General features: G+C 44.1%; 2 protein-coding genes across 3 annotated transcripts; both read right to left on the bottom strand.

Moving 5' to 3' along the window:
* Positions 1-19379: 19379 nt before the first annotated feature.
* LOC306913859 (uncharacterized protein) lies at positions 19380-33427 on the bottom strand. Of its 2 annotated transcripts, none has more exons than XM_079490674.1 (4): positions 33366-33427; positions 21845-21912; positions 21494-21629; positions 19380-19618 (listed from the first exon to the last, which is right to left on the bottom strand). In XM_079490674.1, the coding sequence occupies exons 1-4, from the start codon at positions 33385-33387 to the stop codon at positions 19461-19463; spliced, it is 384 nt and encodes a 127-aa protein (XP_079346800.1). In that variant the 5' UTR covers positions 33388-33427; the 3' UTR covers positions 19380-19460. The 2 variants fall into 2 exon arrangements, with proteins under 2 accessions (XP_079346800.1, XP_079346799.1); XM_079490673.1 differs by having other exon boundaries at positions 21494-21632.
* Positions 33428-33520: 93 nt separating this feature from the next.
* LOC306913839 (GTPase IMAP family member 8-like) lies at positions 33521-39782 on the bottom strand (the record flags this gene model as incomplete). Its single annotated transcript, XM_079490649.1, has 6 exons — positions 39708-39782; positions 38410-39114; positions 37069-37773; positions 36490-36611; positions 34526-35171; positions 33521-33609 (listed from the first exon to the last, which is right to left on the bottom strand). The coding sequence occupies exons 1-6, from the start codon at positions 39736-39738 to the stop codon at positions 33521-33523; spliced, it is 2298 nt and encodes a 765-aa protein (XP_079346775.1). The 5' UTR covers positions 39739-39782.
* Positions 39783-72089: the final 32307 nt, after the last annotated feature.

Consider the following 72089-nt stretch of genomic DNA (forward strand, 5'->3'; position numbering starts at 1 on the left):
CTGACTGAAACCCTGTCTGTTAGCCATGGGTCAAATATGCCTTTATCCAGGCCCGTTCCCAGGCCTTATCAGGAAGGAATCATGCTGCTGAAATATGTTTCCCACTGAGTTTTTTAGCGGTCTAGGCCTTACATTAGACGTCGAAACAACGTCATTTCAACGTCTATGTTTAGGCCTCCCAGCAGGTCAGTCATGCCCAAATATGGAGTCCCTGATACGTCATACTTATACTGTACCTGTGAGTGTCCAAATAAGTCAGAACTATAATTCATGATTAATTTATTAAATTATTTTTAATTCATATTCAGCATTTTCTTTCTCTCCCTGAATTTGTGCACGTGTCTCATATGCATGGCTATGTGCGTGCATGTGCGTGCGCACACACATGCACACGCGTGCCTGCAATACGTGCATGCCCATACACACGCCCTGCATGGCTATGTGCGTGCATGTGCGTGCGCACACACATGCACACGCGTGCCTGCAATACGTGCATGCCGGGAAGCAGTTTTCTGTCTGGTGGTTGTGCTTGTTAGTCCCAGAACTAGCTGGCTGAGGGGAACCCAACCTAGTAATTTGAGAAATTCTAGTAAGATTAAAAGTATTTTAGCAACTTAGTTGTAGTGTTACTTTTAGTAGCAAATTCTGATTTAAGCTCAGTCTTTGAACAATCCATTGAACTTTAGGCCTGCCTAGGCTACTTAAACTATCTAGTCTTAGCCAACTAAAAATTAACACTGGCATAAAATAAACTAAAACATAGTTACTATTGCAAACCAGCACTGTAGGCGAGAGAGAGAGAGAGGGGCACTTAAAATGTTTGCCTGAGAGATGTAGTAAAGAGATGTAGTAAAAGTTAAAATGAAATCAAATTTTAACTCAGTAAATGCATAGTTACTTCAGTTCTGACCACTGATAGAAAAAGAAAAGAAAAAACATTTCCCCACCCCCACCATGCAGGCACATCTGGCTGGAGGACCATGTGTCCCAGACTGTTGCGTTCCCCAGGTTCTATGTTCCCCACCATGCAAAAAAGGTTCTTTGTTCCCCACTTAGAATACACCTAAACCTAAACCAGAAATCTAACCTAGTAATTTTAGTAATTCTAGTAAGACTAAAAGTATTTTAGCGACTTTTCAAGATGGCGGCAAGCTAGACGGACGTGTGTCTCTCAACTCCGCAGCTTGTTACAAATTATTTAACAAAAAAAAACAGACTAATGGAAAAGTGAGCAGTTTTATTTAAGCAACCTGATGAATAACAAAAGAATGCCCAAACGAGGTGGCAAAAACCAAGCCAAGTTGAGCTTTGGTTCCGCTGGGTCCAAGGAAAGCGGGGAAGCTTGATGATTTGAACATGGTGGACCCTATTGGAAACAAGTGTAATGCTTAATTGGGTCGTCCACTCACAGTTAACAGCCTTTGTATTGAGTTTGTGCTTGAAATGTACTGTAATTCTGCAAACTGTTAATAAATTCTTCAATCAATCAATCAATCAAAGCTAATGCTAGCAACATGGCTGGGGCTGAGAGCTCGGGAGCTGAGGTGGAAGACACGGGCCGTCACTCAGAGAGTGCAAGTTGCTCTATTCTCGAGGCTATCAAGGAGATGAAATCCGAATTCTCACAAAAGTTAGATTCAGTCATGTCGGCGATTGAAGGTATGAAGAAAGAGGTCGGAGATTGCAAAGAACGAGTCAAAGGTGCGGAGACTCGCATCTCTGGCACTGAGGACATTGTTGCTAGCTTACAGACTAAGGTCCAGGACCTGGAAAAGAAATACAAGCAAATGGAGCTAAAGGTTCTGAGCGGAGAAACAAGGTCCAGAAGATCCAATGTGAGATTGGTAAATTTGCCAGAGAAGACAGAGGGTTCTGATGCTTGTGACTTTCTCGAGCAGTGGCTGGTAAAAACATTGGACTTAACGTCGAAGCTAACCATTGAAGTGGCCCACAGGATTGGGCCGAGAAGAGAAGACAACGCTCCTCCGAGGACTCTCATCATGAAATTCCTGGACAATAGAGACAAGGTGAAGGTGATGAGGGCTGCTCGAAGGGCCAAATCAAGTACGGGGATACATCTATAAAACTCTACCCGGACATGGGACTCGGGCAATCAATTAATACAGTTGCAACCACTATATTAATGGCAATTATTTCATACAACTTAAGTTAAAAAAATCTGAACTATCCCTTTAAAGGGAAACTTAGCTGATGTTGAACCTAAATCCGATTGCTTTAATCGTCATATGAGGTGATTGTGACGTGAGAAAATGTGTCATTTTCCAAAGCGGCGTGTATAAAACCCCAGTCTGTAGATCTATCTTCATGTTTACCTACCACTCTCTTTCTGGAAGTCTTGCTTGTACTTAACCTTAACCTCAATCTACATCGTTTCATCAACTCGTCTCCGCTTCGGCCTGCCCATCTCATCTCTCCATCTTTGTGTTGTTTTCAATTCAGAGGACGACCCCTTCCTCCTGTACGCAGCATTGCATTCTGGGAACCACTGTCACACCTAACAGAAGAGTCCACTTCCAGGTGAGAGGAGAGGAGACTGAAGAGGGGGAAATGGAGCTAGTTGACTGTCATTCAAATCAATGTTAATTTTGTCAACTAAAAACTATGATAAAAATATCCGTCGATTACCTTTTTTCATTGACGAAAATGTAATAAAAACTAAGCTATATATATAATGACTAAGCCTATTCACATATAAGGTTATATATTATATATTGTTTCGTCAACAAATAAAAACTAGACTAAAGTGTTAGGGATGGAGATCTGACAATTTGAAGTCAACTTTACACTTAGTCGACTAAAGTCTTATGATATTTAGTCGACTAAAGTCTTGTGATATTTAGTCGAAAAAACTACAACCTTTCAGATGACTAAAATATGACTAACACCATACATTTCAGGGGTAGAGTGGCCGGATCGTAACCGCAAGGTTGCCAGTTCGAACCCAGGCTCCCCCAGTGTCCTTGAGCAAGACACTGAACCCCTAATTGCTCCTGATGTGCTGGTTGATGCCTTGCATGGTTTCCACGGCCATCGGTGTATGAATGTGTGTGTGAATAGGCAAATGTAATGCACAATCTATCATGTAAAGTGCCTTGGATAAAGGTGCTATATAAATGCACCATTTACCAATGCCAGTTATTGCCAGTTATATGCGACCATACCATTGACAACCTATATAAGGCAAACAAACCTACATTTAATTATGCTTTAAGTAGCATGTGACGTGTCAAACTAGGGGATTTTCATGATTCTGAATCCATTCCTTGGGCTAAAAACAGCCTTAGCCGTCATCACCAATGTGATGAGGTAATCACATTTGGGCACATTTGGGCAAGTGGCTATGGCAGAATTTAGCCCAAGGAGTGTTATTTGTGCAAAACTATTCAGAATTCAAATTCAGAATCATGAAAACCCCCTAGTTTGGCACGTCACATGCTACTTAATAATAGTCAAACACGGACAAACACAGCAAGTCGACACGGACGGGTCATGCTTGATTATGAATTAAAAGTACCAGAAGGACTTCGGAGTGCTGGCTATTCATTTTTACTGTGAGTCCACGGTATCAGACAACCAACATCGATGTTCAAATATAGTACTGCACAACAACTTAACACAAAGCATTGCGGTATAAATACTTACAGTTGAGATTGGGACACCAACACTTGATATTCTCCTGGTTGCAAAAAAGGTTTGGTTGCAAACCCACTCTGAAATTGACCAAGGTTGGAAAAATGCTCTGGGGTGAAATGATGTGCGCACACCAAGATACGCTTCTTTGATATCTCAGGTGGATTATAGGAGTAAAGAGATATAAACTATATTATAACACTTTTGTCCATAATTTCTGCTTATTCCCTCTGTATAATTCTTGAAATGGTTGTTTTGTGGTTTAGAAAGGCTTATAATTTGGAAAAGTTTAGGATAATTAGATTTCAGCTTTTCGACATTATGCCTGATATACTGAGTTGCATAGCAGTGTCTTGTACTGCAAATAGTTGATCTTCTACAGTACATCTACAAGCTCACAACGTGTGTGTGTGTGTGTGTGTGTGTGTGTGTGTGTGTGTGTGTGTGTGTGTGTGTGTGTGTGTGTGTGTGTGTGTGTGTGTGTGTGTGTGTGTGTGTGTGTGTGTGTGTGTGTGTGTGTGTGTGTGTGTGTGTGTGTGTGTGTGTGTGTGTGTGTGTGTGTGTGTGTGTGTGTGTGTGTGTGTGAGAGATCCATCCAGATTTGGGACAACACTTGGCATATTCCCTATGACGACTTAGTTGAGGAGAGGACCAGCCATGAGGTGCCACAGAGATGGCTGTGTCTCACCAAGATGCAATTCTGGGAAATTGCAAAGTGTGGTTGCCTACATCGCACCGACTCCATCGGGGACCTTCAAACCTCCATAAATCGGACTCCAGGATCGCTGTCCTTGGTGGATCTTCTGCCAGTACAAGTATACAGTATAAGCCCATGACATATATGTTCATAATATAGACATGAATGAACAAAGTCAGTCAGGATCGGGATGTATTATTGAGAATTCCACTCTTCAAAGTCGGCGCTCGTAGTCTCGTAAAGGCAGTGACGTCCCTTAAAAGCGACAGGTTCTCTGTCTGCCGTCTCCCTCTGCTCTGTTAACATTATGGGTAACTCATTCAAGTGGTAAATTAAATGTGAAATAGATCCTCTATTGAGAAAACAACAATATATGTTGACAAAGACATACATTTGGAAACATATTTTTATTCAATATAGTCTTCAGTTCATGTCGTATTCTTTTAAAAGTAGGCTAACTACAGTTGAATTTCAATGGACTTCTATGGGCCAGAAGTGGGGCCGCTGTCTCATTTGGGTGCGTGAAATTTAGTCCCTGTGTGTCTATGCATAGGGTTCCCATTCCAAGGAAGCTCTGAGAAGGAAGAGAAGTGGTCACGTGACTGGGCTGTGCCATGATACTTTCATGGACACTTTCATGGGAGCCAAACTCACACCGGAAGTGCAATGAATACATGGCAGTGAATGGAGCCAGCTGGACCAGCTCATAACAAACATTATTTATGAACAATTGAGACCTTTTGTAAAGTAATAACGTCTGGAAAATAACAGAAGACATATTATTGTCTGCTGTGTTGTTATTCGATGTGTACACTGTGTAATTTTTATAGAGGTATGGTATCTAAAGAGCACAAAGTACCTTTCTGAACGTACCAAGTATCGCAAGACTTCCCACCGTTTCCTGTCTGGCAGCCAAATCTCGTGATACTTCGGAGCCAGAAACGATACCTGCTGCTGTTTAGATCCTCAGATAAAATTATATACTGTGCACTCTGTGCACATCGAAAAGTAAGTGATTAGAAAACAACCTGTGATATGTCTTCTGTTATTTTCCAGAAGTGATTACTTTACAAAAGGTCTCAATTGTTCATAAATAATGTTTGTTTAATGTTTGCTGGTCCAGCCGGCTCCATTCACTGCCATGTATTCATTGCACTTCCGGTGTGAGTTTGGCTCCCATGAAAGTGTCATGGCGCAGCCCAGTCACGTGACCACTTCCCTTCCTTCTCAGAGCTCCCTTGTCCCATTCCAAGGATAGTCTAAGAAGGATGAGTCGCGAAGACCGTACAGGCGACGCCATGTTGCTTATGGTGCTCCATGGAAGGAAAGAACATGCGCAGTTGAGACCAAGGAAGCTGAACGCGGAAGTGTTGGCTGCATATAGCCCATTGCGCATGTTTCTTTCCTTCCAAAGCAACATGGCGTCGCCCGTACGGTCTTCGCGTCTCATCCTTCTTATACTATCCTTGTCCCATTCCAGGAAGTGAACTGCCAGGAAGCTATAAAGGAACAGGAAGTGAGGTGTGGGAAGAAGTAAAGTTTGTTCAGACATTTCTGATGCTTTGAACTCTAAGCAAACAATCCTGTGTTTGTGCACAAAGGAACCAACCAAGGACTCCTGGCTTAAAGGTTGGGTGAGGAGGATATACTTTTTATTTTTTTCAGTGAGCAATGCATTGCCTTTTTGTTTTATAACTTTAAGGACTACTTTATTTAGGCTACTTTATTAGAGGATCTACAACGCTTGGTTTACTTTGGGATACTTTGACTCTGGAAAGAAAGCACTGCAAAGCAGGGGCTCGCAACTCACTTTACGATGCTCCAAACTTTATTTAGTGACAGGCAGGCAAGAAATACGACGTTTTGACCTTAAGGTCTTTGTCAAGTATAGATTTATTATAGAAGCATATATCGGGCATAGGAGACAACGGAAACCTTCCTTATTGACATCCCATTGTACCGCCTCCAGCGCCGGAACTGGCTAGCTGACAGAGCAGATCAGAGGCAGGAACGTAGGGACGCGTAGCTAGCCAACCTGGCGCTGGAGGCGGTACAATGGGATGTCAATAAGGAAGTCAAGGAAGGAAGGAAGAGATAATTTCAGAGCTGCCAAAACGGTCAAGCAAAGATTAAAAATACTCAACGGTTTCTGCGCCAAAGGAAACTTCGCCGAGGTTTCCGTTGTCTCCTATGCCCGATATATGCTTCTTTTGGAAAAAATCACTATCACACACACAGCGCAGCAAAGGGGTTTGCGTCGGTTTGTATTCTATAATTACCATATAGATTAAGACACATGGGAAGGGACCCTATGTACAGTGTAGTGTAAACAAACAGAGGGTCCCGAGAGGGGCTAATACATTGTGTGAACAAAAGGCTATTAGCCCCATCTGGTGACCTGGGGTGACACCAATACATGTGAACATGATTGACTAGAATACATAGAACATGATTGACATCTCAACTCTGATTGTATACCCATGATTCTGATTAAATACATGATTCGCATGATTAGAGGCAATGCCAGAGATTATTTACAGCATGATTTGACGATTATATAAAAATAGAGAAAAGTAGAAAAAGTTTAAAAACATTTTGACAATATTGAAAGCAGCTATAAGTAGAACCCCAAATAGCCCTATAAGGGCTGTAAATGGTCACCTTAAAGGACGGTAATAGTGTCTACACCAATTTCCAAAATCTGTCTTATTTATAAAAGACAGAACCAGAAAAAAGAGAGAAAACAAAAATACACATGAACTCTATACAATCCTCTATTGGCAATATTTAAATAAATGGCCTAATGTCAAACTCTTCATTGCACGGGTGCCATAGTTTTAAGGTAGTGGATTCACCATAATTCTCTTTAAGAGGAGATTGTCCATATCGCCACCTCATCTTGGAAGGCGTACTTTTTCTATACCCAGGTATCTTAAAGATGAAACATTTTCATCCCCATTTCTGATGGTACTGATGTGTTGTGCAATGCGCATTTTCAATGCACGTTTTGTTTTCCCGACATATGTCCCACAGGGACATCTGAGCAAATAAATTACATGAGTAGTTGTACATGTTATTTTGCCCCTTAGTTTTCCTGTTGATGGGTGATAGAAAAAATGACATTTCTCTGTGAAGTGACATTGAGCACACGGCCCACAGGCACTCTTTGAAGAATGCCGGCTCACTGCATGAACGGCCTGTTCGCGCGGGCTCACGCTGCTGCTTGCAAAACTCCTGAACTGAGCTTGTGCCACATCATGAGTCCTGGCAATGTCTATTGCTCTATCCAAAGTTAGATCGGACCCGACATTGAGCAGCTTCTCTCACACTTGATGAATTAATCCCAAAGACCACACGTCTCGTACCATCTCTTCACTGTCGTGATAGTTACAGTCCTTAACAAGCAGTCTCAATTCTGTCACAAACTGTTCAAAAGGCTTGTTAGCTCCCTGTACTTTCTCTTGGAACTGGTATCTAGCGAAAGTCACATTCACTTTGGTCTCTACATATGCTTTGAAGCGGTCATAGTATGTTTTCAATACTTTACGTTCCTCCTCTGTAAGTGTCCATGTATTGTAGACATCCCGGCCTTTATCTCCAATCCAGAGAAGCAAGTAGCTGCACTTTTCCTCTTCACTCTTCTTTTTGAAAGGAGCAAAGGACCAGAACATAGGGAGACATATAGCCCCTTTCAGGACCCTCGGTTACCTTTTCTGAATTTTGGACGTACGGTACCCTAGGGTCCCTGACAGCTTATTCCACCCTCCATAGGATGGAGATGTACATACACTCTGTTCACGGAGTTGAGTGTTGGTGAGATGTTTCAAAGATGCATAACGCAGCTATAGGAGACAACGGAAACGTGGGCGAAACTGCATTAACCGCCGAAGCCGTTAAGTATTTTTAATTTTTTTGAAGTTTTGGCTTCTCTGAAATTCTCTCCTCTTCCTTGACTTCCTTATTGACTTCTTGTACCGCCTCCCGCACCAGGGCAGGGTGGTCGGTGCAGAGATGTCGCCGCTCAGGAGGCGGTACAATGGGAAGTCAATAAGGAAGTCAAGGAAGAGAGAGGAGAGAGAAGTTCAGCGAAGCAAAACTTTAAAAAAAGATTAAAAATACTTAACGGCATCGGCGGTTATGCAGTTTCGCCCACGTTTCCGTTGTCTCCTATAGCTGCTGTTGTGAATTATATCCATGCTGTCAGAATGGCAACCTCTGGTGGACATTCCCCATTCCCTGCATCCACAATCACACATGTGTTTGCCATCACACCACTCAACTCATTAGCCAACCACAGTTTAGGTGTGCCCTATATAACCAGCAACTCACCCCACACTCCTCACTCAGTCTCCAGCCTTCACACAGGCAACATGCAGCACCTGTAGAACTCCCAGAGTCTACCCACTGCACTACTCCAGCCATGCGTACTTGACTATGTAAGCCTTTGTTCTGCTTTGACTTTAATATATTATTTGTATACAACATGTTGATCGGTTATTGCTCACTTTTCCATAACGTTTAGATAATGTGCTGTATTCTGAGTACTTTGCCATTGCACTATAGTTGCTAATGTATTCCTTTGTTTGTTTGTAGAAACCATGGTGAACGGAGAATAAACTGCCACATTGTTAAGCTATACTTTGGTGTCACAATCTCTCTGACCGGGGATACTTGGGTGGTCAGCTCATAGCCCACAAACACAACCAGAGAATATTTAATATGGTCCTTCGAGCGGAATTAGCTGACTACCCAAGGGTGACATTGAGGTCCATCCAGGATCTATCTGACATGGTAGAAGCAATGAGGAAAGCTGAAATGGAGGACAACGATCAACTGGAATTGATTAAGAGCAAAATGGATGAACTCGATAGGATAGACGGGGAAAGACAAATCTTGTTAAAACACATGAGCACATGGCTGGTGTGTGATCATTTCCAACATGGAGAGCTAGTTGGAGCACCTCCCCATGATCACCACATAACGGCACAGAAGCAGATGATGATCATATGCCCACCAGTTCAGGTGGTGCATTCACACCCTACTCTTCCCCAGTTGAGCCCGGCCTATTCTCAGCCATTCCTGCCATTCAGCCAGCTTAGTCCTCCACCTGTTCCAGCCTCTCCTGTCCTGGTGCCTCCTGCTGCACCTCCAGTCCTGGTGCCTCCTGCTGCACCTCCAGTCCTGGTGCCTCCTGCTGCACCTCCAGTCCTGGTGCCTCGTGCTGCACCTCCCGTCCTGGTACCTCGTGCTGCACCTCCCGTCCTGGTGCCTCCTGCTGCACCTCCAGTCCTGGTGCCTCGTGCTGCACCTCCCGTCCTGGTGCCTCCTGCTGCACCTCCCGTCCTGGTGCCTCCTGCTGCACCTCCAGTCCTGGTGCCTCGTGCTGCACCTCCAGTCCTGGTGCCTCCTCCTGCTGCACCTCCTGCTCTGGTGCCTCATGCTGCACCTCCTGCTCTGGTGCCTCGTGCTGCACCTCCTGCTCTGGTGCCTCGTGCTGCACCTCCTGCTCTGGTGCCTCGTGCTGCACCTCCAGTCCTGGCGCCTCCAGTCCTGGCGCCTCCAGTCCTGGCGCAAGTGGCGCCATCCAGTCTGGCGTGTGTATCGCCATCCAGTCCGCCGTGTGTATCGCCATCCAGTCCGCCGTGTGTATCGCCATCCAGTCCGGCGTGTGTATCGCCATCCAATCCGGCGTGTGTATCGCCATCCAGTCCGGCGCGTGTGTCGCCTCCAGACCCGGCGTGTCCAACGCCTCCCAATCCAGCGTGTCCAACACCTCCTGTCCCGGCGTGGTCATCGCCTTGCCTAGCACCTCTTCTAGAGCCTCCAGTCCGGGGGCCCACAGCCACCACAGGTCCACGTCCACAGTATGCAGCAGACCTGCCTTCTGAGCCAAGCCAACCTGCCGCACTACTTCCTGACTGGTCCTACCTGCATCGGCGCCCTCCCGTGCAGCCCCGCCGAAAGCACCGGTCGTCCTCATGGCCCCCCTCCTCCGGGCCCTCATCCAGTATGGCCCCGCCAGTGTCGGCGGTTTCCAGTCTGGCTCCCCTACCATGGTCGTCCGCCAGAGTGGTCGTGCCGATGGCCGCAGTCCCCTGGGTGGTCCCAACCACCTGGTCACCATCTGCACCTGCGTCGTCCTTCGTTCCTGACTGGGGCGGCCAGTTCCGCTCCTATCCAGCCTCCAGGCCGTCTGCCTGAGGTAACCTCCTGTCACCAGCCCAAATATCTGGTCAACACGGGACGGCTGATTGCCCCCCTTCACCAGCCCCAAGTTTTTGTTCCATGGGGCGGCCGACTGTCCGTCTTCCCAGACAACACTTGACCCTAACTGACAACCGAACATTCTGTGTCCACCCAATACACCAGACCGGTTGCTCTTACCTTGCACTACACTCACTGCCACCTCAATAGCAAAGACAATTCTCTCTATTCACAGTAGCTGAGCTACCGTGGGGGCGGCTGTTGTGAATTATATCCATGCTGTCAGAATGGCAGCCTCTGCTGGACATTCCCCATTCCCTGCATCCACAATCACACATGTGTTTGCCATCACACCACTCAACTCATTAGCCAACCAGTTTAGGTGTGCCCTATATAACCAGCAACTCACCCCACACTCCTCACTCAGTCTCCAGCCTTCACACAGGCAACATGCAGCACCTGCAGATCTCCCTGAGTCTACCCACTACTCCAGCCATGCGTACTTGAGCCTTTGTTCTGCTTTGACTTTAATATATTATTTGTATACAACATGTTGATCGGTTATTGCTCACTTTGCCATAACGTTTAGATAATGCTGTATTCTGAGTACTTTGCCATTGCACTAGTATAGTTGCTAATGTATTCCTTTGTTTGTAGAAACCATGGTGAACGGAGAATAAACTGCCACATTGTTAAGCTATACTTTGGTGTCACAATCTCTCTGACCGGGGATACTTGGGTGGTCAGCTCATAGCCCACAAACACAACCAGAGAATATTTAATAGCTGCGTTATGTATCTTTGAAACATCTCACCAACACTCAAGCGGCGCCGCCGCTCTCCGTGAACAGAGTGTATGTACATCTGCATCCTATGGAGGGTGGAAGAAGCTGTCGGGGACCCTAGGGTACCGTATGTCCAAAATTCAGAAAAGGTAACCGACTCCTGAAAGGGGCTAGGAGACATATCACTTCGTCATATGGTTATTATTGTATTTGTCAAACCGCAAATACAATTTGTCTAATAAAAAAGCAATGGAAGTATTAATTTCTTTCAAAAGTATTTTAGGGGAAAAAAGTTGTATTGTTAGTGTTTTTTGTATATATTGTTGTGTGGTCATTAGTGGTGTTTTATTTTTGTTTGTGATTAGTGCTGTCCAGCGATTATATTATATGCTACTCTATGCATATATGGGACAAGAGTGAGAGTTAAAAAAAAACACTGGTCCATAGTACCAGAGCTAGCCGCAGCCCTCATTAAATCGAATGCCATATTGACCATGCTTGCACCTTCTCCATCCCTATTCTCTATTTCACTAAAGACTACGCTTCAGACCTCCCAAAACAATCTGATTCGAGTCATTCGACTACTTCTCGCCTCGGCCTGGGGGATGACTCACCATTCCATTTGGCTAGTTTGGGACGGCTCAGGGTAGAAGGTAGGCCTACTGGTGGCCTAGACTCTCGTATCGTTTTTCATTTTCCCATATTTAAACAAGTCTCAGTGCTTTTCAGTTTATTTTCCTCGTAGAAGTTTTTGTATTGACTTGTGCTTTCGTTTGAAGTGTACCCATTCTACATAGGAAATACAATTTCCAATCTCTCTCTCTCTCTCACACAAAATATTTGAGTTCAATGAGTTGAGCTTGGAAGTTGGAACTATTTTTCTTAATACTAGAACGCAATATCACTCCGCCTTCTACAACGCTTTGCATGCACGGTGTGGATGTAGATGTAGACTAGAGCCTCAGCCTCGTATCACTCCGCCTCACCTTCCCATCCCCGGGAAATTGCCAATTTCAAGAAGCTGGAAGCACAGACGCACATTTGGTCGTACAACAAGTAAGTTATAATTGTGAATAATGTTTTACAGCAAATGTTTTTATAGTTTAAGTGTGAGTGTTGTGTTGGGGTTGTATTTGAGTACATTTAGCGAATTCAGAGATATAATTTCCATATTTTCCGTCACACAAGAGATTGTAGGCTACAAGCTACATCTTTTAGCTGCTTGCTAACGGCTAACTTTATTTGATGTCATCTTCTAGCCTATAGGCTAATAAACAAGACTTAAAATAGTGGCTGATTTCAACGGTGCACGTTAGTCAACAGTGTTGTTCATGCGGCGCGAAGCGAAGCGTTGTGAGCTTGCAGATCAGCCATTTTCACTAGTTAGTATGGTAGTTTGGGTCCCAGATACACGGTGACAGGTAGGTCGCCCTTTCCATCTCCCCCGCTTTTTTCCGCCGACCTCACGCTGACCGCTCGGTGCGGCCGTACTTCAAGTTCTTGTATTCTTTATTTTGCTTTACTGAGAAAAAGGCGAAAAATCCTGCTTGGGGCGCCAGATTGCTCAGGACCGGCCCTGCTCTCGTCTCTCTGGTCTCTCTCTCTCTCTCTCTCTCTCTCTCTCTCTCTCTGGTCGCTGCAGCTCAGAGGCGAGACTCGTACCTGAGCAAGGAGCAGGAGAGCCGTCTCCCCGGACACTGGCTGAAGAGTAAAGGAGCTCACAGCACCATGGCCGACGCGCTTTGGCGCCTCCGAGACCTGATGCTCCGAGACTCTCTGAACATCCGACAGTCCTACCACCAACTGTAGACTAGTGGTGGGGGGGACCCCCAGGGGTCCTTGAGGGAGTTCCCTGGGAGTCCCCACTCCCCAGCTATCAAGTGTGGAACCAAATGGACCCTTATGGGTGCATCTCAGATGCTCTGAGATGCACTGAGACTGAGATGCTCAGTTGATTCTAGATCTGTAGACCTGATGCTCAGAGACTCCCTGAGCATCTGGACAGTCTTACGACTTGTAGATCAGTTGATTCTAGATCTGTAGACCTGATGCTCAGAGACTCCCTGAGCATCTGGACAGTCTTACCACTTGTAGATCAGTTGATTCTAGATCTGTAGACCTGATGCTCAGAGACTCCCTGAGCATCTGGACAGTCTTACCACTTGTAGATCAGTTGATTCTAGATCTGTAGACCTGATGCTCAGAGACTCCCTGAGCATCTGGACAGTCTTACCACTTGTAGATCAGTTGATTCTAGATCTGTAGACCTGATGCTCAGAGACTCCCTGAGCATCTGGACAGTCTTACCACTTGTAGATCAGTTGATTCTAGATCTGATGCTCAGAGACTCCCTGAGCATCTGGACAGTCTTACCACTTGTAGATCAGTTGATTCTAGATCTGATGCTCAGAGACTCCCTGAGCATCTGGACAGTCTTACCACTTGTAGATCAGTTGATTCTAGATCTGATGCTCAGAGACTCCCTGAGCATCTGGACAGTCTTACCACTTGTAGATCAGTTGATTCTCAGCCACGGGTTGAGATGCATTAAAGCTACGGATTCACGGATCCCCGTTTTTTGTATACCGTTTTTTATTGACTTTCTTGGGACTTCAGTCTACACTGTAATAGATTACAGTAGACTTCAGTCTACACTGTAATAGATTACAGTAGACTTCAGTCTACACTGTAATAGATTACAGTGTAGACTTCAGTCTACACTGTAATAGATTACAGTGTAGACTTCAGTCTACACTGTAATAGATTACAGTAGACTTCAGTCTACACTGTAATAGATTACAGTAGACTGCAGTCTACACTGTAATAGATTACAGTAGACTTCAGTCTACACTGTAATAGATTACAGTGTAGACTTCAGTCTACACTGTAATAGATTACAGTAGACTTCAGTCTACACTGTAATAGATTACAGTAGACTGCAGTCTACACTGTAATAGATTACAGTAGACTTCAGTCTACACTGTAAAATCCTCAGTGTTCATTTAAACCGCAGGCTCGTTAAGGGTCCCATTTAGGCCTGACCTCAACATTTACAACAATTCTTCTAAATCCTCCAGTTTTCTGAAATCAATATTTTCACGATTTTTCAAAAATAGCAGATCTACAAGCTCGTAGCGCGCCACCGAGTGGCGCGCTACGAGCTTGTAGATCTGCTATTTTTCAATAGCTAAATTACAACATGTTTAAAACACCAAAAGGGGTTCCCGCCCAGAATGGGTTAATTGGGTCCGTTTGAACCCTCGAGAGTTCACAGGGATGTTTCACGTTCAAATGGAATAAAGTATAAAAGAAAACCCACAAAATAAATGTAAAAAGTCATAGAAAACCACGTATTAGAACAATATCAGTCACCTGAACTACGGATGGATGTCTTCAATGAAGCTATCATGGTTCAAAATGGAATTTGAAGTTACAAACATGTTGTGAAATGTATTTTTTTTTAAGGACCATTCACACTGACCACTAGAAATATAGACATTTAGTTTTACAAATCCTTCTCAAGTGTCAAGTGGACGGCAGAATTCACACACCGACTATAAAATAAAAATACAATATAGTTACAGGCTTTTCTCATCAAGGTCCATTATTCATTAATTCGGCATTTGAGCCACCGACCGCCATTTGTTGAGATTTAGCCTCTCGGACCCAAAACGAAAGAATTAATATTTTGTCCTACAGTTCCATGCTGTATTGATGTCGGTACCATTAGGAGAGATAACGGGCTGTATTGATGTTGGTACCATTAGGAGAGATGACAGGCTGTATTGATGTTGGTAGTACCATTAGGAGAGATAACAGGCTGTATTGATGTCGGTACCATTAGGAGAGATAACAGGCTGTATTGATGTCGGTACCATTAGGAGAGATAACAGGCTGTATTGATGTCGGTACCATTAGGAGAGATAACAGGCTGTATTGATGTCGGTACCATTAGGATAGATAACAGGCTGTATTGATGTCGGTACCATTAGGAGAGATAACAGGCTGTATTGATGTTGGTACCATTAGGAGAGATAACAGGCTGTATTGATGTCGGTACCATTAGGAGAGATAACAGGCTGTATTGATGTCGGTACCATTAGGATAGATAACAGGCTGTATTGATGTCGGTACCAATAGGAGAGATAACAGGCTGTATTGATGTCGGTACCATTAGGAGAGATAACAGGCTGTATTGATGTCGGTACCAATAGGAGAGATAACAGGCTGTATTGATGTCTGTACCATTAGGAGAGATAACAGGCTGTAGATGTTGGTACCATTAGGAGAGATAACAGGTTGTATTGATGTCGGTACCATTAGGAGAGATAACAGGCTGTATTGATGTCGGTACCATTAGGAGAGATAACAGGCTGTATTGATGTCGGTACCATTAGGAGAGATAACAGGCTGTAGTGATGTCGGTACCATTTGGAGAGATAACAGGCTGTATTGATGTCGGTACCATTAGGAGAGAACAGGCAAACGTTGATCAAAAAAAACTATTCTTCTACATTCTCTTAATTGAGAATTAAATGTCTTGAGAGTTAAATGTCTAATAAGGGTCCATTTGGTTACCCCCCCTCATGGACCCCTGGTGGTCCCCGGACCACTGAGGTATAGTTCTAGTGCTCGGTGTGACCCGTTAAGTGTCCCATTTGGACCCCCGGGTGGTCCCCGGAGCCGACCGGTGAGAACCTTTTGCTGTAGAACCCTGAACACTGTTCCCTTCCTGTGCACACGTACCTGTTCACTGTTAACGCTGACCGCAATATGCTCTTTAGAAAGGATGAGATGCCATAGCACCATAGAGTCCAGCCTCATTCATAGTCTGGATTTAGAAAGGATGAGATGCCATAGCACCATAGAGTCCAGCCTCATTCATAGTCTGGATTTAGAAAGGATGAGATGCCATAGCACCATAGAGTCCAGCCTCATTCATAGTCTGGATTTAGAAAGGATGAGATGCCATATCACCATAGAGTCCAGCCTCATTCATAGTCTGGATTTAGAAAGGATGAGATGCCATAGCACCATAGAGTCCAGCCTCATTCATAGTCTGGATTTAGAAAGGATGAGATGCCATAGCACCATAGAGTCAATATGATTACGATTTGTATCACACGTTACCGTCAATATGATTACGATTTGTATCACAAGTTACCGTTAATATGATTACGATTTGTATCACACGTTACCGTTAATATGATTACGATTTGTATCACACGTTACCGTTAATATGATTACGATTTGTATCACAAGTTACCGTTAATATGATTACGATTTGTATCACAAGTTACCGTTAATATGATTACGATTTGTATCACAAGACGACGCCAGGCCCAGTCCCGCCCCCTGTCATGACGACGCCAGGCCCAGTCCCGCCCCCTTTCATGACGAAGCCAGGCCCAGTCCCGCCCCCTTTCATGACGACGCCAGGCCCAGTCCCGCCCCCTTTCATGACGACGCCAGGCCCAGTCCCGCCCCCTTTCATGACGACGCCAGGCCCAGTCCCGCCCCCTGTCATGACGACGCCAGGCCCAGTCCCGCCCCCTGTCATGACGACGCCAGGCCCAGTCCCGCCCCCTTTCATGACGAAGCCAGGCCCAGTCCCGCCCCCTTTCATGACGAAGCCAGGCCCAGTCCCGCCCCCTTTCATGACGACGCCAGGCCCAGTCCCGCCCCCTTTCATGACGACGCCAGGCCCAGTCCCGCCCCCTTTCATGACGACGCCAGGCACAGCCCCGCCCCCTTTCATGACGACGCCGGGCCCAGCCCCGCCCCTTTTCATGACGACGCCAGGCCCAGGAAATAATTCCCAATGCATTTTTCCCATAGACATTTCAAAAAGTATTTATTTAAAGACCTTTTAAGCGTCGTACGAAGCCAACTCGAGTTGTGACAAGTCATGACAACAAACACAATATTTTGGACCAAACAAATAATTACAAAGAAGAAAAACAACAAAAGAAAGTGTTCTAACCTGCCGTTTTTTTCCTTCTTTCTAATTATTAGTTCGGCCCAAAACATTGTGTTTGTTGTCAGGATTTGTCACGACTCCAGTTGTCTTTGTCCGCGGCGTAAACGTCTTTAAATAAATACTTTTTGAAAAGTCTATGAGGAAAATGAGGGGTCTCTCGATGGAGCGGGACTGCGACGCTCTATATAACTCTGTTTATGTATAACTTCTTGTAAATTACCAAGCAGGGACGCATTGGGTCCCATTCTTAGTCTTTGGTATGACCCCAGCCGGGGATCGAACCCCCGACCTCCCAGTTTCAGAGTGGACACTCTTAACCACAAGGCCACTGACTGGTCAGTTCTATTAGGTGACTCATTGTTGTTCTCCCTAACCTGACTCAATACTGCTGCAATCCGGTTATCTTCTCCCTTTTCTTCTGCCAACCATAGCAGTAGAGGGTGTGCGCATGCATAAAGTGAATGGCAGATCCAGTGGCAAAGTGAATTTAAGGTTGTTTAAAGCAATTTAAACCTCCCTAGTAATTTAGACCTCCCTAGGGAGGTCCTCGACGCACGTCCCACTGGGAGGAGACCCCTGGGGCAGACCAAGGCGCAGTTGGAGGAAACCCATCGACTCACTGGCCTTGGAACGTCTCGGAATCCCCCCAGGAGGAAGTCACTAATGTTGCTCTGGAGAGGGAAGTCTGGAGCACTCTGGTGGAGCTGTTGCCCCCGCGACCCGACTACGGATAAGCGGTTGAAGATGGATTGATGGATAAAGTAATTTACTGCAATCAAACATGACTTCTCTGTGTGGATGTACGGACTGTCAAGGCCAGAAAGTAGTTTTTTGCCACTCGGTAGGCGTTCCCGCATAACCTCCGGGTATGATGATGATGTCACACGCATACCCTCTGTTCTGGCTGAACCGTGCAGTCAGTTTTCCCAAAACTTGGAAATATGGTAGAGCGAGGGCCATGCCAAACGGTGAGGACGCGAAGCCAAAGACCATTGGCCAAAGGGTGGCGCTATAGCACTCAATTGAAAATGCTAACTTTGAACAGGCATAGCTCATGAACCGTTTGACCGTCGGCAATAAAATGTCGATACACGTATGCGTCTCCTCATGCCGAACAACTGTCGTGTTCCGACCTTCGATCTCTGACCTTTAGATGTCCCACCATTTTGAACTATATGAACCCATTTCAGTTTTCTGAAAAAGCTGTTTCTATGTCAGTCGTTCTTCGAGTTTTCAAAAATAGCAGACCTACAAGCTCGTAGCGCGCCACTTATGAGCTTGTAGATCTGCTATTTTTCAATAGCTAAAGCATAACATAATGCTAACACCAAAAGGGGTTCCCGCCCAGAATGGGTTAAAAACAGTTCAAATCTCTCTACTCCCAGGATCCTCAATCGAAATGCATGCAAGTTTCTACACACAAACATAAGTTATGACCAATATCTAATATGTTGGGCATTTGCTTTTAAGTTTAGAAATGTAGGTTTTATGGAAATTATTCTGCCCCTAATACATAACATTGTTGAGTGCTGCAACCACTCCAATGAACAGCTATGTTTAAAGTACCAATAGGGGGTGCTTTTGCACCACTCTCTTCAGACTACTGGTAGCCCCACATCAGCAACATAATTGTCTGGGTGATTTTCACCCAGGTTTAGTGTCCTAGGGGTTAAAGTCATTTACAGTAATACTAATTCATTATACTGTGGTGTGGATGAGGTTGAATGTTGTCCATCTGAAGCTAATTTGACCTGTTTGTGTCCAATTGTTTACCAGAAGTGTACTAATAATGTTCCCTGACTGAAAGATCACATGGTTGTAAATGTATGCATTGTAATGTCCACAGTCCGACTGGTGTGGGTTTAAATTTATTGACCAATAGAGATTTACAGAAAGGGACAATTATGTCAATATGACTGAAATATGCAAATATCAGCCTGTACTTACTATTCAACAACTTATAGAAATCTAATGATAAAATACATTTAACAAAGGAATCAAGACCAATAAACATGAACCTAAAGTGATTTAAACACCAACCAATGTAGAAATATGCTAGTTGTGTGAGCTTGTAGATCTGCTATTCATCCGTGTGACACCGGTGTGTGCAACAAAGTATAACTCAAGCCTAATAAAGTTTTCATCTATGAAACATCTTCATCTCTCACACTCCTCACATCACCAGTGTCTGCCTGGCTGGGAGCAGCTATGCTCATGGTGTCATGTCCTGAAGAGGGCGCTATTGGTCCAGGATATCTGTTCAGCCAATCTGAGACCTTGGCAGAAGCTGTGTCACCACTCACTGCAACACAAGACAACAAACACACCACACATTTACAATTAGAATAAAAACACAAACCCTCACATTTTGTTCTAAATGGTGGTATGGCCGACTTACTGGTAGGCCTACTGTAGCCTAGGGGATATTTCTCATGTTAGCCTATTATTACAACAGGCTTAAAAACATCTTGCTGGAAAAGAGACAACGAGAGAGCTTTACAACAGAAAGCCAACTATTAGAGGACTGACTTAATTAGGGCATTTGAACACTGATGCCTGTCAGTCACAATGTGGGACAGGGTCTCAGTTTGAACACTGATGCCTGTCAGTCACAATGTGGGACAGGGTCTCAGTTTGAACACTGATGCCTGTCAGTCACACTGTGGGACTGGGTCTCAGTTTGAACACTGATGCCTGTCAGTCACAATGTGGGACAGGGTCTCAGTTTGAACACTGATGCCTGTCAGTCACAATGTGGGACAGGGTCTCAGTTTGAACACTGATGCCTGTCAGTCACAATGTGGGACAGGGTCTCAATTTGAACACTGATGCCTGTCAGTCACAATGTGGGACAGGGTCTCAGTTTGAACACTGATGCCTGTCAGTCACAATGTGGGACAGGGTCTCAGTTTGAACACTGATGCCTGCCAGTCACACTGTGGGACAGGGTCTCAGTTTGAACACTGATGCCTGTCAGTCACACTGTGGGACAGGGTCTCAGTTTGAACACTGATGCCTGCCAGTCACAATGTGGGACAGGGTCTCAGTTTGAACACTGATGCCTGCCAGTCACACTGTGGGACAGGGTCTCAGTTTGAACACTGATGCCTGTCAGTCACAATGTGGGACAGGGTCTCAGTTTGAACACTGATGCCTGCCAGTCACACTGTGGGACAGGGTCTCAGTTTGAACACTGATGCCTGTCAGTCACAATGTGGGACAGGGTCTCAGTTTGAACACTGATGCCTGCCAGTCACAATGTGGGACAGGGTCTCAGTTTGAACACTGATGCCTGCCAGTCACAATGTGGGACAGGGTCTCAGTTTGAACACTGATGCCTGTCAGTCACAATGTGGGACAGGGTCTCAGTTTGAACACTGATGCCTGCCAGTCACAATGTGGGACAGGGTCTCAGTTTGAACACTGATGCCTGTCAGTCACAATGTGGGACAGGGTCTCAGTTTGAACACTGATGCCTGTCAGTCACAATGTGGGACAGGGTCTCAGTTTGAACACTGATGCCTGCCAGTCACAATGTGGGACAGGGTCTCAGTTTGAACACTGATGCCTGCCAGTCACAATGTGGGACAGGGTCTCAGTTTGAACACTGATGCCTGCCAGTCACAATGTGGGACAGGGTCTCAGTTTGAACACTGATGCCTGTCAGTCACAATGTGGGACAGGGTCTCAATTTGAACACTGATGCCTGTCAGTCACAATGTGGGACAGACAGGGTCTCAGTTTGAACACTGATGCCTGTCAGTCACAATGTGGGACAGGGTCTCAGTTTGAACACTGATGCCTGCTAGTCACAATGTGGGACAGGGTCTCAGTTTGAACACTGATGCCTGCTAGTCACAATGTGGGACAGGGTCTCAGTTTGAACACTGATGCCTGCCATGTCACAATGTGGGACAGGGTCTCAGTTTGAACACTGATGCCTGTCAGTCACAATGTGGGACAGGGTCTCAATTTGAACACTGATGCCTGCCAGTCACTTTGTGGGACGCCTGAAAAGTCTTGGAAATGAGAGACTCCACGCAACGGCCGGGGGACATCTGGTCACCCTAAATGTTCATCTCAGAGCAGCCTACTAATCATTCTTTAATGAAACTGCATGAACACACATTTTAGTAAGTAATGTGTGTCCACATAAGAGGACAACAGTAAGACTCACTACTTGGTTCTTGTGGCTCCGTCATCACAAACGTCAACATCGTCTCGATCAGCTCCTCCTCTCTCTTCTTCCATTCTTCTGCTGTTAGAGTTTTAACTCCTGTCAGTCTCTCAAACAGAGTCTTCTTCTGTCGTGTCTCCTTGTCACAATATCAACAGGAAAGAGGGAAATTTTTAATTAGTGAAAAAGCACAAATATCATCAGCACTTCAATCTGATTTATCTTCCTATATAAAAACAACAATGGACAAATATGATCAGTTACATTTTAATTTGTAACCAAAGCTCTTAGTTATCAACAAAGTGTTATGCTATGTTGATTAATGTAATAGACCACAATGGAAACACTTACATCAGTCTCTGCCTGGCTTGAAACGACACTCATGGTGTCAAATCCTGAAGAGCGAGTTCCTCCACTCACTGGAACACAAGACAACAGACAGCAACACATTTACACTGACAATATAAACACACTCACTGGAACACAAGACAACAGACAGCAACACATTTACACTGACAATATAAACACACTCACTGGAACACAAGACAACAGACAGCAACACATTTACACTGACAATATAAACACACTCACTGGAACACAAGACAACAGACAGCAACACATTTACACTGACAATATAAACACTCACTGGAACACAAGACAACAACACATTTACACTGACAATATAAGCACACTCACTGGAACACAAGACAACAGACAGCAACACATTTACACTGACAATATAAACACACTCACTGGAACACAAGACAACAGACAGCAACACATTTACACTGACAATATAAGCACACTCACTGGAACACAAGACAACAACACATTTACACTGACAATATACAATTAAAAACAACTGGATGTGAAAACCCTACATGACACTGTTCCTCTTGACCTCTTACACACAAAAGGTCATCACACAAACGCGCATGCAAGCACACACGCAGGAACAATGCCAATATGCTGCAGACAGGATATTGATACTCACTACTCGGAGGAAGGTGCCCTTTGCTGTTCCTTCTCCTGACAGCTGGCATGGTTGATTCTTCTAGCCCCGTCACCACAGACTGGAAATACAATGAAACATAAAGTAACGAAATGAGAACTTAAATGCGTGTGATTAAAGTCAGACTAAAGTTTCATCTATGAAACATCTTCCTCTCTCACACTTACATCAGCATCAGTGAAGGTTGGAGCTCCACTGGCGGTGTCATATCCTGAAGAGCGACTTCCTCCACTCACTGGAACACAAGACAACAGACAGCAACACATTTACACTGACAATATAAACACACTCACTGGAACACAAGACAACAGACAGCAACACATTTACACTGACAATATAAACACACACTGGAACACAAGACAACAGACAGCAACACATTTACACTGACAATATAAACACACTCACTGGAACACAAGACAACAGACAGCAACACATTTACACTGACAATATAAACACACTCACTGGAACACAAGACAACAGACAGCAACACATTTACACTGACAATATAAACACACGACAACAGACAGCAAACATTTACACTGACAATATAAACACACTCACTGGAACACAAGACAACAGACATAAACACACTAACTGGAACACAAGACAACAGACAGCAACACATTTACACTGACAATATAAACACACTCACTGGAACACAAGACAACAGACAGCAACACACTTACACTGACAATATAAACACACTCACTGGAACACAAGACAACAGACAGCAACACATTTACACTGACAATATAAACACACTCACTGGAACACAAGACAACAGACAGCAACACATTTACACTGACAATATAAACACACTCACTGGAACACAAGACAACAGACAGCAACACACTTACACTGACAATATAAACACACTCACTGGAACACAAGACAACAGACAGCAACACATTTACACTGACAATATAAACACACTCACTGGAACACAAGACAACAGACAGCAACACATTTACACTGACAATATAAACACACTCACTGGAACACAAGACAACAGACAGCAACACATTTACACTGACAATATAAACACACTCACTGGAACACAAGACAACAGACAGCAACACATTTACAATGACAATATAAACACACTCACTGGAACACAAGACAACAGACAGCAACACATTTACACTGACAATATAAACACACGACAACAGACAGCAACACATTTACACTGACAATATATACACACTCACTGGAACACAAGACAACAGACAGCAACACATTTACACTGACAATATAAACACACTCACTGGAACACAAGACAACAGACAGCAACACATTTACACTGACAATATAAACACACTAACTGGAACACAAGACAACAGACAGCAACACATTTACACTGACAATATAAACACACTCACTGGAACACAAGACAACAGACAGCAACACATTTACACTGACAATATAAACACACTCACTGGAACACAAGACAACAGACAGCAACACATTTACACTGACAATATAAACACACTCACTGGAACACAAGACAACAGACAGCAACACATTTACACTGACAATATAAACACACTCACTGGAACACAAGACAACAGACAGCAACACATTTACACTGACAATATGAACACACTCACTGGAACACAAGACAACAGACAGCAACACATTTACACTGACAATATAAACACACTCACTGGAACACAAGACAACAGACAGCAACACATTTACACTGACAATATAAACACACTCACTGGAACACAAGACAACAGACAGCAACACATTTACACTGACAATATAAACACACTCACTGGAACACAAGACAACAGACAGCAACACATTTACACTGACAATATAAACACACTCACAAGACAACAACACACTTACACTGACAATATAAACACACTCACTGGAACACAAGACAACAGACAGCAACACATTTACACTGACAATATAAACACACTCACTGGAACACAAGACAACAGACAGCAACACATTTACACTGACAATATAAACACACTCACTGGAACACAAGACAACAGACAGCAACACATTTACACTGACAATATAAACACACTCACTGGAACACAAGACAACAGACAGCAACACATTTACACTGACAATATAAACACACTCACTGGAACACAAGACAACAGACAGCAACACATTTACACTGACAATATAAACACACTCACTGGAACACAAGACAACAGACAGCAACACATTTACACTGACAATATAAGCACACTCACTGGAACACAAGACAACAACACATTTACACTGACAATATACAATTAAAAACAACTGGATGTGAAAACCCTACATGACACTGTTCCTCTTGACCTCTTACACACAAAAGGTCATCACACAAACGCGCATGCAAGCACACACGCAGGAACAATGCCAATATGCTGCAGACAGGATATTGATACTCACTACTCGGAGGAAGGTGCCCTTTGCTGTTCCTTCTCCTGACAGCTGGCATGGTTGATTCTTCTAGCCCCGTCACCACAGACTGGAAATACAATGAAACATAAAGTAACGAAATGAGAACTTAAATGCGTGTGATTAAAGTCAGACTAAAGTTTCATCTATGAAACATCTTCCTCTCTCACACTTACATCAGCATCAGTGAAGGTTGGAGCTCCACTGGCGGTGTCATATCCTGAAGAGCGACTTCCTCCACTCACTGGAACACAAGACAACAGACAGCAACACATTTACACTGACAATATAAACACACTCACTGGAACACAAGACAACAGACAGCAACACATTTACACTGACATATAAACACACACTGGAACACAAGACAACAGACAGCAACACATTTACACTGACAATATAAACACACTCACTGGAACACAAGACAACAGACAGCAACACATTTACACTGACAATATAAACACTCGCTGGAACACAAGACAACAACACATTTACACTGACAATATAAGCACACTCACTGGAACACAAGACAACAGACAGCAACACATTTACACTGACAATATAAACACACTCACTGGAACACAAGACAACAGACAGCAACACATTTACACTGACAATATAAGCACACTCACTGGAACACAAGACAACAACACATTTACACTGACAATATACAATTAAAAACAACTGGATGTGAAAACCCTACATGACACTGTTCCTCTTGACCTCTTACACACAAAAGGTCATCACACAAACGCGCATGCAAGCACACACGCAGGAACAATGCCAATATGCTGCAGACAGGATATTGATACTCACTACTCGGAGGAAGGTGCCCTTTGCTGTTCCTTCTCCTGACAGCTGGCATGGTTGATTCTTCTAGCCCCGTCACCACAGACTGGAAATACAATGAAACATAAAGTAACGAAATGAGAACTTAAATGCGTGTGATTAAAGTCAGACTAAAGTTTCATCTATGAAACATCTTCCTCTCTCACACTTACATCAGCATCAGTGAAGGTTGGAGCTCCACTGGCGGTGTCATATCCTGAAGAGCGACTTCCTCCACTCACTGGAACACAAGACAACAGACAGCAACACATTTACACTGACAATATAAACACACTCACTGGAACACAAGACAACAGACAGCAACACATTTACACTGACAATATAAACACACACTGGAACACAAGACAACAGACAGCAACACATTTACACTGACAATATAAACACACTCACTGGAACACAAGACAACAGACAGCAACACATTTACACTGACAATATAAACACACTCACTGGAACACAAGACAACAGACAGCAACACATTTACACTGACAATATAAACACACGACAACAGACAGCAAACATTTACACTGACAATATAAACACACTCACTGGAACACAAGACAACAGACATAAACACACTAACTGGAACACAAGACAACAGACAGCAACACATTTACACTGACAATATAAACACACTCACTGGAACACAAGACAACAGACAGCAACACACTTACACTGACAATATAAACACACTCACTGGAACACAAGACAACAGACAGCAACACATTTACACTGACAATATAAACACACTAACTGGAACACAAGACAACAGACAGCAACACATTTACACTGACAATATAAACACACTCACTGGAACACAAGACAACAGACAGCAACACATTTACACTGACAATATAAACACACTCACTGGAACACAAGACAACAGACAGCAACACATTTACACTGACAATATAAACACACTCACAAGACAACAACACACTTACACTGACAATATAAACACACTCACTGGAACACAAGACAACAGACAGCAACACATTTACACTGACAATATAAACACACGACAACAGACAGCAACACATTTACACTGACAATATATACACACTCACTGGAACACAAGACAACAGACAGCAACACATTTACACTGACAATATAAACACACTCACTGGAACACAAGACAACAGACAGCAACACATTTACACTGACAATATAAACACACTAACTGGAACACAAGACAACAGACAGCAACACATTTACACTGACAATATAAACACACTCACTGGAACACAAGACAACAGACAGCAACACATTTACACTGACAATATAAACACACTCACTGGAACACAAGACAACAGACAGCAACACATTTACACTGACAATATAAACACACTCACTGGAACACAAGACAACAGACAGCAACACACTTACACTGACAATATAAACACACTCACTGGAACACAAGACAACAGACAGCAACACATTTACACTGACAATATAAACACACTCACTGGAACACAAGACAACAGACAGCAACACATTTACACTGACAATATAAACACACTCACTGGAACACAAGACAACAGACAGCAACACACTTACACTGACAATATAAACACACTCACTGGAACACAAGACAACAGACAGCAACACATTTACACTGACAATATAAACACACTCACTGGAACACAAGACAACAGACAGCAACACATTTACACTGACAATATAAACACACTCACTGGAACACAAGACAACAGACAGCAACACATTTACACTGACAATATAAACACACTCACTGGAACACAAGACAACAGACAGCAACACATTTACAATGACAATATAAACACACTCACTGGAACACAAGACAACAGACAGCAACACATTTACACTGACAATATAAACACACGACAACAGACAGCAACACATTTACACTGACAATATATACACACTCACTGGAACACAAGACAACAGACAGCAACACATTTACACTGACAATATAAACACACTCACTGGAACACAAGACAACAGACAGCAACACATTTACACTGACAATATAAACACACTAACTGGAACACAAGACAACAGACAGCAACACATTTACACTGACAATATAAACACACTCACTGGAACACAAGACAACAGACAGCAACACATTTACACTGACAATATAAACACACTCACTGGAACACAAGACAACAGACAGCAACACATTTACACTGACAATATAAACACACTCACTGGAACACAAGACAACAGACAGCAACACATTTACACTGACAATATAAACACACTCACTGGAACACAAGACAACAGACAGCAACACATTTACACTGACAATATGAACACACTCACTGGAACACAAGACAACAGACAGCAACACATTTACACTGACAATATAAACACACTCACTGGAACACAAGACAACAGACAGCAACACATTTACACTGACAATATAAACACACTCACTGGAACACAAGACAACAGACAGCAACACATTTACACTGACAATATAAACACACTCACTGGAACACAAGACAACAGACAGCAACACATTTACACTGACAATATAAACACACTCACAAGACAACAACACACTTACACTGACAATATAAACACACTCACTGGAACACAAGACAACAGACAGCAACACATTTACACTGACAATATAAACACACTCACTGGAACACAAGACAACAGACAGCAACACATTTACACTGACAATATAAACACACTCACTGGAACACAAGACAACAGACAGCAACACATTTACACTGACAATATAAACACACTCACTGGAACACAAGACAACAGACAGCAACACATTTACACTGACAATATAAACACACTCACTGGAACACAAGACAACAGACAGCAACACATTTACACTGACAATATAAACACACTCACTGGAACACAAGACAACAGACAGCAACACATTTACACTGACAATATAAAATTAAAAACAACTGGATGTGAAAACCCTACATGACACTGTTCCTCTTGACCTCTTACACACAAAAGGTCATCACACGCACGCGCACACAAACGCGCATGCAAGCACACACGCAGGAACAATGCCAATATGCTGCAGACAGGATATTGATACTCACTACTTGGAGGTGGCGTCATGCTTCTCCTTCTCCTGACAGCTGGCAGGGTTGATTCTTCTAGCCCCGTCACCACAGACTGAAAATACAATGAAACATAAAGTAACGAAATGAGAACTTAAATGTTTGTGATTAATGTCAGACTAAAGTTTCATCTATGAAACATCTTCCTCTCTCACACTTACATCAGCATCAGTGAAGGTTGGAGCTCCACTGGCGGTGTCATATCCTGAAGAGCGAGTTCCTCCACTCACTGGAACACAAGACAACAGACAGCAACACATTTACACTGACAATATAAACACACTCACTGGAACACAAGACAACAGACAGCAACACATTTACACTGACAATATAAACACACTCACTGGAACACAAGACAACAGACAGCAACACATTTACACTGACAATATAAACACACTCACTGGAACACAAGACAACAGACAGCAACACATTTACACTGACAATATAAACACACTCACTGGAACACAAGACAACAGACAGCAACACACTTACACTGACAATATAAACACTCACTGGAACACAAGACAACAGCCAGCAACACATTTACACTGACAATATAAACACACTCACTGGAACACAAGACAACAGACAGAAACACATTTACACTGACAATATAAACACAATCACTAGAACACAAGACAACAGACAGCAACACATTTACACTGACAATATATATAAACACACTCACTGGAACACAAGACAACAGACAGCAACACATTTACACTGACAATATAAACACAATCACTGGAACACAAGACAACAGACAGCAACACATTTACACTGACAATATAAACACTCTCACTGGAACACAAGACAACAGCCAGCAACACATTTACACTGACAATATAAACACACTCACTGGAACACAAGACAACAGACAGAAACACATTTACACTGACAATATAAACACAATCACTGGAACACAAGACAACAGACAGCAACACATTTACACTGACAATATATATAAACACACTCACTGGAACACAAGACAACAGACAGCAACACATTTACACTGACAATATAAACACAATCACTGGAACACAAGACAACAGACAGCAACACATTTACACTGACAATATAAACACTCTCACTGGAACACAAGACAACAGACAGAAACACATTTACACTGACAATATAAACACGATCACTGGAACACAAGAACAGACAGCAACACATTTACACTGACAATATAAACACACTCACAAGACAACAACACACTTACACTGACAATATAAACACACTCACTGGAACACAAGACAACAGACAGCAACACATTTACACTGACAATATAAACACACTCACTGGAACACAAGACAACAGACAGCAACACATTTACACTGACAATATAAACACACTCACTGGAACACAAGACAACAGACAGCAACACATTTACACTGACAATATAAACACACTCACTGGAACACAAGACAACAGACAGCAACACATTTACACTGACAATATAAACACACTCACTGGAACACAAGACAACAGACAGCAACACATTTACACTGACAATATAAACACACTCACTGGAACACAAGACAACAGACAGCAACACATTTACACTGACAATATAAAATTAAAAACAACTGGATGTGAAAACCCTACATGACACTGTTCCTCTTACACACAAAAGGTCATCACACGCACGCGCACACAAACGCGCATGCAAGCACACACGCAGGAACAATGCCAATATGCTGCAGACAGGATATTGATACTCACTACTTGGAGGTGGCGTCATGCTTCTCCTTCTCCTGACAGCTGGCAGGGTTGATTCTTCTAGCCCCGTCACCACAGACTGAAAATACAATTAAACATAAAGTAACGAAATGAGAACTTAAATGTTTGTGATTAATGTCAGACTAAAGTTTCATCTATGAAACATCTTCCTCTCTCACACTTACATCAGCATCAGTGAAGGTTGGAGCTCCACTGGCGGTGTCATATCCTGAAGAGCGAGTTCCTCCACTCACTGGAACACAAGACAACAGACAGCAACACATTTACACTGACAATATAAACACACTCACTGGAACACAAGACAACAGACAGCAACACATTTACACTGACAATATAAACACACTCACTGGAACACAAGACAACAGACAGCAACACATTTACACTGACAATATAAACACACTCACTGGAACACAAGACAACAGACAGCAACACATTTACACTGACAATATAAACACACTCACTGGAACACAAGACAACAGACAGCAACACACTTACACTGACAATATAAACACTCACTGGAACACAAGACAACAGCCAGCAACACATTTACACTGACAATATAAACACACTCACTGGAACACAAGACAACAGACAGAAACACATTTACACTGACAATATAAACACAATCACTGGAACACAAGACAACAGACAGCAACACATTTACACTGACAATATATATAAACACACTCACTGGAACACAAGACAACAGACAGCAACACATTTACACTGACAATATAAACACAATCACTGGAACACAAGACAACAGACAGCAACACATTTACACTGACAATATAAACACTCTCACTGGAACACAAGACAACAGCCAGCAACACATTTACACTGACAATATAAACACACTCACTGGAACACAAGACAACAGACAGAAACACATTTACACTGACAATATAAACACAATCACTGGAACACAAGACAACAGACAGCAACACATTTACACTGACAATATATATAAACACACTCACTGGAACACAAGACAACAGACAGCAACACATTTACACTGACAATATAAACACAATCACTGGAACACAAGACAACAGACAGCAACACATTTACACTGACAATATAAACACACTCACTGGAACACAAGACAACAGACAGCAACACATTTACACTGACAATATAAACACAATCACTGGAACACAAGACAACAGACAGCAACACATTTACACTGACAATATAAAATTAAAAACAACTGGATGTGAAAACCCTACATGACACTGTTCCTCTTGACCTCTTACACACAAAAGGTCATCACACGCACGCGCACACAAACGCGCATGCAAGCACACACGCAGGAACAATGCCAATATGCTGCAGACAGGATATTGATACTCACTACTTGGAGGTGGCGTCATGCTTCTCCTTCTCCTGACAGCTGGCAGGGTTGATTCTTCTAGCCCCGTCACCACAGACTGAAAATACAATGAAACATAAAGTAACGAAATGAGAACTTAAATGTTTGTGATTAATGTCAGACTAAAGTTTCATCTATGAAACATCTTCCTCTCTCACACTTACATCAGCATCAGTGAAGGTTGGAGCTCCACTGGCGGTGTCATATCCTGAAGAGCGAGTTCCTCCACTCACTGGAACACAAGACAACAGACAGCAACACATTTACACTGACAATATAAACACACTCACTGGAACACAAGACAACAGACAGCAACACATTTACACTGACAATATAAACACACTCACTGGAACACAAGACAACAGACAGCAACACATTTACACTGACAATATAAACACACTCACTGGAACACAAGACAACAGACAGCAACACATTTACACTGACAATATAAACACACTCACTGGAACACAAGACAACAGACAGCAACACATTTACACTGACAATATAAACACTCACTGGAACACAAGACAACTGACAATATAAACACACTCACTGGAACACAAGACAACAGACAGCAACACATTTACACTGACAATATAAACGCACTCACTGGAACACAAGACAACAGACAGCAACACATTTACACTGACAATATAAACGCACTCACTGGAACACAAGACAACAGACAGCAACACATTTACACTGACAATATAAACACACTCACTGGAACACAAGACAACAGACAGCAACACATTTACACTGACAATATAAACACACTCACTGGAACACAAGACAACAGACAGCAACACATTTACACTGACAATATAAACACACTCACTGGAACACAAGACAACAGACAGCAACACATTTACACTGACAATATAAACACACTCACTGGAACACAAGACAACAGACAGCAACACATTTACACTGACAATATAAACACACTCACTGGAACACAAGACAACAGACAGCAACACACTTACACTGACAATATAAACACTCACTGGAACACAAGACAACAGCCAGCAACACATTTACACTGACAATATAAACACACTCACTGGAACACAAGACAACAGACAGAAACACATTTACACTGACAATATAAACACAATCACTGGAACACAAGACAACAGACAGCAACACATTTACACTGACAATATAAACACACTCACTGGAACACAAGACAACAGACAGCAACTCATTTACACTGACAATATAAAATTAAAAACAACTGGATGTGAAAACCCTACATGACACTGTTCCTCTTGACCTCTTACACACAAAAGGTCATCACACGCACGCACGAACGCGCGCACGTGCGTGCACACACACGCGCATGCAAGCACACACGCAGGAACAATGCCAATATGCTGCAGACAGGATATTGATACTCACTACTCGGAGGAAGGTGCTCCATGCTGTTCCTTCTCCTGACAGCTGGCAGGGTTGATTCTTCTAGCCCCGTCACCACAGACTGGAAATACAATGAAACATAAAGTAACGAAATGAGAACTTAAATGTTTGTGATTAAAGTCAGACTAAAGTTTCATCTATGAAACATCTTCCTCTCTCACACTTACATCAGCATCAGTGAAGGTTGGAGCTCCACTGGCGGTGTCAGAGCGAGTTCCTCCACTCACTGGAACACAAGACAACAGACAGCAACACATTTACACTGACAATATAAACACACTCACTGGAACACAAGACAACAGACAGCAACACATTTACACTGACAATATAAACACACTCACTGGAACACAAGACAACACATTTACACTGACAATATAAACACACGACAACAGACAGCAACACATTTACACTGACAATATATACACACTCACTGGAACACAAGACAACAGACAGCAACACATTTACACTGACAATATAAACACACTCACTGGAACACAAGACAACAGACAGCAACACATTTACACTGACAATATAAACACACTAACTGGAACACAAGACAACAGACAGCAACACATTTACACTGACAATATAAACACACTCACTGGAACACAAGACAACAGACAGAAACACATTTACACTGACAATATATACACACACTGGAACACAAGACAACAGACAGCAACACATTTACACTGACAATATAAACACACTCACTGGAACACAAGACAAGAGACAGCAACACATTTACACTGACAATATAAACACACTCACTGGAACACAAGACAACAGACAGCAACACATTTACACTGACAATATAAACACACTCACTGGAACACAAGACAACAGACAGCAACACATTTACACTGACAATATAAACACACTCACTGGAACACAAGACAACAGACAGCAACACATTTACACTGACAATATAAACACTCACATTTACACTGACAATATAAACACACTTAAAAACAACTGGATGTGAAACCCTACATGACACTGTTCCTCTTGACCTCTTACACACACAAGGTCATCACACGCACGCACGAACGCGTGCACGTGCGTGCACACACACACACGCGCATGCAAGCACACACGCAGGAACAATGCCAATATGCTGCAGACAGGATATTGATACTCACTACTCGGAGGAAGGTGCTCCATGCTGTTCCTTCTCCTGACAGCTGGCAGGGTTGGTTCTTCTGGCTCCGTCGTCACAGACCTCCTCATCCTCTCTATCATCTCCTGCTCTCTCTTCTTCCATTGTTCTTCTGTTCTTCCTCTCAGTCTTTTAATGAGTGTCATCTGTCCAAAGTGTCCTCTGTCCCTCATCACCATGTCTTCTATTTTCTCCATCAGCTCTGTGACTTCTGAAATGTCCCACTTGACGGAGTTTAGAATATGGTACCTGTAGCCACATTTCTCCAGGATCCTCCTCAGAGGTTCTCCTTCAGCCTCGATGTACTCCTCAACACGTCTCCCTCCCAGCCACCATCCCCGTGTGAACAGAACCAGAGCGCGTCTCCAGACTCTGTCCCCCAGCAGCTCCATGTGTTCCTCCACTGATCTCCTGTCAGCTTCACAGAAACTGGACAAGACAGGAACAGTCACCAGGACAGCGTGGGGTCCAGGAGAACACAGAGTCGCACCGTGTAGAAGGACGTCTTTGGTCTTCTGTGATGGAGGTGTAGTCGACCAGTCTGGACAGTTCACCACACTCACTTTTCTTCCAGCAACTCGTCTCTGTTGTCTGACACATTCTGTCACTTTAGTCTGGGTTTTAAACTCCTGGAATATGAAGTTTACTGTATGTTAGTCATAATAATCAAAGCATTCACTCTATTCTGTCCTCACTGGAGTTGCTCTTAAATATTACCAGATATTAACTCACTGAATGTATATATTCTCATTTACTTTGTCTAAAGCCCAACCCACACCGTCTGTGATGCGGGTGCGCAGCGACGCGGCACAGTATTGCCGCGCGTCACAGCAACACCCACAGGACGCGGCACGCTACCGCGCGGCTGGCCAGCCACGCCCACGGATTCCCGGATGGAGGCCGCGCGGCAACGCCTGGGAAATAGAACAGCGGCGTATCGGAGCGTCAGGCGAGGCGTGAACGTGCGCCAGCGCACGTCTGACGCCGCCGGTGTGGGATAGGTTCAATGAAAATAACGGAGGCGGCTGTTTTGACGTGCGGCGTTCACAGACGGTGTGTGTTGGGCTTAACAGTGACAGTAATATGGGAGTAATATCGTTCATTAATCTGAATTCTGAAACGAACAAATCTCTAAAGGTTTAAACTCTGAAAGCTGTTAATTTGACATTCTATCTTCTCCACAGGATGTTCAGAGCAGTTTATTAACACATTCATCCATTTAGACCTGACGTCCACATTTAAAAAATATCTTCTAAATCATGACAATTTTCTGAAAAACCTCATGTTTCTGTATCAGCGGTGCTCAATATTTATTGTCAAGGACCCCAAAGATTATATGTAATTGGCCCCCATCTCAAAATATGTTGTTCCAGGGACCCCCCCCCCCCCCCCCCCCCAGAAGCAAAGATATGAGTTGAAAACGTTCGCTCTGAAAGAATATATATTCAAAGATTTGCGCCGCATTTTTGCGATTAAAAAAATAAATAGCAGATCTACAAGCTCATAGCGCGGCACTCGGTGCCGCGCTATGAGCTTGTAGATCTGCTATTTTTCAACAGCTAAAGCATAACATAATGCTTGAAACACCAAAAGGGGTTCCCGCCCACAATGGGTTAAGATGCTGATTCTACAAATGCCTTCTAAATTAGTAGTTGTTACATTTTCAAGATAAATAAAAACTATAAATAGCAGAAGTGACGTAGGATGAGCTGTACATCTGCTATTTATGAATAGCCGCACAAATCTAAAATGACACATTTCTGTGTATTGATCAGTGACACTTCACTGATCACATGATCAATAGACATTCATGACAGCAGGTATAATATTATATTATATACTGTTACATTATCTTCAGAAAACATATTTGATCTCTTTACTGTTTATTAACTTAGAGTGAAGTCATTCATTATAATTATAACATCACATTCATATAATATTCCTCACCTTGAGTGGAGTATGTTTAAACACACCAGACTCCTGCAGTATGAGATCTCCAGCTCTGCTTCTCTGATCCTGTTCTCCACCAACCAGCATCACCTTCACCTCTGGTAGACTCTGATGTTCTCCTGACGCACGCACGCACGCACGCACGCACACACACACACACACACACACACACACACACACACACACACACACACACACACACACATTAGTGAGATTAAACTGCATAAATGATTGCACTAAACTGACCACAGAACAATACATAATGTATCATTTGAAGTTATACTGACTAGTATCATGTGATCAATTATGTAAATGAGTTGAAATGCATTAATTAAAGCACCAATATAATAATATAATGTTCATTAGATCAGTTCAATGGAGGAACAAGTACTGTTATTTAACCCATTAAAACCAGGAAAGGATCCATCCATGCACACACACACACACACACACACACACACACACACACACACACACACACACACACACACACACACACACACACACACACACACACACACACACACACACACACACACACACACACACACACACACAGAGAGAGATGAACATCACCTTCAAACAGAGCTTTCAGAGCAGTTCTTTGTCTCTGTGTCTTGGTCATCAATGTGTGGACATGTTCCTCTCTGATCTTCTTCCTCTCTGACGTCGTCTCTGAAACATCTCCACCATCTTCATAGTGTCCACCTCTGTTTCCTGCCACCATCTCCTCCATCTTCTGCAGCAGCTCTGTGACCTGAGTGTCATCTGTCTTCTGGTTGTTGAAGACATGGTACCTGTTCCCACATGTGTCAAGAAGCCAGCGGAGGTCTTCTCCTTCAGCCTCGATGTGCTGCTCGATGCTTCTGTCTCCCAGACGGTCTCCATGGGTGAACAGGACTATAGCATGACTCCACGCGCTCTGTGACAGAAGGGTCATGTGTTCCTCTACTGCTACTCTCTGTGCTTTGGTGAATGCTCTATGAAGAGGAACGGCCAGAAGGACAGCATGTGGTCCAGGAGGACAGAGAGACACACTGTCCTGGATCTCCAGTTTGTCCATCTCTGAGGTGTCCTGTAGTGGATGGTTGTACCGCCAGCCTGGTGAGTCCACCACTGTCACATGTCTCCCTGCTACGCTACCCTGTCTCACCTCACACTGTGTTGACCTCTGACCTGCCTGACTAACTTTGAAACCCCTTTCTCCCAGAATGGTGTTTCCTGCTGAACTCTTCCCAGACCACTGCCTTCCCAGCAGCAGAATCCTGAGGTCAGTCAGTCCTGTCAGAGAAAACATTGTTTACTTTCACTTTGACAGCTTCTTATTTAAAAACTGGAGACATATAATTATTTCATCATTCATCGCAGTACAAATGGCAAACAATAGCAGATCTACAAGCTCACAATTAACACAATATGTTTTGAGCTTGTAGATCTGCTTGGAAATGTTCGCCTACAGTGTAATGACATGCCCATATTAGGAATGATGATTGATTAAGAACCAGGATACAATGTCCAGGAAATTATATGTTGTTCCTAATATCTAATTCATAATATCTAATTAGGTTTGTTCAGTGTACAGTTCAGAATGTCCACCAGGAGACATCATAGAATAATACTAACGTACGTACATTACTACTTAGACTAGTGTGTGTGTGTGTGTGTGTGTGTGTGTGTGTGTGTGTGTGTGTGTGTGTGTGTGTGTGTGTGTGTGTGTGTGTGTGTGTGTGTGTGTGTGTGTGTGTGTGTGTGTGTGTGTGTGTGTGTGTGTGTGTGTGTGTGTGTGTGCGTGCGTGCGTGTGTGCGTGTGTGCGTGCGTGCGTGCGTGCGTGCGTGCGTGCGTGCGTGCGTGCGTGCGTGCGTGCGTGCGTGCGTGCGTGCGTGCGTGCGTGCGTGCGTGCGTGCGTGCGTGCGTACCAGTATCTTTTGGAAGTCCAGTGGTTCGTTTCAGAGAGTCTGTCCTCCTTTGTTCTGCTCTTCTGCTGATAGTTCTCTCCTTCTCCTTCAGTTCCTCTGAGACGTGTTCTTCTGTCTCATAGTGACCACCACTACTCTTCACCATCTGATCTATCTTCTCCATCAGCTGTGTGACCTGACTACCATCTCCTCTGTCACTGATGTTAAGAACATGGAAGCGGCCTTCACATTTCTCAGTAAGATATCTAAAGATATAATTAGATCTACTGAGATCAGGTCTCATGGTGGTTTTATCAGCTACAGTGAACACCATAATAGCGCGTTTCCACACTCGGTCACTGAGGAGAAGACTCACATGCTCCTCTGCTGACTGATCTGTTCCCTCATATGGGACGTCCAATGGCATCACTAGGACGAAGGCATGTGGTCCTGGAGGACACAGACTCACACTCTGTTGGATTTCTAACTGGGTCAGTTTTGGGGTCAGATCTAGGGGATGATCAGACTCCCATCCTGGAGTGTCGACCACACTGACCTGTCTCCCTGACACTAACTCTTGTCTCATGACACTCTTAGTTGTGTTTGTTTTAAAACCATCTCTGCCCAGGATGAGGTTTCCTACTGAACTCTTTAAAGTGGCTCTACCTCCGGGTCGATTTCCCCCGATCAGAACAATGCTCAGTTCTGACGGCTCGCTGTTCTTCCCTGGTTGGAGAAATAAACATAATATTGATAAAAATCACAGATGTGACTAAACCATGTATCAGTTTGTTGGTTTCATCTGATTTAGACCTGAGGCCGATTCTACAAATGCCTTCTAAATCAGTAGTTCTCAAACGTTTTCAAGTCAAGGAAAATATTCCACATTTTTATTATTCCACATTTTTCAAACACTCAACACTGAGGCGTGGCACAAAGTGTCATGCTGTGAGCTTGTAGATCTGCTATGTTATAGATCTGCTATGCTATAGATCTGCTATGCTATAGATCTGCTATGCTATAGATCTGCTATGCTATAGATCTGCTATGCTATAGATCTGCTATGCTATAGATCTGCTATCCTATAGATGTGCTATGCTATAGATATGCTATCCTATAGATATGCTATGCTATAGATCTGCTATGCTATAGATCTGATATGCTATAGATCTGCTATACTAGAACCTCTGTTCTAAATCCTAAGAGTTTTCTGATAAAACTACATTGCTATCCAGTATATATAGGCCTATATATACGTTTAGCTGAACTGTAAAACCACACAGATCCTTTCCCAGTTCTAAAGGGTTGATAGAACTCACCAGTGATGGAAGCTGAGGTTCCACTGGCCATCCTGTCTACAGCTGTTGGTTGAACTGTAAAACATTAACATACAGTAAGTTACAATAATCTGCTGTTATTATAGGTTTGTTGTCATTACTGTTATATTGTTATATCACACATTGGACAATATAATGAATATAATATATTTAGACCAGCGGTTTTCAAAGAGGGACCTGCACCAAATGGACCCTCAGGTCCATTTGGTTCCAGTTCATGGTAGATTTCAGAACCACTGCTAGAGATGAACAGACTCTAAATGTGTCTCCATCACAACATCTCTCTCACATGTAATAGTTCTCTGACCGACACCATGTCAACATTAGTGTGTCCACACTAGACCTACTGATTCATTATTTAGAGCCTGGATTCACACATTAATTTTGACTGAACTAACCACAGAGCTCTGTGTGTGTGCGTGCGTGTGTGCGTGTGCATGTGTGCTTGCACATAAACATTACTAATAATATAACTGTTACAGTGATAATCACATTCCTCACTGTCTGTCATTTACCACACACACACACACACACACACACACACACACACACACACACACACACACACACCAGCAGGTGAAAGCAGATGTTAACAAGCCTTTCTTGTTGTTCTAACCTCGTATCCACATTCATTACAAAAAAAATGGTGAAAATAGCAGATCCACAAGCTCAATACACGTAGTATCGCAATGCATTGTGAGCTTGTAGATCTGGTATTTTCCGCTATTTTCCAGGGACACATGACGGCCCAGTGATGATACTATGATGTGATTGGACACTAGACTGGCCCAGTGATGTTACTATGATGTGATTGGACACTAGACTGGCCCAGTGATGTTACTACGACCTGATTGGACACTAGACTGGCCCAGTGATGATACTACGATGTGATTGGACACTAGACTGGCCCAGTGATGTTACTACGATGTGATTGGACACTAGACTGGCCCAGTGATGTTACTACGACCTGATTGGACACTAGACTGGCCCAGTGATGTTACTATGATGTGATTGGACACTAGACTGGCCCAGTGATGTTACTACGACCTGATTGGACACTAGACTGGCCCAGTGATGTTACTATGATGTGATTGGACACTAGACTGGCCCAGTGATGTTACTACGACCTGATTGGACACTAGACTGGCCCAGTGATGATACTACGATGTGATTGGACACTAGACTGGCCCAGTGATGTTACTACGATGTGATTGGACACTAAACTGGCCCAGTGATGATACTACGATGTGATTCGACACTAGACTGGCCCAGTGATGGTTACTACGATGTGATTGGACACTAGACTGGCCCAGTGATGTTACTATGATGTGATTGGACACTAGACTGGCCCAGTGATGTTACTACGACCTGATTGGACACTAGACTGGCCCAGTGATGATACTACGATGTGATTGGACACTAGACTGGCCCAGTGATGTTACTATGATGTGATTGGACACTAGACTGGCCCAGTGATGATACTACGATGTGATTGGACACTAGACTGGCCCAGTGATGTTACTATGATGTGATTGGACACTAGACTGGCCCAGTGATGATACTACGATGTGATTGGACACTAGACTGGCCCAGTGATGTTACTACGATGTGATTGGACACTAGACTGGCCCAGTGATGTTACTACGACCTGATTGGACACTAGACTGGCCCAGTGATGATACTACGATGTGATTGGACACTAGACTGGCCCAGTGATGTTACTACGATGTGATTCAACACTAGACTGGCCTAGTGATGTTACTACAATTTAGGCATTTAGCAGACGCTCTTAATCCAGAGCGACTTACATTAAGCAAGAACAAAAGCATGGGAATACATCACATATATAAAAAGCATTTATCAAGAAACATGCGTAAGCTAAGAACGTAGCTAGAACATATCTATATAATGACACTGTACATATAAACTATACATATACTATACTATGCTGTACATATATACTATGAAGTGCTATGACTACATACAATGCAATTATTGTGCTGTCTACATACCATGCTATAAGTCTGTATCAAATGCTATCTAAGTCTAAAAAGTGCTGTCTAAGGGGGTAGGGTAAGTGCTATGGGCCATGGTGGAGTCTGAAGAGGTGGGTTTTCAGACTACGGCGGAAGATCGGGAGTGATGCTGCAGTTCTGACTGCAACGGGGAGTGCATTCCACAGTTGCCACACTACGATGTGATTGGACACTAGACTGGCCCAGTGATGGTTACTACGATGTGATTGGACACTAGACTGGCCCAGTGATGGTTACTACGATGTGATTGGACACTAGACTGGCCCAGTGATGTTACTACGATGTGATTGGACACTAGACTGCAGGTCAAAACGTCAACAGCAACTTCTACTTCGTTAAAGGGCCACTTCACCTCTTTTGCAACCAGAACTTATTTTAATGATGTTTAGGACACAATAAACACTGTCCTGGGTGGAAAATGCAGTCTCACTTCCTTCCTGGACTCAAATTGTGCTGCTGTTATCTACTACAAATACTATTATTATTGACTGATTGCAGTTTCTTTCAGCGGTGGAATGGCCCTATAGGCCTGACGTCGGAATTAAAAAAAAGTCTTCTGAAAGAATATATATATATTCAAAGATTTGTGCCGGATTTTCAAGATTTTTCTAAAATAGCAGATCTACAAGCTCGTAGCGCGCCACTCAGTGGCGCGCTACGAGCTTGTAGGTCTGCTATTTTTATGTATAACATAATGCTTAGTAAAAACACAAAGGGGTTCCCGTCCAGAATGGGTTAAGGATTACATTATAAAAAGCATGCAGCCAGAAGACAGAGTCCAGTAAATAAAATAATAAACATGTCAAACCAAGTCAGATCAGGATAAAGTCCAACAGGTATAAAGTGACAGGTGAATAAAAGCAGATTAAACATCAACAGAACCTCTCTGGACTGAAGGGATTTCTACTCAAAAAAGTCCATCTGGGACTCTGACAGGATTCTGAATCCACTACAAGCATTAGTTTAGATCTAGGACTCTGACAGGATTCTGAATCCACTACAAGCATTAGTTTAGATCTGGGACTCCAACAGGATTCTGAATCCACTACAAGCATTAGTTTAGATCTGGGACTCTGACGGGATTCTGAATCCACTACAAGCATTAGTTTAGATCTGGGACTCTGACAGGATTCTGAATCCACTACAAGCATTAGTTTAGATCTGGGACTCTGACAGGATTCTGAATCCACTACAAGCATTAGTTTAGATCTGGGACTCTGACGGTATTCTGAATCCACTACAAGCATTAGTTTAGATCTGGGACTCTGACAGGATTCTGAATCCACTACAAGCATTATATTATTAAAAGCAGTATACAAAACTACAAAAGAGTTCTTTAGCCTGTTTATCTTATATTTAGGGACTCTAACCCGCCTCATGGAGGGCAACAGTTGATATTCATCATTTAAAACATTTAAGGGCTCAGGAGATAATAGACATGCGTCAAAGGCCGACGGGCTCGGGACTCGAACCTGCGACACGCCGTCAGGCTGGGTTGCCGTCCGAGGTGCCTGTACCGCTCAGCCGCGGCCCAGGCCGTGAGTCCAGTGTTCTGCTGGACCTTTACTGTATCACTTTATTTAGGGCAGTGCATATTAATGGACACAATAGTGGACCACAATGGAAACAAGCCAAGGCTTTTTTGTGTCTACGTCCATTTGGCGTTTTTTAAAATGTCATTTTCTGTAATTTTCTTAAACTGCCAATAAAGTATTCTATCTACATTAATGTTAATTTAATGTGAATATGACGGATTTGGCAAGGAAGCTATAGTTTTCATCTGCAGTCCCACAATACATACAAACTAAAACAATATAATACATTACATTGGGAAACAATGTATGTAGGTGCATACGGTTTAGCAGCGTTTTTATAGGGCAATATATTTGCAAACAAAGTAACTTGCTTTCAAATAAGTCAGGACACTGTCAAAGTGCACGTGGTGGACCCTCTTGTAAACAAGTGTAATGCTTTATGGTGTCGTCCACTCACAGTTAACAGTCTTTGTATTTAGTTGTGAGTTTGTGACTGAAATGTACTGTAATTCTGCAAACTGTTAATACATATTTCAATCAATTAATCAATGGTCAGGTAGGACACCTACTGGACGACAAGAGGTACTGCATAAATCTCAAAGGAAAACTATCATTCCCAGACATGTCCTCTCCATTATAGTTACAGAGTGACAGAGTGTCTGGGACAGACCCTCAGGCATCCCACAAACTGAGACCCTGTCCCACATTGTGACTGGCAGCCATCAGTGTTCAAACTGAGACCCTGTCCCACATTGTGACTGACAGGCATCAGTGTTCAAACTGAGACCCTGTCCCACATTGTGACTGACAGGCATCAGTGTTCAAACTGAGACCCTGTCCCACATTGTGACTGACAGGCATCAGTGTTCAAACTGAGACCCTGTCCCACATTGTGACTGACAGGCATCAGTGTTCAAACTGAGACCCTGTCCCACATTGTGACTGACAGGCATCAGTGTTCAAACTGAGACCCTGTCCCACATTGTGACTGACAGGCATCAGTGTTCAAACTGAGACCCTGTCCCACATTGTGACTGGCAGCCATCAGTGTTCAAACTGAGACCCTGTCCCACATTGTGACTGACAGGCATCAGTGTTCAAACTGAGACCCTGTCCCACATTGTGACTGACAGGCATCAGTGTTCAAACTGAGACCCTGTCCCACATTGTGACTGACAGGCATCAGTGTTCAAACTGAGACCCTGTCCCACATTGTGACTAACAGGCATCAGTGTTCAAACTGAGACCCTGTCCCACATTGTGACTGACAGGCATCAGTGTTCAAACTGAGACCCTGTCCCACATTGTGACTGACAGGCATCAGTGTTCAAACTGAGACCCTGTCCCACATTGTGACTGACAGGCATCAGTGTTCAAACTGAGACCCTGTCCCACATTGTGACTAACAGGCATCAGTGTTCAAACTGAGACCCTGTCCCACATTGTGACTAACAGGCATCAGTGTTCAAACTGAGACCCTGTCCCACATTGTGACTGACAGGCATCAGTGTTCAAACTGAGACCCTGTCCCACATTGTGACTGACAGGCATCAGTGTTCAAACTGAGACCCTGTCCCACATTGTGACTGACAGGCATCAGTGTTCAAACTGAGACCCTGTCCCACATTGTGACTGACAGGCATCAGTGGTCAAACTGAGACCCTGTCCCACATTGTGACTGACAGGCATCAGTGTTCAAACTGAGACCCTGTCCCACATTGTGACTGACAGGCATCAGTGTTCAAACTGAGACCCTGTCCCACATTGTGACTGACAGGCATCAGTGTTCAAACTGAGACCCTGTCCCACATTGTGACTGACAGCCATCAGTGTTCAAACTGAGACCCTGTCCCACATTGTGACTGACAGGCATCAGTGTTCAAACTGAGACCCTGTCCCACATTGTGACTGACAGCCATCAGTGTTCAAACTGAGACCCTGTCCCACATTGTGACTGACAGGCATCAGTGTTCAAACTGAGACCCTGTCCCACATTGTGACTGACAGGCATCAGTGGTCAAACTGAGACCCTGTCCCACATTGTGACTGGCAGCCATCAGTGTTCAAACTGAGACCCTGTCCCACATTGTGACTGACAGGCATCAGTGTTCAAACTGAGACCCTGTCCCACATTGTGACTGACAGGCATCAGGGTTCAAACTGAGACCCTGTCCCACATTGTGACTGACAGCCATCAGTGGTCAAATTGAGACCCTGTCCCACATTGTGACTGACAGGCATCAGTGTTCAAACTGAGACCCTGTCCCACATTGTGACTGGCAGCCATCAGTGTCCAAACTGAGACCCTGTCCCACATTGTGACTGACAGGCATCAGTGTCCAAACTGAGACCCTGTCCCACATTGTGACTGACAGGCATCAGTGTTCAAATTGAGACCCTGTCCCACATTGTGACTGGCAGCCATCAGTGTTCAAACTGAGACCCTGTCCCACATTGTGACTGGCAGCCATCAGTGTTCAAACTGAGACCCTGTCCCACATTGTGACTGACAGGCATCAGTGTTCAAACTGAGACCCTGTCCCACATTGTGACTGACAGGCATCAGTGTTCAAATTGAGACCCTGTCCCACATTGTGACTGACAGGCATCAGTGTTCAAACTGAGACCCTGTCCCACATTGTGACTGACAGGCATCAGTGTTCAAATTGAGACCCTGTCCCACATTGTGACTGACAGGCATCAGTGTTCAAACTGAGACCCTGTCTGTCCCACATTGTGACTGACAGGCATCAGTGTTCAAATTGAGACCCTGTCCCACATTGTGACTGACAGGCATCAGTGTTCAAACTGAGACCCTGTCCCACATTGTGACTGACAGGCATCAGTGTTCAAATTGAGACCCTGTCCCACATTGTGACTGACAGGCATCAGTGTTCAAATTGAGACCCTGTCCCACATTGTGACTGACAGGCATCAGTGTTCAAACTGAGACCCTGTCCCACATTGTGACTGACAGCCATCAGTGTTCAAACTGAGACCCTGTCCCACATTGTGACTGACAGGCATCAGTGTTCAAACTGAGACCCTGTCCCACATTGTGACTGACAGGCATCAGTGGTCAAACTGAGACCCTGTCCCACATTGTGACTGGCAGCCATCAGTGTTCAAACTGAGACCCTGTCCCACATTGTGACTGACAGGCATCAGTGTTCAAACTGAGACCCTGTCCCACATTGTGACTGACAGGCATCAGGGTTCAAACTGAGACCCTGTCCCACATTGTGACTGACAGCCATCAGTGGTCAAATTGAGACCCTGTCCCACATTGTGACTGACAGGCATCAGTGTTCAAACTGAGACCCTGTCCCACATTGTGACTGACAGGCATCAGGGTTCAAACTGAGACCCTGTCCCACATTGTGACTGACAGGCATCAGTGTTCAAATTGAGACCCTGTCCCACATTGTGACTGACAGGCATCAGTGTTCAAACTGAGACCCTGTCCCACATTGTGACTGGCAGCCATCAGTGTTCAAACTGAGACCCTGTCCCACATTGTGACTGACAGGCATCAGTGTTCAAACTGAGACCCTGTCCCACATTGTGACTGACAGGCATCAGTGTTCAAATTGAGACCCTGTCCCACATTGTGACTGGCAGCCATCAGTGTTCAAACTGAGACCCTGTCCCACATTGTGACTGGCAGCCATCAGTGTTCAAACTGAGACCCTGTCCCACATTGTGACTGACAGGCATCAGTGTTCAAACTGAGACCCTGTCCCACATTGTGACTGACAGGCATCAGTGTTCAAATTGAGACCCTGTCCCACATTGTGACTGACAGGCATCAGTGTTCAAACTGAGACCCTGTCCCACATTGTGACTGACAGGCATCAGTGTTCAAATTGAGACCCTGTCCCACATTGTGACTGACAGGCATCAGTGTTCAAACTGAGACCCTGTCTGTCCCACATTGTGACTGACAGGCATCAGTGTTCAAATTGAGACCCTGTCCCACATTGTGACTGACAGGCATCAGTGTTCAAACTGAGACCCTGTCCCACATTGTGACTGACAGGCATCAGTGTTCAAATTGAGACCCTGTCCCACATTGTGACTGACAGGCATCAGTGTTCAAATTGAGACCCTGTCCCACATTGTGACTGGCAGCCATCAGTGTTCAAACTGAGACCCTGTCCCACATTGTGACTGACAGGCATCAGTGTTCAAATTGAGACCCTGTCCCACATTGTGACTGGCAGCCATCAGTGTTCAAATTGAGACCCTGTCCCACATTGTGACTGGCAGCCATCAGTGTTCAAACTGAGACCCTGTCCCACATTGTGACTGACAGGCATCAGTGTTCAAATTGAGACCCTGTCCCACATTGTGACTGGCAGCCATCAGTGTTCAAACTGAAACCCTGTCCCACATTGTGACTGACAGGCATCAGTGTTCAAACTGAGACCCTGTCCCACATTGTGACTGGCAGCCATCAGTGTTCAAACTGAGACCCTGTCCCACATTGTGACTGGCAGGCATCAGTGTTCAAACTGAGACCCTGTCCCACATTGTGACTGACAGGCATCAGTGTTCAAATTGAGACCCTGTCCCACATTGTGACTGGCAGCCATCAGTGTTCAAACTGAGACCCTGTCCCACATTGTGACTGGCAGGCATCAGTGTTCAAACTGAGACCCTGTCCCACATTGTGACTGACAGGCATTAGTGTTCAAACTGAGACCCTGTCCCACATTGTGACTGACAGGCATCAGTGTTCAAACTGAGACCCTGTCCCACATTGTGACTGACAGGCATCAGTGTTCAAACTGAGACCCTGTCCCACATTGTGACTGGCACAATGATTTCATCTGATCTAACGTATTAAGACCTGAGGCTGATTCTACACATGCCTTCTAAATCAGTAGATCTCAAACGTTTTCAAGTCAAGGACACCCAGAATGATGTGTATTTGGCTGCGGCGGACCCCCCCTCCCCCCCTGCTCCATCGGAAAATATGTTTCCAGGGACCCCCAGCAGAGAGGATTTGTGTTAAAATATACAACATTTTAATATGAATGCATTTTTCCAACACTCAACACTGAGGATTGTTCTAATAAACCTTGCAGCGTGGCACAAAGTGACGTGCTGTGAATTTGTAGATCTGCTATGCTATAGATCTGCTATGCTATAGATCTGCTATCCTATAGATCTGCTATGCTATAGATCTGCTATCCTATAGATCTGCTATACTAGAACCTCTGTTCTAAATCCTAAGAGTTTTCTGATAAAACTACATTGCTATAAAGTATATATAGGCCTATATATATGTTTAGCTGAACTCTAAAACCACACAGATCCTTTCCCAGTTCTAAAGGGTTGATAGAACTCACCAGTGATGGAAGCTGAGGTTCCACTGGCCATCCTGTCTACAGCTGTTGGTTGAACTGTAAAACATTAACATACAGTAAGTTAGAATAATCTGCTGTTATTATAGGTTTGTTGTCATTACTGTTATATTGTTATATCACACATTGGACAATATAATGAATATAATATATTTAGACCAGCGGTTTTCAAAGAGGGTTCCAATGGACCCTCACAGGTATGTAACTCTGAGTACATATGGAACCAAATGGACCCTCACAGGTCTGTAACTCTGAGAGTACATATGGAACCAAATGGACCCTCACAGGTCTGTAACTCTGAGAGTACATATGGAACCAAATGGACCCTCACAGGTCTGTAACTCTGAGAGAGTACATATGGAACCAAATGGACCCTCACCGGTCTGTAACTCTGAGTACATATGGAACCAAATGGACCCTCACAGGTCTGTAACTCTGAGAGTACATATGGAACCAAATGGACCCTTACAGGTCTGTAACTCTGAGAGAGTACATATGGAACCAAATGGACCCTTACAGGTCTGTAACTCTGAGAGTACATATGGAACCAAATGGACCCTCACAGGTCTGTAACTCTGAGAGAGTACATATGGAACCAAATGGACCCTTACAGGTCTGTAACTCTGAGAGTAACCAAATGGACCCTCACAGGTCTGTAACTCTGAGAGTACATATGGAACCAAATGGACCCTTATGGGTCTGTAACTCTGAGAGTACATATGGAACCAAATGGACCCTTACGGGTCTGTAACTCTGAGAGTACATATGGAACCAAATGGACCCTTACGGGTCTGTAACGCTGAGAGTACATATGGAACCAAATGGACCCTTACGGGTCTGTAACGCTGAGAGTACATATGGAACCAAATGGACCCTTACGGGTCTGTAACGCTGAGAGTACATATGGAACCAAATGGACCCTTACAGGTCTGTAACTCTGAGAGAGTACATATGGAACCAAATGGACCCTTACAGGTCTGTAACTCTGAGAGTACATATGGAACCAAATGGACCCTCACAGGTCTGTAACTCTGAGAGAGTACATATGGAACCAAATGGACCCTTACAGGTCTGTAACTCTGAGAGTAACCAAATGGACCCTCACAGGTCTGTAACTCTGAGAGTACATATGGAACCAAATGGACCCTTACGGGTCTGTAACTCTGAGAGTACATATGGAACCAAATGGACCCTTACGGGTCTGTAACGCTGAGAGTACATATGGAACCAAATGGACCCTTACGGGTCTGTAACGCTGAGAGTACATATGGAACCAAATGGACCCTTACGGGTCTGTAACGCTGAGAGTACATATGGAACCAAATGGACCCTCACAGGTCTGTAACTCTGAGAGTACATATGGAACCAAATGGACCCTCACAGGTCTGTAACTCTGAGAGTACATATGGAACCAAATGGACCCTCACAGGTCTGTAACTCTGAGAGTACATATGGAACCAAATGGACCCTCACAGGTCTGTAACTCTGAGAGTACATATGGAACCAAATGGACCCTCACAGGTCTGTAACTCAGAGTACATATGGAACCAAATGGACCCTCACAGGTCTGTAACGCTGAGAGTACATATGGAACCAAATGGACCCTTACGGGTCTGTAACGCTGAGAGTACATATGGAACCAAATGGACCCTTACGGGTCTGTAACGCTGAGAGTACATATGGAACCAAATGGACCCTCACAGGTCTGTAACTCTGAGAGTACATATGGAACCAAATGGACCCTCACAGGTCTGTAACTCTGAGAGTAAATATGGAACCAAATGGACCCTCACAGGTCTGTAACTCTGAGAGTACATATGGAACCAAATGGACCCTCACAGGTCTGTAACTCTGAGAGTACATATGGAACCAAATGGACCCTCACAGGTCTGTAACTCTGAGAGTACATATGGAACCAAATGGACCCTAACAGGTCTGTAACTCTGAGAGTACATATGGAACCAAATGGACCCTCACAGGTCTGTAACTCTGAGAGTACATATGGAACCAAATGGACCCTCACAGGTCTGTAACTCTGAGAGTACATATGGAACCAAATGGACCCTAACAGGTCTGTAACTCTGAGAGTACATATGGAACCAAATGGACCCTCACAGGTCTGTAACTCTGAGAGTACATATGGAACCAAATGGACCCTAACAGGTCTGTAACTCTGAGAGTACATATGGAACCAAATGGACGCTAACAGGTCTGTAACTCTGAGAGCACATATGGAACCAAATGGACCCTCACAGGTCTGTAACTCTGAGAGTACATATGGAACCAAATGGACGCTAACAGGTCTGTAACTCTGAGAGCACATATGGAACCAAATGGACCCTCACAGGTCTGTAACTCTGAGAGTACATATGGAACCAAATGGACGCTAACAGGTCTGTAACTCTGAGAGCACATATGGAACCAAATGGACCCTCACAGGTCTGTAACTCTGAGAGTACATATGGAACCAAATGGACCCTCACAGGTCTGTAACTCTGAGAGTACATATGGAACCAAATGGACCCTCACAGGTCTGTAACTCTGAGAGTACATATGGAACTGATGGATCTGGTATGAACATGGACACGTATATACGTCAGTTGTTACTTTATAGACAGTTGACACACTGACTGTGCACAGGACAAACTGTAAGTTGAGACATGCAATACTGTGGTAACATAGAGTAAACTGCTTAGAGGTATTTACAATTAGGCTGTAAAGACGAAGCCTTTGTTAGAATGCTGTTAAACACCCCAGGGGGGTGACGGGGGTCAGTTCCTAAACGTAGGGACAGCTAGCTCCTATCTCAAGCTGCAAACTAACAGCTGTGTGTGTACAGAGAGCTCTCTGCTCTCCTTCAGAAAAGACATGAGTCTACAATGTATTTGTGCTCTAATCATTTAGACTGGTTAACAATACAGTTTGAACTATTTCATTACATGTGTTCTGCATACTTCATATATAGTATAGATATTGAATTAGTCCTATTTGGTATAAAACGTATACTCCTCCTCCGGATTTTCCTGTGAAGGAAACATTCTGATTGGCTTTCACTATAGAGCATTTTAATAGAGCACAGCAGTGTAATTATTGAACTAAATAATAATAATCACAGCAGTGTAATTATTTAACTAAATATGCAGCTTAGTAAGACTGTAGGTATAGACCGTGTGCACGCACGCACGCACGCACGCACGCACGCACAAAAGAGAGATTGTTTTCTCTCCGAGACCCAAACTTGAGAAATCACTTCACGCTGTGTTGTGAACTTGTAGATCGACTGTGTTGTGAGCTTGTAGATCGACTGTGTTGTGAGCTTGTAGATCGACTGTGTTGTGAGCTTGTAGATCGACTGTGTTGTGAGCTTGTAGATCGACGGTGTTGTGAGCTTGTAGATCGACGGTGTTGTGAGCTTGTAAATCGACTGTGTTGAAATTTTACCACATCACGCCAACAATCATAGCACTACACTGGCTGAATACAGGACCACACCATAGCACTGGCTGAATACAGGACCACACCATAGCACTACACTGGCTGAATACAGGACCACACCATAGCACTACACTGGCTGTATACAGGACCACACCATAGCACTACACTGGCTGAATACAGGACCACACCATAGCACTACACTGGCTGTATACAGGACCACACCCTAGCACTACACTGGCTGTATACAGGACCACACCATAGCACTGGCTGAATACAGGACCACACCATAGCACTACACTGGCTGAATACAGGACCACACCATAGCACTACACTGGCTGAATACAGGACCACACCATAGCACTACACTGGCTGAATACAGGACCACACCATAGCACTACACTGGCTGAATACAGGACCACACCATAGCACTACACTGGCTGAATACAGGACCACACCATAGCACTACACTGGCTGTATACAGGACCACATCACACCATAGCACTACACTGGCTGAATACAGGACCACACCATAGCACTACACTGGCTGAATACAGGACCACACCATAGCACTACACTGGCTGTATACAGGACCACATCACACCATAGCACTACACTGGCTGAATACAGGACCACACCATAGCACTACACTGGCTGAATACAGAACCACACCATAGCACTACACTGGCTGAATACAGGACCACACCATAGCACTACACTGGCTGTATACAGGATAACACCATAGCACTACACTGGCTGTATACAGGACCACACCATAGCACTACACTGGCTGTATACAGGACCACACCATAGCACTACACTGGCTGAATACAGGACCACACCATAACACTACACTGGCTGAATACAGGACCACACCATAGCACTACACTGGCTGTATACAGGACCACACCATAGCACTACACTGGCTGTATACAGGACCACACCATAGCACTACACTGGCTGAATACAGGACCACACCATAGCATTACACTGGCTGTATACAGGACAACACCATAGCACTACACTGGCTGTATACAGGACCACATCACACCATAGCACTACACTGGCTGAATACAGGACCACACCATAGCACTACACTGGCTGTATACAGGACCACACCACACCATAACACTACACTGGCTGTATACAGGACCACACCATAGCACTACACTGGCTGTATACAGGACCACACCACACCATAGCACTACACTGGCTGTATACAGGACCACACCATAGCACTACACTGGCTGTATACAGGACCACACCACACCATAGCACTACACTGGCTGTATACAGGACCACACCATAGCACTACACTGGCTGTATACAGGACCACACCATAGCACTACACTGGCTGCCCATACAGGCCAGAGCCGAATTCAAAATACTCCTCCTGACCTATAAAACCTTAAATGGAGTCGCGTCGTCTTACATGTCCAGTCTAGTTAAACTATACATCGCTCCAAGACCACTATACGCTCTCAGGATGCCGGAAACCTCACAGTCACAACACACAATAAAAGAATGGTTGGGGGCAGAGCTTTCACACATGGTGCCCCCTGTCTGTGGAACGCCTCTCCCTCAAGATAAATCGAGGCTTAAAGCACATCTTTTCTCTGTGCACTACGGTTCTGTGCACTACGGTTCTGTGCACTACGGTTCCGCCTATAGTTGTATTCTTGATGATCTATTTCAAGTCTAAGTGGAACGATAGCGTATATATATACAGTACAGCTCAACAATATAAACTGACAGAAACTGTGTGTCTGTTTGCTCTACACTTCTTCTGCTATTGTAACCAGAGGCTATAGAGCGTCGCAGTCCCGCCTCCTACCCTGGACCAGGAAATGAAATCCAATGCATTATTCTCATAGACATTTCTTAAAGTATTTATTTAAAGACGGTTACGCCGCGGACAAAGCCAACTCGAGTCGTGACAACTCATGACAACACAAACAATATTTTGGACCAAACAAATAATTACAAAGAAGAAAAACAACAAAAAATGTGTTTTTTTTCTTCTTTCTAATTATTTGTTTGGTCCAAAATATTGTTTGTGTTGTCATGAGTTGTCACGACTCGAGTTGGCTTTGTCCGCGGCGTAACCGTCTTTAAATAAATACTTTAAGAAATGTCTATGAGAATAATGCATTGGGTTTCATTTCCTGGTCCAGGGTAGAGATGGGATTTATGGCTCTTTGAAGGGAGCCGGATCTCTGGGATCCGTTCCTTTCAAAGAGTCGTTCAAAAGACTGGCTCTTTTGAACGACGTTCCCGATGGGTGGGGGGTGGGGGCAAACTCTGTCTGCCCTGTGTCCCCCCAGTGCCTCCCCAGTACCTCCCCAATATCTGCCCAGGGCCTCCCTAGTGACTCCCCACTCCCCAGTGCCTCCCCAGTGTCTCCCCAGTGCCCAGTGTCCCCCCCAGTGCCTCCACAGTGCCTCCCCAGTCTCCCCCCCAGTGCCTCCCAGTGTATCCTGCTTAGGGCGCCAGCTTGCTCATGACCGGCCCTGGTTGAAACCCCCCTGCCCCCCTCCTCCTCTAAAAAGGAACGGCTCCCTACTGTGAACCGGATCCCATCGTTCCTTTCAAAGAGCCGTTCAAATGATCCGACTCGTTCACAAACGTCACATCTCTAGTCCAGGGTAGGAGGCGGGACTGCGACGCTCTATTGGTACATACTAGACGGACCACAGACTTATTAAAATATACAATCTTTATTGGAAAATGCAATATATAAAAATATTACGAGCAATTTATACCAAAGTTAACAATAAAAGAAGAGACAGATTAAATCATACAAGAACATTAGCTTTCCCTATTATCAATAAAACCTACAGCTTAATTCAGTATGGCTAAAGCAGTGACCACTGACTCGTGATCACATCTGTACAGGAAATGGAAATGAACACAATGAACATACACCATGAACGCCTGTTACCATACAAAATGAATACATATAGCTGGGCTATCAATATATAACCTAAGGACTCACCAAAGACAAACTGCTACAGCTGAGCACCCGTAAATTAATACATAGATGTGGGTTCTCAACTAGCCCTGGTCCAGTGCTTACAGCGAGTAGAGCGAGTCTCTCTCTAGGTGCGGTTCCATTAAGCCTTTGCGAAAAAAGGAAGCGTATGTTCATTAAGTCGAAAAAAGAAAAGCGAATTGTCGGTGTTTCCATTAAACTGATAAAATGCGCGTATGAAATAAGTTCATTAAATATGCAGTAGTTGGCACTGTTTTGCCAGTAAAGTGAGGCTCATGTAAAGTGTACACCATTGATTTAGGGATTTGATGCAATTGTGCGTGCTCTCAGTTTATTACTGCGCTGTAATCTGATCCCTGGTCAGCGGCTGACCGACCGTCAGCAAGTCTACAGCAAGCCAGCGGGCATCTGCTGCTTTCACAGTATTGACGACACATATACAGTCAAAGAACGTACAAAGAACGATTTGTTGTGTAATGCTTGTCTTAATATATTCGGGGCACATGTAGCCTATATGTCGCGGGACTCGATTGGAGCATACTGGTCGTTTATACTGTAAATTGATTGATTGCAGCTGCAAACAGTTGTAAATAACTTAGCCTACACGTTTAGGTTGCTTATCTTATGCAATTAATATATATAAGAATAGATGAAGCATATGCATGGATCGAAATCGAATAGCCTGCAGGGACCCAGGCAGCTAGGTTATATAAAAGTCTACTACACCACGTGTGTGTGTGTGTGTGTGTGTCTTGCATCAAGTTTTTTATAGGCTTCATATAAAAAACATAAATTAAGCAGATAAGCGTCCTGAATCATAGCCACGTGGACAACGTTTGTAATAAACCAACCCGTTTGTAAATCTGTCAAGATTTGAGCGAGTTATGACTGTTTCTGTTTGAGCTGCCATTGACCATACTGTACTGTAGCCCCGAAGTAAGATGGCTGCCGGGTGAACGACGTCAGAAACTCCGCCTTGAGCCATCTAGTGTTTATATATATCTATGCTCCCATGCACCGTTCACTTCACTTGGAGGTTGCGGATTTAGGCTTTTTCGAAAAAATGGAAATGCGCAAATAGTGTATGGAAACTCGCATTATATCGCTTTTGAACAAAGAAATTCTGTGCAAGTGATTATTTTTCTAAGTGCTGGAGTTTTGAAGCGCTCGTCGTAAGTCACTGAACGTCCCTGCATGCATCTGTTTCGCATTTGCACATAATGCAGGAGGCAGCAGCGCGACCCCTTAATACAAACGAGCGCTTCCAAACTCCAACATTTCTTCTTCTTGACAGAAAGTAGCTCATAACATGTCTACGGGGGATTTTTATGAAAAACAAGCTCGGCAGATTGAAAGAGAATAATTCAAGCTTGGACTACATAGCTGCAATGTTGGTGAGTTTAACGTCGTTTAAGACAAGCAGATCGCAAACGCAAAATGATGAGTGGGGAGTCAATGGAGGGTATTGCAACTCTAGATTCATCCCATTATAAAAAAAATCTGGAGTTGCAAATTGCGGCTAGACCAGGGCTAGTTCTCAACCAGCCTCTCGAAAACACAAATAAACACATCAACGCTAAAGAGAGAGAGAGAGAGAGAACAGTAACTTACACTTTAATAAAAGCGTGGACGACGCCCCAAACATATGACAATGGCCAGCACTCCGTTCTCATTGCATCCCTCTGTGGAAACCATGACACGTTGCCTACTAACAAATTATGATACAAATTACCCCAGTACAAATAAACGGAACCAAAGCAATACCTTTTCAGTGTGAGTTGCTAACTCCCTGCCTCCTCTCCTTTCCTCGTCGGAACGGACTGTCGTTCCTACGGGATACCGATTCAGTTTGGTTAACTAAACATACTGCATGTCACACTTAGCGATCTTAGGCGTCTTCCTCAGAATGAACCCTGCAAAGGAATGGAAGCCAAGAAACCTGTTGAAGTTAGCTGCCATACTACTATTTGGCCAGGAGATGGGGCCGTTGCCCAGTGCCAGCCGTATTTGGAATAGATGGCCAAATAGCTAGCGGATGTTGACATCGGCTTGAACAGGAAGTGAAAGTCGGCCAGGTCACATGTCTTATCTGGGCCTTTCTATACTAGCGATCCATTTTATTATCATAATTAAGTCAATCTAAGGTGTAATCAAGCGCCGAATATCGCATTTTTTATGAGCCATAATGCATATAGATACGGCTTGTGCGCGTGCACGGGAGTGCACACAGGATTTTTGGCAGTTTTTACGTGAAAATCGCTCGGCGCTAGCTAAAAATGCTGCAACATTTCAGCAGCTAGTCAAGCTATCCCAAGGAGTAATAAGAGGAGAAACAGAAAATTAGTTCCGTGGTGGACAGAGGAGTGTTCCAAGGCAGTCAAATCCCGGAATAAAGCATTCAAAGTAGTAAAAAGACATCATAACTTGTGTAGTCTGATAGACTATAAGAGAGCTCAGGCAAAGGTGAGGAGAGTGGTTAGGCAAGCTAAGAGGGCAAGTTGGAGACAGTTCTGCAGTGAGATAGGGAGAACAACACCAGTGGGTGATGTGTGGGGCATGATAAGGAAGATGGGAGGAGATAAAAGGGAGTGGGACTACCCAGTAATTACACTGGAGGAGCAAACGGCAACCTGTGATAAAGACAAGGCTGAGCTAATGGCAAAATCATTTGCAAAGGTTCATAGTGTAGAAAACTTGTCAGAAGAGGGGAAAAGGAGAAGAGAATTGAATATGAGTCGGTATCCAGGAGTGCTAATTAGGAGGATAGGTGAAGGGCAGGCGATGAATGATAGGTTCACTATGGCAGAGCTTGAGAGAGCAATTAAAAGAGCTAAGCCCTCAGCCCCTGGGGAAGATCAGGTAAGCTATGTTATGTTAAAAAAGTTAGGGGAAGGGGGAATGTCTAAATTGTTGGGACTGTACAATAGAGTATGGGAGGAGGGTAGGTTGCCATGTGTTTGGAGGGAAGCGGTGGTGATTCCTATTAGGAAGCCAGGTAAGGACCCAGGTAAACCTAGGTTTGACTGTGTGTGTGTGTGTGTGTGTGTGTGTGTGTGTGTGTGTGTGTGTGTGTGCGCGCGCGCGCGTGCGTGCGTGCGTGCGTGCGTGCGCGCTTAGGGAGAAAGAAGAGAAGGTTCAGGACATCCGGAAGAATGTAAAAGATGCCATTGTGGTATGCTGCCTGCCTTTTTGAGCAGTTTATTTTTGTGTTTCTTGTGTGAAGGGTCCTAGTCGCAGTTGTCGCAGATCTGTAGTTGTGGTTGCGGTCCCATAGCCTAGATGGACAGCAGCATTTCAGTAACACAGCACTACACACACACACACACACACAGTCACACACACAGTCACACACACACACACACACACACACACACACACACACACACACACACACACACAGTCACACACACACACACACACACACACACACACACACAGTCACACACACACAGTCACACACACACACACACAGTCACACACCCACACACCCACACAGTCACACACCCACACAGTCACACACACACACACAGTCACACACACACACACATGCCATCGGAGACTCGCTGTTGTTTTTGGCAGAACATTTCTATTTTAGTTTTAGTCATAGTCTCTTGAATAGTTTTCATTTAGTTTTAGTCGCATTTTAGTCACCTGGGATGTTTTAGTGTTAGTCTAGTTCTAGTCGACTAAATCGACAGTCGAACAAAATGTATTTTGGCGTAATGACTGTTTTTTTCACTTGCTGAAAATAGACGATCTAAAAGCCGTGACGCGTTGTGGGCTTGTAGATCGTCTATTTTCAGCATGCAACTCATTTTAAAATGATTTATAGTGGATCTCTTGTCCACTATAGTCCTTTCCTAACATTTTAGTCTAGTTTTTATTTGTTGACAAAATTGTCAGTATAGCCTATTTAGTCTTACTTTTAGTCGCCATAGCTTAGTTTTCATTAAGTTTCCATGTAGTTTTCGTCAGTGAAAAAAGGTAGTCGACGAAAGACACGACCTGTACGTGAGTACAGTACTTACAGTACAGAGTACAGAACTTACAGTAGGTACTTTACACCATAACTAAATAGTAATGTAATTTATTTGATCCCCCAACACCCTACCAAGAGTCTGTGCCTGAGCACAGTCCTCAACACCCTACCAAGAGTCTGTGCCTGAGCACAGTCCCTCAACACCCTAACCCTGAGCACAGTCCCTCAACACCCTACCTTCTGAGAGTCTGTGCCTGAGCACAGTCCCTCAACACCCTACCTTCTGAGAGTCTGTGCCTGAGCACAGTCCCTCAACACCCTAACCCTGAGCACAGTCCCTCAACACCCTACCTTCTGAGAGTCTGTGCCTGAGCACAGTCCCTCAACACCCTACCTTCTGAGAGTCTGTGCCTGAGCACAGTCCCTCAACACCCTACCTTCTGAGAGTCTGTGCCTGAGCACAGTCCCTCAACACCCTACCTTCTGAGAGTCTGTGCCTGAGCACAGTCCCTCAACACCCTACCTTCTGAGAGTCTGTGCCTGAGCACAGTCCCTCAACACCCTACCTTCTGAGAGTCTGTGCCTGAGCACAGTCCCTCAACACCCTACCAGGATGAGAGTCTGTGCCTGAGCACAGTCCCTCAACACCCTACCAGGATGAGAGTCTGTGCCTGAGCACAGTCCCTCAACACCCTACCTTCTGAGAGTCTGTGCCTGAGCACAGTCCCTCAACACCCTACCTTCTGAGAGTCTGTGCCTGAGCACAGTCCCTCAACACCCTACCTTCTGAGAGTCTGTGCCTGAGCACAGTCCCTCAACACCCTACCAGGGATATTATCTGGGCCTTCTGAGAGTCTGTGCCTGAGCACAGTCCCTCAACACCCTACCCTACACCCTACCCTGAGCACAGTCCCTCAACACCCTACCTTCTGAGAGTCTGTGCCTGAGCACAGTCCCTCAACACCCTACCTTCTGAGAGTCTGTGCCTGAGCACAGTCCCTCAACACCCTACCAAGGATATTATCTGTCCAGACTTCTGAGAGTCTGTGCCTGAGCACAGTCCCTCAACACCCTACCAAGGATATTATCTGTCCAGACTTCTGAGAGTCTGTGCCTGAGCACAGTCCCTCAACACCCTACCAGGGATATTATCTGTCCAGACTTCTGAGAGTCTGTGCCTGAGCACAGACTCTCAACACCCTACCTTCTGAGAGTCTGTGCCTGAGCACAGTCCCTCAACACCCTACCTTCTGAGAGTCTGTGCCTGAGCACAGTCCCTCAACACCCTACCAGGGATATAGTCTGTGCCTGAGTACAGTCCCTCAACACCCTACCAGGGATATTATCTGAGAGTCTGTGCCTGAGCACAGTCCCTCAACACCCTACCAGGGATATTATCTGGGCCCGTTGCTTTTCAGGGATGTATGCGCTGTAAGGTCCTCCTCACCACCTCAGCAGACACGGTGAGCGGCAGCTGATCCGGTGGAACACTGAGCCTGGTGCTAGGGGAGGTGGTGTTGGCAGCCTCGAACCGGGCATAAAACGTATCGAGGGCATCTGGGAGAGATGCAGCTGAGCCGGGGCATTCAACATCCCTCTTGCCGTAGTCAGTGATGTGTTTTATTCCCCTCAACATGCCCCGTGTTTTTGCCCCGTGTTTTTTAGTTTTTAGTAGTGTTAGAGTATTAGAGTAGTGTCCCTGAATTCTTTGAGCATACTCCTTTTTCTCTCTTAATTCCAGCATCCAAATTCCTCCTTGCTGCCCTCAGGGCTGGCGCATCCTCAAATCTGTAGGCTGCATCCCGCTCCTTCAGAAGGTGCCTCGCCTCTCCATTAAACCAGGGTTTCTGATTGGGGTGGATGGTGATCCTCTTGGCAACTGTGATGTCATCGATGCATTTACTGATTTAACCACAAACGGTTGAGGCATATTCCTCTTGCTCAATCCTGCCCTCTTTTGTTGCAGCCTCCTTAAAGATCTGCCAGTTCTCTCAAAGCAGTCTTGGAGCATGGGAACATGTGCATTGTGCTGTACTAGGCCACACAGTGATTTCCTTTTGTGTGGGCTTATTTTGGAAAGAGTCCCAGTTGGGGGCAGGGCAATACTCTGTATGCCCTCTGTTTATTGGTATACACTTGGTCCAGCGTGTTGTTACCTCTGGTTGCTATGGCAACCTGAACCTGTTGCCATAGAACTGAAGAAGAAGAAGAAAAATAAACACAAAAACAATAAGTGACCAAAGTCACTGCGTGACTTCTTGGTCCCTTAACTAGGAGTGTGTGTGATGTTTGTTGCAAAAAAATAAACACCATCATGATGCTGATTTGACAAATGTCAAGTGGCATTGCTTCCTCAGCGTAATGGGAATATGTCAATGTGTGCACCATTTCACGGCACTCGGGAGCTGCAGTCATGATTTGCAGCATTTTGTACGAAATGGGCCACTCCTGAGAACTTTGGAAGGCAATCTTAGCCAATCAGTGTAGAATCTGAGAAATCCAACACATCTTGATCACATGATTACAGAGATCATGGGCTCCGTTTTCGTCACCGCTAAACCCCTTATTCATAAACTTCTTTGCCTTTTTTTTTTACTTTTTTGAAAAGTTCAACTAGCCAATCTACATTGACACGTTGTGAGCTTGTAGACTGGCCATTTTAACGATTCAAAAATGTTTTGCAAAATAGTAAAAAAGGCAAAGAAGTTTAGGGTTAAGGGGTTTAGCGGTGACGAAACTACAACTATAAAGTTGTACACAGATTGATGCAGTTGTTGGTACAAATCAGGAATTGCCCGGTTGTAGCGCCACTGTAACGAAGACTCTGACTAGGACGTTGGGCTATATGATATATGACATGTTTAGTATGACAATCCCTATATTTGGGCCCGAGCCGACCTAGTGCTGATATCGATAGATATGGTAGAACCATATATGGATAGAACCATATATGGATAGATCTAACTGGCTTAGTCATCGTGACAAGCCTGGTCGGAGAATATATATAGGGTCGGCTTCAGGGAGAAGGCAGAAGTCAAAGCATCCTGGTTTAAGTTCTAACCGGACACCACTGCGGGGGTCCTAAGCTAAGTAATCAGCAATACAGGCAGCCTTGAGCTATTTTATATGGTCCTTCTTGAGTACGGATTAGGGCTTACCGCAGTAACGGGATGCTGAAGTCTTCCAGACACATACGAACCAAGGTGTCTGGCTTTACAACCCATATACCTTGAATAGCTTATATGACTCAGTGGCAAGATTCTAACCAGATGGTAACCCAGTTGCTGCCAGAGTCTGAACACTCTGGCAGTCCTGGCTGCTCCGCAGGTGAGCAGCAGTATCTCGAAGTTGTGAGATCCACTCTGTTGCCGCCAGAGCATGAACGCTCTGGTGGTCCTGGCTGCTCCTTAGGTGAGCAGCAGCGTCTCGAAGCTGTGAGATCCACTCTGTTGCCGCCAGAGCATGAACGCTCTGGCGGTCCTGGCTGCTCCTTAGGTGAGCAGCAGCGTCTCGAAGCTGTGAGATCCACTCTGTTGCCGCCAGAGCATGAACGCTCTGGCAGTCCTGGCTGCTCCTTAGGTGAGCAGCAGCGTCTCGAAGCTGTGAGACCCACCCAGTTGTCGCCGTCAGAGCACGAACGCTCTGTCGGTCCTGGCTGCTCCGTAGGTGAGCAGCAGCGTCTCGAAGCTGTGAGACACACCCGGTTACCAGAATCTGGATGCCTGAATCTCGGAGCCGTGAGACCTCCCCGGCCCTTAGAGTCAGAGAGCACTGGTGATGTGCAGGAGAGATAGAGCACTGGTGATGTGCAGGAGAGATAGAGCACTGGTGATGTGCAGGAGAGAAACTATCGGTCTTAGAGGGAGAGAACTGGTGATGCAGGAGAGAGAGAGAGAGAGCACTGGACATGATCACCTCCCTGAAAGTAGCCAGGGATGAAGTGATGGCGTGGTGTTGTAGACGCCAGGGTTGAAGTGATGGCGTCGTGTTGTAGACGCCAGGGTTGACGTGATGGCGTCGTGTTGTAAACGCCAGGGTTGAAGTGATGGCGTCGTGTTGTAGACGCCATGGTCGAAGTGGTGGCGTGGTGTTGTAGAAGCCTGGGTCCGAAGTTGTGGACCACCCTTGATACGATCAAGAGGGCGTTACTTCAAACTGGAACTGCATGTGTTGGCTGACTCTGACCCATTGACAGGGAACGCCCGTAATGGGTGGCATGTGATTTGATCTTGAGGTTTTTATGACCCACCGTAACATCAAAGGAAGAAAGCGGGAAGCTTGGACGCCCTCAATGGGGTGGCTTGAATGGCTGACGTTTGCTGTTCAAGCCTCAGTATTCTTGTATTGGGGTGGCCTGAGGGGTCTACTGTTCAAGCCTTCTTGATATGGTACAGATTTCCATGGGAAATCTGGGGGTGGCAATGAATGTAACGAAGGCTTTCACCTAGAGCTTAACGAAGGCTTTCACCTAGAGCTTCATGTGTCATCGTGTAACGAAGGCTTTCACCTAGAGCTTCTGGTGGATATCATGAGAGCATTGTCTGGACAGCATGATGATGCAAGGGCATCGGAGCTATATCAACCCTCCCATAGATGTTGGAGCAGTCGGAGGACGGCAGAGGCTTCGTTCACCGATAGGATATCGAGATGAAAGTGCAAGCTGACAGACCAGAAGTCCAGGTTCATAGGGACCGAAGTAGTCCAGCAAGGAGGCTGGACGGTCACTCTTGCAGAAATGACCATGAGCATAACCGGAGACGAACAGTCATCATGCATGGTACGGTAGTAGCACCCAATTCTGCCGATCGTACACCAAGTAACCAGCAAGACGGCAAGAAGCCGTATGTCAGTACTGTAATAGCGGCACACACCATCTTGGGGTATGCGGCAGGTTCAAACGACTGAGTTTAATGGCGAAACGAGATTTGATATGACAGATGAAGCTGTGTTATCAGCAATGGACATCGTCATGCAGGCAAGAAACTGTAAACTACAGACTAGGAGTGAAATGTGGTGGAAGGCACCCTCTGGCTCTTCACAGTATTAATAGGAGCCGGACCCGGTTGAACCGGAGAGCAGATGAACCTTTGCGGAACCCTAGGACACCTAAGATCGAGACAGGACAGGATTTACAAGAGGAATTACCGCAGCCAGCAATCTTGACTATAGCAGGAGAGTCCTTGCATGTGGGCTATCCACCGCCTAAAGGGAGAAATGTCATGTTAAAGGTGTGCAAAGTTCTAATTTGCAATTGTGGCAAAGTAATGGAAGTATATGCAGTTCTGGATGATGGTTCGGGGCGAACCATTTTGTTACACACAGTTGCCAAGCAGGTCGGATTGAGGGGTCAACCTGAAGAGTTGCGTATCAGAATCATGAGAGATCTTCAAGTTTTGCACGGGGTGGCTGTATCTTCCGAGGTATCTCCTGCCGTACAGCCAAACCAAGTCAATAATATTGAGGGAGCATTGATCGCCAAATAGCTTGGATTGTGAGCATACACAGATCGTCAGCAGACTAATGGAGAGAGATTAACATCTTCGAGAGCCTCCCTTGCTGGATAACTACCAGGCCTGGCCTGTTGGAACCTAGCCGAAAGAAAGGACAATTGTCTGAGTCTTCTGGATGCGGTATAGATTTCAACGTGAAATCTGGGGTGGCTGTAACGAAGACTCTGACTAGGACGTTGGGCTATATGATATATGACATGTTTAGTATGACAATCCCTATATTTGGGCCCGAGCCGACCTAGTGCTGATATCGATAGATATGGATAGAACCATATATGGATAGATCTAACTGGCTTAGTCATCGTGACAAGCCTGGTCGGAGAATATATAGAGGGTCGGCTTCAGGGAGAAGGCAGAAGTCAAAGCATCCTGGTTTAAGTTCTAACCGGACACCACTGCGGGGGTCCTAAGCTAAGTAATCAGCAATACAGCCTTGAGCTATTTTATAGCCACCATGAGGCTGTTTTGGAAAAAAGTAAGTGGCATGGCATCCTCGGCCTAGTGGAAATGTGCGTCTATAATTTCATGGAAATTGCACACAGTGTGTGATTTGTGGCATTTTGTTTGAAACGGACCAATCATGCGAGCTTTGGAAGCCAATCTTAGCCAATGAGTATGGAATATGGGAAATGGTGCAGAATCCATGTTGATCACATGACTAAGGAGATAGTGTATACCGAATTGCGTGATGTATGGATGAAATGTGTACGAGTAATCAACAGAAATGTGTTTTGCCCAAATGGGCCTCATGGTGAGACTAAAAAAACAGCAGAAACTGCAGAAAAGGCAGTGAATAAGTCAAAACAGTGAGGACATGAATAACAACACAGAATTCAAAATCAACTAAAAGCAAGTGTGAATAAATAGGTCTTGAGCTTTAAAGCTGTCTACATAGAGGCTGATTGTCTTTAGGTGTAATGGGAGTTTATTCCAAGCCGTCGGGCCGTAGAAGCAGAATTTCTGCTCCACCGTGTTTTTTACTGTGTTTTTTTCTCCATACATGACCCTTTGTGTTAACTGTACTGGACGATAAATGTCTTTGTTATTGGTTGTGACTGATGTGTTGTTTTTTTTCCAGCTGAAAGAAATAGGTGCTGTGTTTGAAGAACAACTGGCTATACAGTGGATCTAAAGAAGTCTAAAGAAGTAAAGAACTGAACCCCTTCAGGTTAGCTCTAACATCTAAATCAACATTATTAAGGGACCAAGAAGTCACGAAGTGACTTTGGTCACTTATTGTTTTTGTGTTTATTTTTCTTCTTCTCCTTCTTCTTCTGCCAAAAATAGCTGTTCTGGCTGAACCGTGCAGTCGGTTTTCGCGAAACCCGGTAATCTGATAGAGGGCCATGCCAAACGGTGACTATGCGAAACCCATCAAGATTGGCCTAATGGTGGCGCTATAGCACTCAATTGATGCAAAACTTGCAAACTTTGAACGTGCATATCTCATGAACCGTTTGACCGTTGTCAATGACACTTTTATACCCATATGTGTCTCCTCATGCCGAACAACTTGCATATGCGGACTTTTGACCTCTGACCTTTAAATCACCTGCCATTTTGAATTATATGAAAAACAGTTAAAACGTATCTCCTCCCAGGATCTTTGACCAGTACAGTAGTACATTTTCTTTAAGTGAAAAAATGAAGTTTTTATGAGCTAATGAAAATTGCTGTTTTGTGAAACCTAATACCTACATGAATACTGGATGATGTTACTGTTAAGAATGAGTCAACTGACTGTGTCTGCATAGCTCAGTCGGTAGAGCTCTCACCTTTGGACCACAGGGTCACTGGTTCAAATCCAGGTAGCGACAATTCAGCCTGTGATTCGTATTTGTGCATATTGTTCTTATTGCGCATTGTTCTTCTTCTATCTTGGTCCCGCTTTATCGCTGCTTGCAGCTATATTTATTATTATTATTATTAAAGAACTGAACCCCTTCAGGTTAGCTCTAACATCTAAATCAACATTATTATTATTATTATTATTATTATTATTAAAGAACTGAACCCCTTCAGGTTAGCTCTATCTAAATCAACATTATTATTAAAGAACTGAACCCCTTCAGGTTAGCTATCTAAATCAACATTATTATTATTATTATTTAATAATAATAATAATAATAATAATATTAAAGAACTGAACCCCTTCAGGTTAGTGCTAACATCATAACCAACATTATTATTATCATTATTATTATCATAGAACTGATTTACAGGCAAAACTAAGAAGCATTTACAATTCTGACGTCCATTGTCTTCAAAAATCACACCCGTGTGAACTGAGTGGTGCAATTCCCCCCCCCCCCCCCCCTCTCTCTCTCATTAGCTGGAAACAGTGCATCTCTCTGTCTCTGTTTCTGGCACAACAGCGCCCCTACTGGTATTCATGAGTCACACACAAACATAGTCACACACAAACATGTCACAGGTCACATACATTGCTGACACCACTCAAAAATGAGACGATTCATCTCAAGGGGTTATTCCAATTTCCCAATAAAGAATTTCAAATATAAAGTATCTTGGCTTTTTAGGGAAAAGCATGCACCGTTTCAAAGAGATATAAGGCCGTTTTACAAGGGCTAAAACGAAAAGGTTCTGAATTTTGTATTTGGTAGCTTATTCATAACATTTGTCTGCTTGCTTCTTGGCACTAAATTGAGTGCCAAGAAGTCCACCAAACGAGTCAATAGCAACCAACAGCAGAATAAGCTGTTTGGGTTAGTGAATGTTTGGCACATTTTTCATGGGTACGACCCCTAACAATGATGTTAACATGACCCCTAACAACCCCTTCCAACCGTATGAAAGTTATTGCCTAGAAGCATTTTTACTACAGGGAAATAACTACCGGTATCCACCAAACACACATTCTCTAACTTTGTGTTATGGATTAGAGGAGTTCTCAGTCGCCACGACTGATTTCAGTCATTTGGAATGGATTCCATAATAGTCTGCATAACTTCTATAGAAGCTTGTCAATCACTGCAAATATGCAATCTACAAGCTTGTATTTGCATGCATACTTTCGGTTATTTGTTATTTTAACAGACATTGAATCGAACATTTTCCATCAGTTTTAGTCAACGAAATGAACACTGGTACAGTACACAGAACAGAAAGGCTAAACCTTTGATTTTTCTTACAGGACTCATCATCCTGCGGGAAACAGATTTTCTGAAGGAGGAAAAGAGAAAAAAGGAACAAAAATAGTTGACCCTTTTTGGTAATTAGCCATTTCATTAATGAGTAATAAAACGTTTTGTTGTAAAGTGGTGTGATTTTGGAAAAAAAGGAAAGAAAATGTTTTTTCTTTTTTTTTGGAGAAAATAAACGTTTTGAAATGAAGTTCATTCAACCTGTCTTTGTCGCATTTATTATCCCACACAAAAGTACATTTCAACTCGCTGCCAAATACTGTAGGCCTACCATTATTTGAACCATCCACCAATAGTTTAATCCAGTGGTCCTCAAACTTTTTCACTTCACTTCACTTTCATACCCCCAAAATATGTATTTGGCCATGGACCCCCCTTTGAAAATAATTTGTTCCAGGGACCACCCAGAAGCAAAGACTTGAGTTAAAAATGTTCGCTTTAAAAATGTATACATTCAATGATTTGCACCAATTCTTTTTTCTTCTAAATAGCAGAGGTACAAGCTCATAGTGCAGCGGTGGGCAACTTTGACAATGGAGAGGGCCACTATATTTCAACACTCACTCCCTAGGGCCATATATTACGGTCGTCGCAAAAATAGCCGATCTACAAGCTCAAAACGCGTCGCGCTGCGACGCGTTTTGAGCTTGTAGATCGGCTATTTTTGCTATATTCGAATTGAAATCTTTTTGCTATTTTTTTAATCAGAATCCTGAAAATTAATATTTTTCATTTCAAATGCCTTTAATTATACTTGTGTTGAAGCATTGAGCTACTAGTTTTGACTGAAGTAATTAAAGCGGGTCATGTTTGCATGTTGTGGAATTGTAATCAGCTGAAACCAATATTATATCAGAATTCTGACATTAACCTGAGGGCCGCATTAAGTGAAGGTGGGGGCCGCATGTGGCCCCCGGGCCGCCAGTTGCCCACCCCTGTCATAGTGCATCACCTCGCATTCACCACTATGCAGGCTTTCCACACATCACGCTAAATGCAAAGGGAACAATCACCCTGGGGGTCCTTAAAGGACAACTTCACCACTTTTCAACTTCTCTTACTATAATTGGTCTTAACTAATGTTCATGATACAATACCACCATTCTTTACCTACTAACGGCCGGGCTCCACCGGGCGCGTCGCGTCTCCGTCACCGTCAGGGAATGTTCCCTTTTTAATCAATGAAGGGTGGCTCCACTGCCCGCGTTGACGGAGACGCGACGCGTGCATTAAAATTGAACCGGTGCGTTTTTTGACGCGACGCAACGCGTCCGGTGGAGCCCTGGCGTTACTTGTGAGCATGTAGATTTGCCATTTTCACAATGCTTGCCTCTTTCTTAGGTAACGCCGGGGCTCCACCGGACGCGTTGAGTCTCCGTCGCGTGCGTCAAAAAACGAACCGGGCAATTTTAATGCAGTCACGCTACGCAACGCAACGCGGGCAGTGGAGCCACCCTTCATTGATTAAAAAGGGAACATTCCCTGACGGTGACGGAGACGCGACGCTGACGCGCCCGGTGGAGATGGACAGAGATGCCTGGAGATCGCTTGTTGACGGCCTATGCCCCAGAAGGGGCAGAAGGCGTAAGTAAGTAAGTAAGTGATGTTGGCCGATGGTGGCCGTTTTTTTGTAATTTTTGTCAGTTTGAGAACCACTGCTGACTGCTCTGAAGGACTAAAAACGCATACAAAGCACAACAGAGTGCATGTGTTCATTTGTGTGTTAATTTCGTCAACTAAAACCATGACGAAAAATGTTCGTTGACTACCTTTTTCATCACTAAAATGAAATAAAAATGAAATAAAAACTAAGCCATGATGTAAACTAAGACTAAGTATGCTGTCAATTTCGTCAACAAATAATAGTTTTGGCGCCGCTCTATAACAATGACTGATAGCGCTAGCGCTCCACCTCCAATTTACATGTCTCACCTATACTGGAATTTTGCTTGTCTGTCCTTCAAAGCAGCAAACTTATCAATGACACTTTCATTGAAATCCGGAAAGTTCTGAATGAGTTCCCTCTCCATGGAAAGCATGGCCAGTGCATTCAAATGTTCCTGTCCCATTGTGTTTCTCAGAAATGCCTTGATTCTCTTTAAGGTGGGGAAACGTCTCTCAGCTTCAGCTGTTGTCATGGAAGTGGCTATGAGGATGTTCAACAGAGCCACAGTCTCCTGCAGGTCATACACCAGGAGAAGCTGATAGAGCGCCATAGCAGCCTTTGAATTCGGGACTATCGTATATCACAGGGGTTCTCAACGTTTTTGGCCGGGGACCCCCGGAAATGCTTTGGCAATATCTCGGGACCCCCGCCCCGCCCCCTCCCGACCCCCAATATAAATTGACTGCTACAATAACCTTAACGCATTTTGGGCGGGAACCCCTTTTGGTGTTTTAAGCATTATGTTATAATTTAGCTATTGAAAAATAGCAGATCTACAAGCTCATAGCGCGCCACCGAGTGGCGCGCTACGAGCTTGTAGGTATTTGAAAGATCGTGAAAATAAAATTTAAAAAAAATCTCTCTTTTTTTTGAAAATAATTTGGGGACCCCCCAAAATAATTTGGCGACCCCCCGAGGGGTCCCGACCCACGGGTTGAGAACCCCTGGTATATCAGGGACAGTTCAGTCTTGAGTTGGGCCGTGTTCAGCATGGGGTAGGCTATGCTCTTGCGGCGATGTTCAGAGCCTCAACAGGGAATCTACGGCGGTGGTCTTTAAACATGTGTCCTTGGAGCAGTGTGGCACTTACAAGGTGGTCAGTGAAGGAGAACCTTTGTGTGGCGTGGGTCAGGATAGTGTCGCAGACCTGTCAAAAATAATAAAAAATATATATGAATTAGAATTATATACATTTTAAAATGTTTAATATATATATATATATATATATATTGTAACCTCTGTGCCCAGAGTCACTATGTATTTTTTGTTTGCTATGCTCCATTTTGATGTACTTTATTATTTTCTACCAATCCACTACTCTGAGATTTATCCGCTGGACTATAGGCTACAAGAGGCCAGTGAGATGCATGTGTTGCTATGGCAACAAGCAGTGATTGAGAGACCCCGCCCACAGCTCACCTGGCTGATTGAGTGATGGGCCGTCACAATGTTTGGGCCACCTGGAGAGTTTGACTCTGTCAGTCCAGAGTGGAGGTGAACAGAGAGTGAGACAGTCTACTGAGAAGCAAGAGTTTTCCCAAGTCTTGGTATATTATTGTATTTGGATCGTTTGGATATCTACCATTGGATATAGAGACCTTTCTTTCCTTTTTGGAGTATTTTTCCCTGGATATTGGATTTCTAAAGGACCAGACTTTGCGAAGGAGTTTAAGGATGGCCAGAGGAGACTGGCCACACTCCGTGCATACTACAGACTGGTTTGGATTTTGATTTATTTTTGGACACATGAGTTTAGTTTTGGACAGTGCCAGGACACTTGGAATTTACACCCATCCCTTTTGAGGCAGTTTTATTTGATTTTGATTTGATTAAGTGAACATTTTGTTATTAAACTTTATTTTGCTTGCTTTTAATAAATTACAATTAAACTTATTTACTGATTCTTTGTTATTCTTATTCTGAACTGACCCACCTCCCACATTTTGCTATAATACATTTTTATCATTTCAAAACGAACACACACACACACACACACACACATAAATTCTGTAAATTATGACCGTTAGTGATTGATCATTCTACCGGTATTTACTATTTATAGGATCAAAGTAGGCCTCTTTCTGCAGCCTGCACCAACTCACACAATGGCAATTTTGTTGCTGCTGCAAGATGCTCAAAGTGTGGTCCTGGGGACCTCAAGGGGTCCTTGAGGAAGTTCCAGGCAGTCCACAGCAAAATATGGGAAATTTGTACTACTTTAATCCCATTTTATACTTTGAAAGCTCACAACACGTCCCATTACTGCCTATTTTGAGCATGTACAGTCTGGTTCCCTTCCTTCCTTCCAGAGAGGTACCTATGGATGTCACTAGCTCGTAGGTACCTTTGGGGGCCACTCCCCTGAGGGGTGTGGTTTTGCCTTAAGGGGTGTGGTTAACCCTTCTTTTTTTCACGCACTGTGTAATATAGTAGGTGGACAGTAGGTGTCAGACCAGAGCTCTTTACTCTATACTACTCTATTCTTATAGCTGGCATATAGCAAATTGTAATTTGCACTGTTCATTCCACTACATGTGTTTACATGTAATACATGCAAACACATGTATGTACTACTCCACTACATCTCATAGGCATGGAGTAAATTACTTTTACTACACTACAATTATTTTAAAACTTGTTTTGTTTATACTAGTTACTTTGTAGATTTTTGATCACATCAC

Source organism: Electrona antarctica (assembly GCF_951216825.1).
Source record: "Electrona antarctica genome assembly, chromosome: 21".
Taxonomy (NCBI): domain Eukaryota; kingdom Metazoa; phylum Chordata; class Actinopteri; order Myctophiformes; family Myctophidae; genus Electrona; species Electrona antarctica.

Coding starts and splice junctions, on each gene's coding strand:
- LOC306913859 (XM_079490673.1), bottom strand. CDS start 33,387: ATGGAGCACCTTCCTCCGAGTA. Junction 21,913..33,365: donor GGAGCACCTTCCTCCGAGTA/GTGAGTATCAAT, acceptor CTTGTGTTCCAG/TGAGTGGAGGAACTCGCTCT. Junction 21,633..21,844: donor CAAGCCAGGCAGAGACTGAT/GTAAGTGTTTCC, acceptor TATTGTGACAAG/GAGACACGACAGAAGAAGAC.